The sequence below is a fragment of the Arabidopsis lyrata genome, assembly GCF_000004255.2.
Source record: "Arabidopsis lyrata subsp. lyrata unplaced genomic scaffold ARALYscaffold_3, whole genome shotgun sequence".
Lineage (NCBI taxonomy): Eukaryota > Viridiplantae > Streptophyta > Magnoliopsida > Brassicales > Brassicaceae > Arabidopsis > Arabidopsis lyrata.
This window is the reverse complement of record NW_003302553.1, coordinates 23,476,451-23,528,215: the sequence shown is the minus strand read 5'-3', so window position 1 is coordinate 23,528,215 and position 51,765 is coordinate 23,476,451. Positions and strand designations below refer to the sequence as shown.

The 51,765-nt window shown below is 32.6% G+C and overlaps 10 protein-coding genes across 12 annotated transcripts in view; 8 read left to right on the top strand and 2 right to left on the bottom strand.

Moving 5' to 3' along the window:
* The first annotated feature begins 3,029 nt into the window (after nucleotides 1-3,029).
* Nucleotides 3,030-3,684, top strand: LOC9322314. Its single transcript, XM_002886202.2, has one exon. It carries the CDS (start codon nucleotides 3,104-3,106, stop codon nucleotides 3,464-3,466), a length of 363 nt encoding a protein of 120 aa, XP_002886248.2. The 5' UTR covers nucleotides 3,030-3,103; the 3' UTR covers nucleotides 3,467-3,684.
* Nucleotides 3,685-5,227: 1,543 nt separating this feature from the next.
* LOC9322313 (GDSL esterase/lipase At2g19010) lies at nucleotides 5,228-7,793 on the top strand. The gene is made up of 5 exons (XM_002886201.2): nucleotides 5,228-5,537; nucleotides 6,174-6,298; nucleotides 6,471-6,695; nucleotides 7,094-7,340; nucleotides 7,466-7,793. The coding sequence occupies exons 1-5, from the start codon at nucleotides 5,309-5,311 to the stop codon at nucleotides 7,675-7,677; spliced, it is 1,038 nt and encodes a 345-aa protein (XP_002886247.1). The 5' UTR covers nucleotides 5,228-5,308; the 3' UTR covers nucleotides 7,678-7,793.
* A 1,505-nt stretch (nucleotides 7,794-9,298) lies between these two features.
* Nucleotides 9,299-9,769, top strand: LOC9322312 (protein RALF-like 11). Its single transcript, XM_002886200.2, has one exon. The coding sequence runs from the start codon at nucleotides 9,382-9,384 to the stop codon at nucleotides 9,598-9,600; it is 219 nt and encodes a 72-aa protein (XP_002886246.1). The 5' UTR covers nucleotides 9,299-9,381; the 3' UTR covers nucleotides 9,601-9,769.
* A 2,459-nt stretch (nucleotides 9,770-12,228) lies between these two features.
* LOC9322311 (protein RALF-like 11) lies at nucleotides 12,229-13,636 on the top strand. The gene has a single exon (XM_021033390.1). The coding sequence runs from the start codon at nucleotides 12,865-12,867 to the stop codon at nucleotides 13,093-13,095; it is 231 nt and encodes a 76-aa protein (XP_020889049.1). The 5' UTR covers nucleotides 12,229-12,864; the 3' UTR covers nucleotides 13,096-13,636.
* A 2,184-nt stretch (nucleotides 13,637-15,820) lies between these two features.
* Nucleotides 15,821-18,861, top strand: LOC9322310 (GDSL esterase/lipase At2g19050). Its single transcript, XM_002886198.2, has 5 exons — nucleotides 15,821-16,182; nucleotides 16,653-16,777; nucleotides 17,354-17,578; nucleotides 17,782-18,028; nucleotides 18,485-18,861. The coding sequence occupies exons 1-5, from the start codon at nucleotides 15,939-15,941 to the stop codon at nucleotides 18,691-18,693; spliced, it is 1,050 nt and encodes a 349-aa protein (XP_002886244.1). The 5' UTR covers nucleotides 15,821-15,938; the 3' UTR covers nucleotides 18,694-18,861.
* A 1,536-nt stretch (nucleotides 18,862-20,397) lies between these two features.
* Nucleotides 20,398-22,927, top strand: LOC9320245 (GDSL esterase/lipase At2g19060). The gene is made up of 5 exons (XM_002886197.2): nucleotides 20,398-20,668; nucleotides 21,143-21,267; nucleotides 21,629-21,853; nucleotides 22,011-22,257; nucleotides 22,630-22,927. Exons 1-5 carry the CDS (start codon nucleotides 20,428-20,430, stop codon nucleotides 22,833-22,835), a joined length of 1,044 nt encoding a protein of 347 aa, XP_002886243.1. The 5' UTR covers nucleotides 20,398-20,427; the 3' UTR covers nucleotides 22,836-22,927.
* Nucleotides 22,928-23,280: 353 nt separating this feature from the next.
* Nucleotides 23,281-25,080, bottom strand: LOC9322309 (spermidine hydroxycinnamoyl transferase). Its single transcript, XM_002884132.2, has 2 exons — nucleotides 24,076-25,080; nucleotides 23,281-23,808 (listed from the first exon to the last, which is right to left on the bottom strand). Exons 1-2 carry the CDS (start codon nucleotides 25,037-25,039, stop codon nucleotides 23,417-23,419), a joined length of 1,356 nt encoding a protein of 451 aa, XP_002884178.1. The 5' UTR covers nucleotides 25,040-25,080; the 3' UTR covers nucleotides 23,281-23,416.
* Nucleotides 25,081-26,215: 1,135 nt separating this feature from the next.
* LOC9320244 (mitochondrial outer membrane import complex protein METAXIN) lies at nucleotides 26,216-28,064 on the top strand. The gene is made up of 6 exons (XM_021032199.1): nucleotides 26,216-26,436; nucleotides 26,696-27,030; nucleotides 27,111-27,187; nucleotides 27,275-27,335; nucleotides 27,438-27,582; nucleotides 27,713-28,064. The coding sequence occupies exons 1-6, from the start codon at nucleotides 26,277-26,279 to the stop codon at nucleotides 27,880-27,882; spliced, it is 948 nt and encodes a 315-aa protein (XP_020887858.1). The 5' UTR covers nucleotides 26,216-26,276; the 3' UTR covers nucleotides 27,883-28,064.
* Nucleotides 28,065-28,144: 80 nt separating this feature from the next.
* Nucleotides 28,145-31,558, bottom strand: LOC9322308. The gene is made up of 4 exons (XM_021032198.1): nucleotides 29,713-31,558; nucleotides 29,416-29,630; nucleotides 29,114-29,337; nucleotides 28,145-29,038 (listed from the first exon to the last, which is right to left on the bottom strand). The coding sequence occupies exons 1-4, from the start codon at nucleotides 30,995-30,997 to the stop codon at nucleotides 28,315-28,317; spliced, it is 2,448 nt and encodes an 815-aa protein (XP_020887857.1). The 5' UTR covers nucleotides 30,998-31,558; the 3' UTR covers nucleotides 28,145-28,314.
* A 12,841-nt stretch (nucleotides 31,559-44,399) lies between these two features.
* Nucleotides 44,400-51,765, top strand: part of LOC9322307 (putative cadmium/zinc-transporting ATPase HMA4) — a 7,886-nt gene continuing 520 nt past the window's right edge. Inside the window, exons 1-10 of one of the 3 annotated variants that reach the window (XM_021030627.1) lie at nucleotides 44,400-44,585; nucleotides 45,085-45,301; nucleotides 46,425-46,682; nucleotides 48,151-48,248; nucleotides 48,387-48,642; nucleotides 48,730-48,867; nucleotides 48,952-49,279; nucleotides 49,363-49,558; nucleotides 49,644-49,853; nucleotides 49,936-51,765. The exon at nucleotides 49,936-51,765 is cut by the window's right edge and continues 520 nt beyond it. In XM_021030627.1, the coding sequence (XP_020886286.1) occupies nucleotides 45,088-45,301; nucleotides 46,425-46,682; nucleotides 48,151-48,248; nucleotides 48,387-48,642; nucleotides 48,730-48,867; nucleotides 48,952-49,279; nucleotides 49,363-49,558; nucleotides 49,644-49,853; nucleotides 49,936-51,765 (3,528 nt within the window). In that variant the 5' untranslated portion in view covers nucleotides 44,400-44,585; nucleotides 45,085-45,087. Of the gene's footprint in view, nucleotides 44,586-45,084; nucleotides 45,302-46,424; nucleotides 46,683-48,150; nucleotides 48,249-48,386; nucleotides 48,643-48,729; nucleotides 48,868-48,951; nucleotides 49,280-49,362; nucleotides 49,572-49,643; nucleotides 49,854-49,935 lie in introns of all 3 variants that reach the window. The other 2 variants (XM_021030625.1, XM_021030626.1) reach the window with 2 other exon arrangements.

The window sequence follows — 51,765 nt, the reverse complement described above, 5'->3', positions numbered from 1 at the left end:
CATGAAGTCCGTTTTCCAAACGCTTCTAGTAGTGGCCACAAGAAAATTTAAATCTCAAATTGTATGTTTTATCATTTTTTTCTCCTTTTAATTAGATTATAATCAATTAAAAATATAAATAGAAAAAAGTAAAATTAATATTAACCATTTTTTTCCCCTCCATGTCATTCAAACACACTATAAATTATAATTTTAACTCCCATAAGTTAAATATTTTTTAAATGTAATTTCCATCACCTCTCATCATAAAACTAAATTATTCTTTCATCCTTATCTCAAATCCTAATTATTTTTTATTTCTTATGTTGTTGTTGCATGGGTTGAAAATCAATTGAGAAATCATTGTAAAAGTTTGATATATTCTAATTTTTATTTCTAGAGACTATGTCTTACATTGTTTTAAATTTATTTTAATTCTAATGCGTTTCTAGAATATACTTATTATTCCCTCTTTAGTTTTCATTTTTAATTCAAAATTATATATATACTAGATAAGACCTGCGTAAATACGCGGGTTAGAAAATAAATATAATTTTAATCGATAATATTTGAAATCTAAGTAATAATCTATTTATTTTTTTGATAAAAAAATATATATGATAATTCTTTTAAACTGGATTTGAACTTCATATATACCATTTTCCAATACAATTTAACTATCTATACCATCATAATAAACAATATTTAAACATTTATGCACTTAATGGATTAGAGCTAAAAAAGTATATCAAACACAATTTATACATAATATCAAATTTATATCTTAGTTACAATTAAAAATAATTTAGAAATTAACAAAACACAATCATTATAAAAGTAAATTATAATTCACAAAGAAAATTGGAAACCCAACATTTACTTTTTCTTAGTTTTAATTTGAGAATGAAAGAAATATTTATTTAGATTTTCTTTAAATCTAAGTATATATTTTAGATTTTAAATTTTTCATATTTATGTTAACATAATGTCCAAATCTAATTGGTTGTAATTTTTACACTTGTTAAAATCTTAACGAAACACTTGCCATGTGTCGCGATCTTATGAGTTACTAACTTTGAAAACCATACTTTATATAATAAGATAACTAAAATTTGATGTCTATAACAAAATTTTCAATTTTATCGATGTAGATAAGAATATTGATTCCATCCATCGCATAACTATGAAATCAAGTTGAAATATCAAACTTCATTCTCTACTTTAGATATTTGATTATTTTCTAACATATTCATGTATCTTTATAATGAAATCATTATTGTAATACATTTATCAAATAATTATTTTTCTTCATTTTATCTCAAATAATTTTTTTTAACATTTTCAATTATATAAAATCATTAAAAATTTTAATTTATTCAAGGTTTATGGTTTTAAGATTTTTTTCTAAATTTACATCTTTCTTGTCTTAAATAATTTTCTTAAAATTTTTAATATACTCGTCATTACTTTTTCATAGAATAGAGATAGTTATATAATCATTCTAATGTTTATATTATTCAATATTTGTTGTTTTAAGTTTTGTTTTCTAAAATTACTTCTTTCTTAGCTCGAATAACGTTTTTGTAATTTTTTTTTAATTTACTCATCAATACATTTAGTTTTTGTGATCTACTATATAATTTTGTAAAGATCTGTATTGATATTTATTTTATTCATGGTTTGTTGTATAATACTATGAAATTACACTGTTGTCATTAATATTTTAATTTTTTGTGTGTTTTGACCTCTCTTTTTTTCGGCTTTGTGTTTTGACCTCAAATGCACAAAAGTACTAAAGAAAAACTTTTATCAAATTTGAAGAATAAATAATGGAATATATTCAAAAGATATGTATGTATGATCATATTTAAATAAGTTATATATATTAATATTGTATAATTTGGATAAATAAAAGTGTAAGAAAATGTTATGTATATCTTGTAAACAAATTATTTTCTGAGTTTAAGTCTCTTCTTCTTAATTTTTTTATAATATTATTGTGTAGCTCCTATTAATTAGATTTATGTGAAACTCTTACTAAATTTAAAATCAAAGTCAGTAACTCATAATAAATAATTAGAAGAACATCGCTACTCAACCCACTAAAATACTTTTATTACTCAAATTAAATCAAATTGACCATAATTTATAATTTGCATAGTTTTCCTACTAATCTACAAAAATTGTAACCCCTAAATGCATTTATTTTCTAAATGTAACTTTTTTTTTTCTAAAGATTCTAAATGTAAGTTCCACTACTCATCATTCTATAATAGTTATTCTTTCAGTCTTTTCCACCATATCTTAAACTTTTAATATATGCATAATGATCTAACATGTAAAAAAAAAAGGGATTATTGTCTAAAATGCCATTTTTGCATGACCATTTTTCAAAAATGCCATTTTTACAATAATTTTCAAATTTGCCATTTTTGCAACTTGTAAAAACTAAAAAATTTGGAAATTTTTTTCATAAAACAGATACTTCATAACAAAAACTATACCCTACAAAAAACTAGAACCTAATAAACCCAAACATCATGTGTAAATTTATGTTTTAATATATAAGAAAATGGCATATTTGAAAGTTTTTTGGCCAAATGGCAAAACTTATAAACACCCCTCAAATAAGTCCCTTATTAGTAATTGATTCAAAAAAAAATTATGCAACAAGTCCGTAGCCACGCGCCGTACATCCACCTAGCGATCGAGACATAAAATTAGCAATCCAATTACACAAATATTTTTAAAACAAACCATAGGTGGCAGTTGCCCCTCCCAAAACCTATGTACGTCCTCCAATGTACATAATTTTAAGTACATGCTTGCAAGAAATTTAATTTACACAATTTCTTAGTTGCATAAACAAATCCCACCAATGATCTAACCCTCTATAATTAATCTAAAATTAGAGATCTTTCCCAAATAATTGTAGTCTGCCTAAAGTTTCTCATTGCCTCTTTCTTTAAATAGCTTAAGAAAATCACTGGTCATATATCTGGTCAGAATATATTATATATATGCATATATCGAAAAATCATCCTATTCAATTTCACAACAAACAATCTACACACACAACAACAACAACAACAACAACAACAACAACAACAATAACAACAACAAAATGTCAAAATCTATCTTTTTACTTTTTCTTCTGATAATCGTCTTCGTCTCAGCATCTCAAGCAAGTCGTCAACTCTGGGATGGTGGAATCAGCGAAATGTTTGGATCCAAATCCGGGTTTCACGGATTTTCAGGGTTTTCGGGGTCCTCTGGAGGTGCTGGAGGATCATTCGGAGATATGATGAATGCTGGAGGTGCACATACATGCTCGGCGCAAGGAGCTTGTAAGGGTAAGAAGCTGACATGTCCTGAGGAGTGCTACAAATCAACCAACGTTAACAAGGATGGTTATAAAAGCACCAGCCGCAGCGGAGGATGTTCATTTGACTGTACGACCAAGTGTGCCGCGACTTGTTCAAATTAACATGTTAATTTGCACATATATATTATATGTTCTTATATTATGTTGATATGTTATGTTATAACACTATATAGTCTATATATATGAATATGATAAACCGGCAACTATATGGGAGAGTTTAGGTCTCCCTTTGTAATTTTGTATGGATCTTGATTAGAAGCTTTCTATGAATCTATGTACATAATATGATTTTGAATAAAAGAAAATTTAGTGTTTCTTAATTGTGTTAGAAAATCTCTAAAGCTTTATACATGCCAGGAAATTTGAGACTATATACATAGCACAATCAAGGTGTTTTGGCGCACTATATAGAGTTTTAGTTCATGTGTTTTCAAAGATGAACAAGACATTAGCATCATATGGCTATAATACATAAGATTATTAAGAAAATTCTTATAAGCCATTCATCAGATTTGTAAGCATATAATATTCACGTCTTATGAATGTTAAAACTTAAAAGCCCCAAAAACGTTACGAATCAAAACAACTAATGCATTTATATGTCTTTCGATGTTCTTCATAATTATAAAAAAATTTATCATTTATTAGGTTCATTTTAGAGATTCGATGATTATATTCAGAAAAAATCGATATATCAAATTGTAAGGAAAACAACATAGATCTTTGGAATAGTTATAGCTAGTATTTTAATTCACATTACGGATTGTTGTTTATCTTCATCTTGCATCTGTGATCTATTCATTTCATTCCATTCGTTATGCTTATTCTATACTCATTGCATTCCTATGTTCTGCCACCAAAATTTATCATATGACTAGCATGTTTTTTTCACCAATTTTAAAAATACTGATTACTTGTTATATCTAAATGTATTATAAAGTAAAATAGTTTTATTTCTTTTCATAACCCATACTAATTATTCCAAAATATACGATGAATAAATGATGTATACTATAAATAATTGTGATTTGAATGATTTTGTCAGCGGTGACCACAATAAATGCCACTAGATCACTATTTGTGTTTGGTGAAAGACGAATTATACTTTTTCTGTTCTACAAAAAAGTGTCGGGTCTAATTGGTAACCAAAAGCTGTACAAGTTTTTTAGTTGTTAGCTGGAGCTGTAAGCTTCAGCGGTAAGCTTCAGCGGAATAGTACAAAACTGTAAAAAAAAGTTGTACAAAAAAAATGTACAAAAAAACTGAGAGTAAAACTGTTAGTAACGCTTTTGATAAAGATTTTGTGATTGGTAACTGTTAAAGTTGTACACCATGTACCGCTTTGACTATGGATAACCATTCAAAGCCATCATTCTCCCAAAAAAACATTTTTGTTGTTTTTATGTTTTTAGTATGAGTATATTCAAACCATATTTATAATTTACCGTTTATCAAAAGCGAATAAAGTTTAAATTTAAATCATCATTATTTTATTAGTCTTATATATATCGAATAAGAACCTATTTGAATTCTTAAAATTATATTTTTAAAATTTGTGTCAAATTTTTCATAGCAACACTTTAACATAGGGAGTACTAGTAGTATGCTTTGATGATACGGATCGGATAGCTTAAACAAAATAATTGCAAAAAAATATAAAGTACAATCTTAGTATAGCATGATTCACTATCACAAATTATCAGGTTAACTAAAATTAAAGATCCTCCCACATAAAAAAGATTGTAGTCTCCCTTATTTTTCTCATTACCCCTTCTTTTAAATAGCCTTTTAATATTCTTCATAGAATCAACTTCAAATTTAAACTTAAACTTCCGGCCTCTCTTATATGACAACTTTAACAAATAAGATCTTACTTCTTTTCTTCAATAAATATTTCCTCTATTCAGTTCTTGTTATTTTATTTTGTAGAAAATAGTTGAAGGAATGTCTAAAGTTTGTTGGTTAGTTGCTGCCATCATGTTTGCAGCGGCCACGATGGTTTACGGGCAACAAGAGCCGTGTTTCTTCGTCTTTGGAGACTCCATGTCCGATAATGGAAACAATAATAACTTGAAATCTGAGGCAAAAGTCAACTTTTCACCTTATGGTATTGACTTTCCCCAAGGCCCGACCGGCCGTTTTTCCAATGGCCGCACTATCCCCGATATTATCGGTTTGTTCCCGATTCATTTCCTCAAGTAACTCGACATTTGGATATCCTCTATATATTTTTTGAAAATGAAGAAAGAAAAGGTTTTAAAATATCATGCACAAATGAAAAATATCGTACGAGAGACTTGAGAATTAAAATGATACTTTATAAATTAACATTTTATTGGTAAAGCATTTTTACACTTATGTCACTAGATCCAAAATATTAACATATATCTTCAATATGTTAAAAAATATATTCAAATATCAATTAATTAAATACTTATAATTTCATTTTTACATATTAATTAAAAGTCAAAATTGTGACATCAATAGCTAGTCTCTCCATTTTGTTCCTTCCGTGTTTCATTCATATGCCAAATAATTACGTATTTTTAAAGATATATATGCATGCATAGTCCACTCAATTTTTGTAGGTCGTACGCAATTTTATTAATGGTATATTAGACGTGTTTAAATTTTTTTTCCTTAAAATTATAGGTCTCAAGTTATATGTTTGTATATTCTATTTTCTTACAGATTTTTTCCTTTATAGAGCTTTGTTCGAATGCTTTAATTGCACTTTAGAAAAGACGACTGTGAATATATATAGTAACATACATGAATTTATATAGATTTATGATGTTTTTATCGTCAGGTGAACTATCGGGTTTTAAGGATTTCATACCGCCATTCGCCGGAGCATCACCGGAACAAGCTCACACCGGGATGAACTACGCTTCCGGTGGAAGTGGACTTCGTGAAGAAACAAGCGAACACTTGGTAAGAAGTAAGAACTAGGAAAACTTATAGACTTTGTTTGGTATGATAAATGATTCGGCTTTAATATCTCATAAAGTATAGTTAGTAACTTAGCGTCCGAGTTTTGATGGGATGTTTTAGTTTCAGTAGCTCTAATGTTTTGAATAACAAAACCTTAAATATATATATATAGGGAGATAGAATCAGTATAAGAAAGCAACTACAAAATCACAAGACAGCGATAACGAAAGCGAATGTTCCAGCAGAAAGACTGCAACAATGTCTCTACACAATCAACATCGGAAGCAACGATTACATCAACAATTACTTCATGTCAAAACCGTACAACACTAAACGACGCTACACTCCTAAACAATACGCATATTCTCTCATTATTATTTACCGTTCTCACTTAAAGGTAAAGTAGAACCATTTAGATATGTCCGTGATGTGACATATATTTAAGATAATCATTCATTGGTTTTATTTTTACTAGTTATTTAAATTAGGTTGGTTTTTAGGGTTATCTAATGGTGTTCAGGTTATCAAGTTTTCTTCTAAATAACCAAATTTAGTTATAATGTATTATTTAGTTTTTGATTGATTCATAAAGATAGTTTTGTCTCTACTTGAATTTGTTTTCAGTAGATTTACAGAAATCACAACAAATTTTTAAAAAATCGTTTTATTCGAAAATTTTCTAACTATTGAAACAAATGAATTTGCATGTTTTGATATATATAAGATTAACTTATTCCTCCCATTTCCGCTATAGATGTAGTTTTGTAATTATTTTGTTTATGTGCATGCTTGTAGAATTTGTACCGACTAGGAGCGAGGAAGGTGGCAGTTTTCGGACTCAGTCAAATTGGGTGCACACCAAAGATAATGAAGTCACACAGTGACGGTAAAATATGTTCCCGCGAAGTGAACGAGGCAGTGAAGATTTTTAATAAGAACCTTGACGACCTTGTCATGGATTTCAATAAGAAGGTCAGAGGTGCAAAGTTTACCTTTGTCGATCTTTTCTCTGGTGGAGATCCCCTAGCCTTCAAATTTCTAGGTAAACCATATTCAACTCATGACTTATAACAATGTAACTTTGATCCAACAAATATATATGTAAATTAAAAGAATATTTTAACTCTTAACCAACAATTGAACTTAATTACTCTGGTAATGTCATAGGATTTAAGGTTGGAGACAAGAGTTGTTGCACAGTAAACCCGGGGGAAGAACTTTGTGTCCCAAACCAGCCGGTTTGTGCAAACAGAACTGAATATGTCTTTTGGGATGATCTTCACAGCTCGGAAGCCACCAATATGGTAGTGGCCAAGGGCTCGTTCGACGGAATCATAACTAAACCGTATAGCATCGCCCAGCTTGTGAAGGAATTATAAAGGCTAGCCCCTACACATAGACATGAAAAATGATGACGTTTTGATTTTAGTAGATCTTTAACAGGAAAAATAAATGTGTATATATATTCAATGAACAACAAATTTTGTGCGGTTAATCTCTCTCTCTCTCTCTTTCTCTCTTTTAGTGGAAAGTAAGAAACTCACATTTTTTTAATAGGTATTTGAATTTCATTACACATAATAAGTAAATTATTAGAGTTGCTAATCATTGCCGAAAAGGAAGCTTGATTGGTTCTCCCGCTACCACCCACGTAGCAGTTGTTAGCGGTCGGTTGCGGTTATTAGCGGTTGGTACCAATCATAGAAACCGCTCCATACCACTTCGAACCGCTTGAAATTACTGGATTTCAAAAGCTCCTTTCCGCAAGCGTTTGCGGTTGCGGGCGGTTGCGGTTGGTTAAAAAAAAAGAAAACAAACAAATTAAAATATATATTATCAAGTCTTATATATATTCACGTTAATTCTAAAATAAGAATAATTATCTAACTTTAATTTTCCAATATTAATAATTCTGTTTGTTTTCAATAAAAAATTTATTTGAATACTTATTTATGGTTTTTAATCATTAATCATGTTTAAAAATTTTATACTTTTTCATAATTATAGTTTTTAGTATTTTTATACTTTTTTATAATCAATTAATCATATATTAAATTTATTTTGAAATTTTTTAGTTTAACCGCTATCGTACCCGTTGATCAACTAGTCGTAAATCTCCCGCAAACGCACATGTTTTCAACCGCTAAACCAATCGATCAAAACACTAAATAACGCTTGAAACCGCAACCGCCCGCTTCCACAAACTCCCACAATCGCAACCGCAACCACTGCGTTTAAACCAGTCAAGCCCTAAAATGAATACTTTAACTCCGAGCAAGCCGCTAAGCAAGTCCACGGTCCTAAAAAACGTGGCTGAAAAAAATATTCCTAAACCTGGTGACAGGACCATTGATAGATAGATCATCTGTATTTAATATCTATAATTTATAAACAGATATTTAAGAAAAGTAGTGTGATTAAGGGGTATTTTTAGATTAATGCAATGCTGATTATTTTTTTGCTTTCCCTTGACTAAAGAATTGGTTAGTCAACATGGATGGTTGTAACAATTTACAGAAATCAAATATAAATATTTATCATCATCTTTGCACTCCATCTCAATACAAAAATATGAAGGCAAACCTAAAAATAACTTAGAATTCTTTTTTTTGCATGAATGTCAAATTATATTCACCAAAAAAAGACTGTATTACAATGAATGCAACTTTAAAGCCAAATGTTCAAAAACTTTTGATAGAGAAATTCAACATTAGATGGGGAAACTAGTAATTGTGAGATTGGAACCAGAACTGCATTCCACCTTCGTAAGAACCTGTCAATGCCATGGTGCTTAACCGATTACGGACACTTTTGTCTATCATTCTCGTAAGCTTATGGGCAGGTGTTGGTGTCTCTCCATGAAGACGACCATTACGCTCCCGCCATAGACTATGAATGGTGAGCTGAAAAACATACCTCAGAATTAATCTCCTAGCTAATTTTAACATCCTTAATTTAGCAAAATCTAATGCATCTTCTAACATCTTTATATATATAAAGTAGCCCATTTTCTTCATTTTTTTACAACAAACAAAAACAAAAGGAAGAAGTATTATCAACAATATCTCAATAAATAAAGAAATATGAAGGCATGGGTGATATGTTTGCTAGTGATTTGCGCCGTGGTGATTGCGGAACCAGTGGAAAGTCGGGAATACATAGAATATGGTGCGATTAACAAGTGTGCGGGTCCTAATCCTCCTCCGGGATGCAATCCTCCCGGGGCCGAACAGAAGAACCCAACTCCCGTTAACGAGTATAGCCGTGGCTGCAGCAAAATTCATCGGTGCAGGCGCGACTGAACCCGAAGTGACGTTCATCATTTAAACTGATTCATACATGCATATGTATATGCGAATATGCTAGGTGTTTTATGTGTTTCAAATTAGTTATTAATGGATTAATCATAATCATTGTATCAGAGATATCAAATGTATATATATATATATTGTTATTGATTTAAATTATTATAGTAATTAAGTAATTATATAGTGTTCATAACTCTCCTTAATTTATATTAAAAAAAAATTTTGCGGCTTTGATTCGATTTATCCCTTATATATTAATTGAGAAGCATTTTAAAAAAGTAACATTATCATCATTTGTGATTAACGAAAATACCATGCTAATTAACATGTCTTTCTCACAGATTTTTTTAATCTATTTAGTTAAAGACCCAACATTTATTAGGATATTTACAGATTTTGCCATTAGTTTTACTTATGTTTATTTTTTTTAATTGATTTATGCTTTTTATTTTTCTCAATTAATTAAAACAAAAATATAATTAAAATACGTAATTAAGAGATACAAATCTATAAAAAATAGAGTACCTAATATTTTGTGTATCTATTAATATAACAAGATATATATCATAAATCATGATAAACATAAAATTTAATACATAAACGAAAATTTTTACTAATCTTGATAATCATTAATACACTACCGTTTATCTAATAATATAAAGTTCGAACACTTTCAATATTATCAATATATTAAAATATATTTAATAATCGTTAACATTATAAAATTTCAAACTGGAAAATTCGTAAGAAAAATAACTAGACGCAAAAAGGACTAGCAGAATAATTAAGCAGAAAAAAAAAACAAAATATTATTGGTCACAAACTGTAAGATGATTAGTGGAACATTTAAAAATTGGCATGATATGGACCAACGAAAACAATGAAGCTGAATGCCATTAATGCAATATCATAAAACACTAGAAACTTGGTTCTTGGTAGACGAATGATTACATTTTCTCTAATATTTCTATCTCTAGCATATGCATAAATACTTTATAATATAACCGTCTTTTGAAAAACTTAATTTATAATTATGCTGTAATTCTTTTCCTTCTTATTTTAACATTTAAGTCTTTCTCAAGTTTTCTTTACCTTGGTTTGCATCTTCTTCTTTTGTTTTTTGTTTTTTTTTTTTTATAATCAAAACTAGTATTTTCTTTGCAGATATTTTCCTCAATTCATTACAGATTTTAAAACTTTATTGGTTATTTGTCGTTTTCAATTCGTATTACTCTAGCCATTAGGCCACATATGCTAGCTTTCATATGCACGTTATAAGTAAAATAAATTTTAAGGAAATGCAAAAAAAAATATTTTGGGATGATATTTTTTAAAGAACTAAAATCATGTCATTCACATATGAGGAAACTGAAGCAGTGAATGAACCTGAGGACGAACATTCAAGTAGATCTGCGGAATTTGTTTCGATGATTTTTGTTTGCAACTTACGGCTTAATTTATTATGGGAATGGTAAGCAAAACAGTTAAACTGCAATTACTACCATCGAAATTTCAAAGATTTTTTTTTCTTCATTGAACAATGAACATGAACATTGTTCGGAACGAACACGTTAAATCATTTAAGTTTAGAGACCGTTCATTGAAATTACCTCTAGGTAGCTGAGGTTTTGTCACGTAAAAAAAACATGAGTTGTTTTCTGCTGGAGGTGTGCTTTGATGAGTTTTTTGGATGCAAGGTTGTAGATCAAAATGAGGGGTTTTGGACTTGTGATGCGAATTGTGGAGAAAGAAAAAAAGTGGTTACACTAGAGTTGTGGAGGACTTGGAGAAGTTGTACCTGCTGCTAATTGAAGTAAAGAGAGATGATCATATATGCTTTTGTTGTTGAAAGGTATAAGCCATATTTTGGAACGCCAGAATCAGAGAAAAAAGTTTCAAGTAGCCACACAAGACTAGGTTGGAAAAACAGTTAAGGCAATTACAGTGAAATCTTGGGCTGAATCATATATAAACTCTACATGACGGGTTTAGTGGAGCTCGAAATCACAATTTCTCTTCCAATATGTTTCTGTGAGGAGGAATGCCAAGAAAACACAAGACCAATTAATGGGATTAGTGAAGCTAGTAAGATCAGACTTCTGGCATCCTTTTGTTCAAAAGATTCATCTCCTATGGGCGCTTCATGATTTCGAGAGTCAGACGCTATTGATGGTTTCTCATTATTTAGAGATTCAAAGTTTTCATGGTTCATTGAACTTGGGATGGAGATAAACATTGATGTTTCTTGGGCAGAAGTCAAACAAATCTTATGGAGTGGGAACCGTAAGACTATTGATGTAACTACACGACCACGTCCTCTCTGGTATGTGAACTTATCCTTATCCAACGATCGGTACGCTACGTCTGTTAGACTATAAAGACTTGTTTAACAATCTTACAAATCACCTCAAGTTTTGTAATGATTCACACGGTTCTGAGAATCACTTCTCGGAAGGTCAACTATTCTGAATTTGCTTCAGCATAAGCACGCTTAATTGTGGAGTACTTTCAGGATGTTTGACCGAAAATATAAGTGCACTTTGGTGACATAGGTGTCAGATCAATTATTTAAAATCTATCCATATGCACCACCATATTTCCCGAAATCGAGGTGTATTAAGAATACTTTGATTATAATGGAAAAATATTCTAAACAAAATCGACCAATGTCTTTTACTTTGCTTTGTAGCCATAAAAAGCAAGGCCAAAATCCTCCATTTTATCTTGATCTGCACTATTTGTTATTTTCTATTCTTTTTAGATTATATCAAATATGGTATGATTAGTAGATAGCCTAAATTATTGTTTAGTACTTTTAGCTCATGAACGCTAAAATTCAACAGAGAGATGCACGGTTTCGATCCATAAAACGTAATGGCTTTACTAATTAAGTACATGTAGTTTTTATAGTAGAACAAACAATATCTCAGTCATAACATGAAAAATAATGTAATCCTGATTATAATTTTGTTAATTAGTCAATATAGACGGTTGTAACAATTTACAGGAATCAAATAGAAATCTTTATCATCTTCTTCGCACTTCTGTCTCAATACAAAAATATCAATGCAAACCTAGCTAGCTAAAAATAACTCAGAATTCATCTTTTAGCTAATTTTAACATTCTTAATTTAGCTAAATCTAGTGCATCTTCTAACCTCTTTGTATATATAAAGTAGTCCATTTTTCTTCATTTTTACAACAAACGGAAACAAAAAGAAGAAGTACTATCAATAATACCTCCATAAATAAAGAAATATGAAGGCATGGGTGATATGTTTGCTAGTGATATCCGCCGCGGTGACTGCGGAACCAGTAGAAAGTCGGAAATACATAGAAGATGGTGTGATTAACAAGTGCGCGGGTCCTAATCCTCCTCCGGGATGCCATCCTCCTGGGGCCGAAGATAAGAAACCTACTCCCGTTAACGAGTATAGCCGTGGCTGCAGCAAAATTCATCGGTGCAGGCCGGCGCGACTGAGCCCGTAATAACCTTCATCATCTAAACTGATTCTTCGTCTCTATGAGCTCTGTACGTATTTGCTTTACATGCATATGCATACACTCGTACATGCAAGTGTTTTATGTGTTTCAAATTAATTAATAGTGGATTAATCCCAGATCATTGTATTAAAGATATCAAATATATACTAATTGTGTTAAATTATTATCGTAATTATACAGTTCATCACTCTCCTTCATATTCAATTTTTTTTTTAAATTCGGCTTTGATCTTATACTATAACTAGGGCTCCGATTTATAACACTATAAACTGGCAAATTTGTAAGAAAAAAACTAGACGCAAAAGGACTAGCAGGATAATTAAGCAGGAAAAATACACCAAAATATTGTTTGGTTACTAACCTGTAAGATGATTAGTGGAACATTTAATTAAAAAGTGCATGGCATGATGGACCAACGAAAACAAGGAAGCTAATACAATATCATAAAACACTAGAAACTTGGTTTGTATCTCTAGCATATACATAATACTTGGTTTGTCCCTTAAAAAAGACTTTATGATTAGTATGACTAGATTTTTTTTTTAATATAAATTAATGTTAATTTATTTGTGCAGAATAAAAAATTTTACTTACGAAAAGAGCCTTTTAGTGGAAGTCTCCTTGGCCCATTGGTTGACCAAGGGTTCATTAATGTTTCTACACCCAGAGGTCTGGGGTTCCACTCCCAGATACTGCGATTTATTAATAAATTTGCAGATTATTGGAGGCAAGTGTGCAGGAGATCTCCAGTGATGTACAATTAATATAGCCGTTCGCCAAGATTCTACACAGAGAAGGAAGTGTCCATCAAAAACCATAAAGAAGGAGGTGAAGGAGGTGAAGGAGATCGTGGATCTAATAAGAGTCGGAAGGAATTGTTCGTTGTAGAATCGTCTATATAACAGTTCTCATAATTTACAATAAATAATAAATCCAAACGACAAAAAAAAAAGCCTTTTAACCGGCTGAGTTTCTTCTACCAACGTTTACCACAACAACAACGTTTCGACCACTACACTTTGATCTTAGAAAATTTACTATTCTTTCATCTGATGTATATTTGAATCTGTCATAGAAACGTGTATCAATATTATTTTACAATCATATTTCAAAGGTAACAAGAATGATGCGATCAAAAGACTAAATTAGAAGTAATGGCGACCGTAGATTAACATCTCAAATTTGGCGATCACAAATCAAACTAGGAAAATTGAGGTCTAGTTGAATTACATGTGCGTATATTATCAATTTATAATTTATAATCACCAAGACAAACCAATTGCTGCTACTTGGTGCCACACTCGATCTGGAAGATTTTCTTGACATTGTCGCAAACGGTATATTAGGGTGATTGTATGAAGTATTCAAGATGCATGGTGTATTGGAGATGTTCCCATCACACTGATAGAACTTCACGAGAAGCTCTTAAACCCCCAAGAACGCTATCACATTCTGACTCTTACCAAGAGGTTTTTTCTTTCTCTCACAGCTTTTTGGTCATAAATTCTCTACAAAGTGGAGCGACATCCAAAGGACCATCACAGACACGTCTTTGGAGACGTATTGCCTATTCTTAACAAGGTACACCTTTCAACTTGGTAGTATATTCAATCTAGAGAGAGAGAAACAGCAAGAGACATGGAGAAAATCCAACCCTACAAGCACATTTGCCTTGCAATCTGGACAAACATGTTCGGAATCGCATCTCCTCCATACATGAGCAAGGAGATAGAAGATATGACGGATGTATGGAAGCTTGGTTTGCTTCAAGATAATCAATAGACTGAGTATGCATGTTTGATGTGAAATTTTTTATCAAAAATGTCTAAGAAGGATACACTTGTTGTAAAAAAAGTTCTTTTCGAATAAATTTTACATTTATTCAAAAAAAAAAAAAAGAAACGGCCAAGAGAACCATCAACAATATCATCCTTTTGTGGCTCATCTCCTTCGCCTCAGCAACAACCGTAAATGCTTCCGTGATAGTGGCAGCCACATGCACATTACACTATATATGCCATTCATGCAGATTACTCGGTTTTTGATCCTTGTTAATGAAGTAGCCTCAGATCTCCACAACCTCCTCATTCATTAATCACACCATGGTGGTGAGAATGTTATGACTGGAAATGGCACTTCCTTTCTCGTCTTCTTCTCTAACGTTTTTGGAAATGACCATTGTGTCATCTCGTAACCATTATCAAGTCTTTGTGGTTGTTGCTGAGTCATACCAGCTAATCGTACACACACATATGTTGCATGCACATAGAAAATTAGCTCTCTTTTACCAAATCCCTAGTTCTATGGGATTCACGACGTGTTTGAACAAGAAAACAAATAACAAACTGCACCTCGCATTTTAGAAGTCATAACAATAATTAACTAACATGTTCAATGCGTCGACTTTGCAAAATAATCTTCTTCTTTTTTTCTATTCAGATGTGATCATATTATTCAATTAAATAAAATAAAACACCACAAGGTTCTTCACGAAGCCAAATATACGTATATCCGACTCTTATTCAAACATGCACCTTGATATTTTTTTCTGTTAAATGACTTGTAATATTCTCATTACAACTCACGTACAAGCTTGACTATTGAAGATTTTGCCGAACATAAAAAAAAAAAAAAACTACTTATTTACAAGTTAACAATTAATGATCTTTTAGAAAATCTAATAATTAATTAACAACTTCTGTCTCTAGTCTTGAAATAGAACTTTACTTCTGTTTGTTTCTGTCTATTTGTGTTTATATACAGCTAGACGACTCTTCTCTTTTCTTCAACGTTAACATATTAAGATTTCTAGACATTAATTTCCGGAAATGGCCGAGGCAATGTTCAAAACGTTGTTGTTGGTCTTTGCGGCCACGGCTATTGCAACGGCCGAGGCAGCTCTTGGACAGCGAGTGCCTTGCTATTTCATTTTCGGAGACTCCGTCTTCGACAATGGTAACAACAATGTCTTGAATACCTCGGCCAAAGTCAACTATTCACCTTACGGTAATGATTTTGCTAGAGGTCCTACCGGCCGGTTCAGCAATGGTCGTAATATTCCTGACATTATCGGTTAGTCCCTGATTTGGTTTATCTCTTTGCCAATATTGTTTTGGATAAAATTGTTAATATAAACTACGAAAAAGAAAAGTTTTTTAATTTAAGAAAATACTAGCACAATGTTTTCTTTGCCTTGTTTGAACTTTTGAATGTAGGTACGTATATTATTTGTTTTTTGCTAGTGTATCAAATGAATAAATGAAGAATGGAAGAAATTAAAGTTTTGGTAAACATATGAACTAAGTTATAAAGAAAAATAACAGTCATAAAATGCTACTTAAATTATTATAATCATTTTACTAAATAGAATATCTTTAGCGGCCAAAATCATTTGTATATTAGTGTATCGCAGAATAAGTTTTCCAAAATTTGTGAATGTTACGTTCCTGTTAAAGAATTACGAATACAGTACATGAAAACTGTGTATAACTAATTTATAACTATAATATGTAATGAGTTTGAATAATTTTTCTTTATTTCAGCTGAACAAATGAGATTCAGTGATTACATTCCACCGTTCACGGGAGCATCGGCGGAACAAGCTCACACCGGAATAAACTACGCTTCTGGTGGCGGCGGAATTCGTGAAGAAACTAGCCAACATTTGGTAAGAATGAGACAAATCTAAGAGCGAGAGATATTAGAGTAAAGATATTTTTTATATTTGTTTACAACAACGCCTACTTTGAGCATCCCCTCGGTCATCTAATTCTTTGATTGCAGATGAAAAAAAAAATCTAAGACACTAATTAAATAGACAATATATATACAAATCGTAAGGAATAAAGTTTACACCATAATATATATGCGTTAGGTGAATGAATATAATAATCGATGAGTTTTCTTTCTAGGTAACGTATAACTAACTAATCATGTGACTGATCACTTTGAAGTTTAAAGAAGCCTTCATTCTTTGGATTATCAAATTAAAAAGCTTAGGCTTCAAATAGGCAGCATGGGTCACAACTCACAAGGAATCCAATTTAAATTATGATACAAATGTTGTTATGTAACTAAGAATAAATAATTCCTTCTAGGGAACTAATCATTTGACTTTAATTGATATGCTTTCTTTTGGCAGGGGACGTTAAAGTTACTCATGCATATAATATTTCTTCCATTAAAAAGACAAACTATATAATGTTTTATATGGATTATGATATATTCTTTTTTGACGATATAGGGTGGAAGAATCAGTTTTAAAAGGCAAATAAAGAATCACCGGTCGATGATTATGACGGCTAAAGTTCCAGAGGAGAAGCTGAATAAATGTCTATACACAATTAATATTGGAAGCAATGATTATCTCAACAACTATTTCATGCCGGCTCCATACATGACCAATAAGAAGTTCAGTTTCGATGAATATGCTGATTCTCTCATTCGAAGTTATCGCTCTCATTTGAAGGTACAATAATTACATATGCCTAAGATTTTAGGAAAAATAATACTATAGAATGTATTTTAATATCGTATGAAAAGGTGGAAAAATGAATAACTAACTAAAATATGAATGGCCATATTAATATTTTTAACTAGAAAAAAAACGAACGTATATTCATAATCATATATCCTTAAGTACATTAATGTAAAGATGAATTTTGTGTATAGTCATTGTATGTTCTAGGAGCAAGAAAGGTTGCTGTGTTTGGGGTGAGTAAGCTCGGATGCACGCCGCGTATGATTGCCTCCCATGGTGGCGGTAATGGCTGTGCTGCCGAAGTAAACAAAGCGGTAGAACCTTTCAACAAGAACCTCAAAGCTCTTGTCTATGAATTCAACCGAAACTTTGCTGATGCTAAGTTCACCTTCGTTGATATCTTTAGCGGCCAAACTCCTTTCGCGTTTTTCATGTTAGGTATGTAAACTCTGTATATATTATACTGACTACATTTTTGACCCAATAGGAAATTATTTGAGTAAATGTTTTTAAGAACATATAGATTAGGAAACTATTTTTTAAATAATACGTTTTGTAAACTATTATCATGATTATTATCTACATAAACTATTTACTTAAAACTACACATGTTCATATAATTTTTTTTCTATTTTTATAATTATACGTTTTGTAAACTATTATCATAATTATTCTCTTTAAAACTATTTACTAAAAACCTTCATATTCATACAAAGTTTTTATAAATATTTTGACCTAGTCCCTTTTTTATACTAAATTCATAAAGATAGATAGAGTTTGTTTTTGTCAGAGATTTCAAATAGAAATTTTATTTTCATAGTGGCATAATTGCATGCTGTTTTTCGATTCCTTTCCTATGGTTTAATCATAAATTTATCACATATATTTTTGTAGGGTTTAGGGTAACAAACAAAAGCTGTTGTACGGTAAAACCAGGGGAAGAACTTTGTGCGACAAATGAACCGGTTTGTCCAGCTCGAAGATGGTACGTGTACTGGGACAACGTCCACAGCACAGAAGCAGCCAATATGGTCGTTGCAAAGGCTGCGTTTACCGGACTCATTACGTCTCCTTACAGTCTTTCTTGGCTTGCAAGATTATAGAGACAACATTACAAAACAGATTAACATTACTTCATATATATGCTGACTTTTATTCTTCAATTCAACTATTTTAATTAACAAGGAAACTTTGTTTTAACTGTTGAGCATTTTTATCCAAAAAAAAAAGGACTTAATGAAAATAAAAACTCGTGAACATTACTTTATGGGATATCCATTAACCCAAAAAAAGCATTAATTACATTGTGGGCGAAATATATTTATGGATTCTTGTAGAAGACAGTAGAAGTCTTCTCTGTGTAGCAATTTTCTACAAATTAACGCTAACAACCTCGAGACAAGAGAGAGTAAAAAAAGTTATAGTGTTCAACAGAAATTCTTATTATTATAATTTAAGGTCTGACTGGTTTAAACGTAATCTGTGCGTTTGCGCTTGCGGAAGTTTGTGGAAGCGGATGATTACGATTTTGTGTTATAAAACGTTTTGAACAACTGATTTAGCTGTGAAAACAGATGCATGATAGTCGAACAACGGATGCGACAACGGTTAAACCGAAAATTACCAAAATAAATATAATATTTAATTATAAAAAGACATTAAAACAACAAAACTTAAATTATTATGATAAAATATAAAAATATTGAACATGATTAATAATGAAAACCATAAACAACGTACTAAATAATTATTCAAAAACAAATAAATTTTACAGTTATTGAGATTATTCATGTTAGAGAATGATTAGTTATTGAGAATTAAGGTGAAATATATAGGATTAGTTAATAGATATTTTTAATTAATTGTTTACGTAAAACGTTTTTTGCTATCAAGATCACCCGCAACCGTTTTAAAATACAAGCGATTGGCTCTGAGCATTATTAAAACATTTTCGTAAAAGTTTTAAACGCTAGCAACCGGTCGCAAATATTTGTGGGTGGTTAAAAAATAAACAATCAAGTATTTAGAGTTGTTCTAGCTAGATTCTTTTTTTAGCTTAATAGAAAACTTTGATGTCAGACTAAGAGTTGTTTTAGTGCTGAATAAATACATTAAGCTTGTAACACTTTAGATGTTTTTAATAAAAATGTCTTTTTCCGTTGTTAAAAAAAAAAACAAGTAATTTTGCATACCCTCTAGTAATTTCATTATAATCATATAATGTCATCGTGGTTGTTGATTTGTTCACACCAGCTATACATATTTTGTTATTTTTAATTTTGCTTATAGAGAGACGACTATATGTAACTATATCCCTAGTTTTATGGGATTCACGACAGTTTAAACTTAAGAAAATTTAACAAACTACAGCTCATTGTAGAGGTCATTACAATAATTAACTAACATGTCCAATGCGTCGACTTTGCAAACTAATCTTATTTCATGTTAAGATGTGATCGTTTATTCAATTAAATAAAATCAAACACCACAAGGTTCTTCATGAAGCCAAATATAAGTATATAACGTATCAGACTCAAATTCAAAAGTGATTATTAAATATTTTTTCTAAACCACCACGAGATTTTCCTATTAAGATAACTTATCATTTTCTCATTACAACTCATGTACAAGTTGACTTTAAAGAGATTTCCAAAACAACAGAAAAACGATTCACATACAAGTTGAATATTAAAGATCTTTAAATTAAAAAAGAATCAACTATTAAACATACCTGATATTTTAATTCTGTCCGTGTCTCGCTCTATGTATGCTTATATATAGACTTTTCTCAATACTTCAAAGTTGCCATTTTATCATTCTAATAATTATTTTCAAAAATGGCCGAGAAAATGTTCAAAGCATTGTTGTGGGCTTTTGCCACGGCGGTTGTAATGGCCGAGGCGGTTCGTGGACAACGAGTGCCTTGCTATTTCGTATTCGGAGACTCCGTCTTCGACAATGGTAACAACAATGACTTGGATACATTGGCCAAAGTCAACTATTCGCCTTACGGTATTGATTTTGCTAGAGGTCCTACCGGCCGGTTCAGCAATGGTCGTAATATTCCCGACTTTATTGGTTAGTCCCAGTTTTGGTCTATCTCTTTGCCAATATTATTTTGGATGAAATTGTTAATATACATTTCTAAGTAATGTTTAAAGAGAAAAGTAGCACAAAGTTTTATTTGCCTAGCTTAAAGTTTCGAATGTAGATATTATTTGTTTTAGCTAATATCAAATTATGAACAATGGAATTAAAAAAAACTTGGTAATATATTAATCCAAAAACAAAATTGGTAAACATATATATGTAAAAAAGGTTAGGTATATATAAGAACTAAGTAAATTATAACTTATAAGGAATATTATTTTACTAGATGGATAAAGTTTTTTTACCAGGTTTCGTCATACGTAAAATATATTGCAGAATAAGTTTTCCAAAATATGAGAATGTTCCGATAAAAAACTACAAAACATGAAAAATGTATATTTTTTTAATTTTAACTATGATATATATTTTGAAACATGATTTTCAACGATGTGTTTTTTTCAGCTAAAGAAGTGGGATTTAAATATGACATTCCACCATTCATCAGAGCGTCGACGGAACAAGCTCACACCGGAATAAACTACGCTTCTGGTGGTGCCGGACTTCTCGAAGAAACTAGCCAACATTTAGTAAGAACAGAATCAACTTAAGACTTAAGAGCGAGAGCTAAAAACAAAAATACTTTTACATTTTTTTTTTTCTGGTATTTCGTTAATGGATGAGTTTTCTTTCCAGGTAAAGTATAAATCATGTGATTTATCAAATTATTATTAAAAAAAAACTCACATCATGAATCACAAGGAATCAAATTATAAACTATACTATTACATGTTTTAGGTGACTAAGAATAATAATGTGGTCCAGGGAACTAATCATTTGACTTTAATTGATTTGCTTTTCTGGCAGGGGACGTTAAAATCACTCATGTATTTAAAACTTAAATTAATTACCTATGGATTATGATATATTCTTTTTGACAAATATATATAGGGTGAAAGAATCAGTTTTGAAAAGCAAATAACGAATCACCGGAACATGATTTTGACGGCGGGAGTTCCACCGGAGAAGCTTAAGAAGTGTCTATATACAATTAATATTGGAAGCAATGATTATCTCAACAACTATTTCATGCCGGCTCCATACACTACCAATGGCAATTTCAGTTTCGATGGATATGCTGATTATCTAATTCGAAGTTATCGCTCTTATTTGAAGGTATAAGACTGTATATGCTAAGATCTTAAGAAAAAAACTAATATAGGAAGGTAGAAATGATGGAGTAGATTGGATATTTTTCTCTAAAATAAACTCCTAATCATATATCTTTAAGTACATTAATTAATTTAGTTGAACGATACATTTTTGTGTTTAGTCATTGTACGTCTTAGGAGCAAGGAAAGTGGCGGTGTTTGGGGTGAGTAAGCTTGGGTGCACGCCGCGGATGATTGCCTCCCATGGTGGAGGTAAAGGCTGCGCTGCTGAAGTAAACAAAGCAGTCGAACCTTTCAACAAGAACCTCAAAGCTCTCGTATTTGAATTCAATAGAAACTTTGCTGATGCTAAGTTCACCTTCGTTGATCTTTTCAGCAGCCAAAACCCTATTGAGTATTTCATTTTAGGTAAGTACACTATAAATATTAAGGGTCCCAAATATTAATCTCACTGCATTTTTGACCTAATAGGAAAAATTCCAAAATAATACATTTTGTGAAATATTATCATCATGACTGTTACTTACAAAAGCTATTTATTAAAAACCACACGTGCACACAAAACTTTATATAAATATCTTGGATAAGAACGTTTTAAAGTGTATTTGTTTCTTATACTAAAAACAGAAAATACTGTAGTTTGTTTTGTAACAAATTAAATTTCAAGATTTGACCAATTAGAAAAAAAAATTTTCATAGTAACATAATTGCAAAAACTTTTTTTTTAAATTCTGTTCCTTAATTAGTTAAATCATTAATATATCACATATAATTTTGTAGGGTTTACGGTAACAGACAAAAGTTGTTGTACGGTAGAATCAGGGCAAGAACTTTGTGCGGCAAATAAACCGGCTTGTCCGAATCGAGGACAGTACGTGTACTGGGACAATGTCCACAGCACAGAAGCAGCTAATAAGGTTGTTGCAGAGGCTGCGTTTGTCGGACTCATTACGTCTCCTTACAGTATTTTACTGCTTACACTATAATATATATATATTTTTTTTAAATGTAATGTTAAATTATATTCAAAAGAAAAATATAACGTTTTTACAACTTGTGCATCGGATTGCTGAAAAAATATAAGCTAAAAGAAAGCTAAACGAAAGTTAAACGTTTCCAAGTACAAACTTCGATTTAACTCCGAGCTTTGATCCAAGATTGGTAGGCTGCCTCATATCGCATATCACCCTTTATGCGAATTGACGATATTTGGTTCTTTACACTATAATATTGCTAGTAAAGCCTGAAAAGATATCATTATCCTTCCAAATACCTTGCAATAATTTAAAATTAGTATTGCTAAATTGTTGCAAAATGCAACCATACTTTCATTGCAAGATCATACCAAATGTTCTAATGGAGAAGGACGATCTCTAAATTCTATAGCAATTTTTTTTTGTTTGTTTAAATGCTAATTCTGTAGTAATTTTATTATAGTAAAAACAATAATATATATAGTTTATGTGTGAATTTGTTATTACAATTCAATAATCACAACAATATAAGTAGAATTCAAATGAAAATGCATAAATATTTGTATACGTCATGTATATAAAAAGAGACAAGCCTAGATATCGTCATAAAAGTGTTTCTTGAAGGCCTCCATGTGAGCCACCTGTAGACACGTAGCAAGAATCACCGAGCCATCTTCGTTTTGATCCGGCAAGATCAGCGAGTCGCCGTCGAAATCATGCGTGCCTGGTCCCGTGTAGAACTCCTTGCCCCATCCGAAATCAAGGCCATACATTGGCAAAGTTAACCAGCTAACCAATCCAAGATTAGGGTTTCCATAGAATGGACCTTCCGCGCTTCCCAAGGCATGTAGGTCTTGAAACTTCTTCAGATCTTCTTGGTTCTTAAGATACTCTATCCCAATCATCACGTATTCGTTTGTTACATTCTTTATGGCTTTACTGATTAAACTTGCCGCGAAACCCAATTCATTCGATATCAGTTCGCCTATACGCATAACAACATTATCGAAATTAACTCAAAAAATCAATACATACTAGGTAATGCATGTAAACACAATCTCAGCTATTTAGGATAAATTCTCAAATATAACTAATTACTGAAGTTGGAATTTCAAAGTAATGAACAAAACATAAATTTTATTTAGGAGATTAAATTAAAAAATTTTAAAAGTGTAATTCAATTTTTATTTTTATTCTCAAATTCACAAAACAAAACAAATTTCTATGAATAGTAATAGAAAAAAAAACGTACCTGAGGTGCTTGCTGCGACCACGTCAAGAGTAGCATTGCCGAAGTAGCCACGGGGCAGAGGTGGCTGCATCCGACTACGAGTATCTATACAGATTCCTAGAGCCGTGGGTTGCTCCGGAGAATGGCCACGTGCTTTACACGCGCACCTCCACACGTGTCCCGTGACGGTCTCGTACCGTGTAAACCCTTTCGCTGGGTCAGCGTATTTGCTTGCGTTCGCTTTACTTCTTAGCTTCTCCAGCTGAGATTTGCTCAGTTTTAGCATGACAACAATCGTCTTCTTCTTTCTCTCTTCTACATTGTCCGTTTCTCCGATCAAAAACGGTGGCTGATCAAACTCTTTGTGATCGAACTTTGGCGGCGACTCAAACGGTGGGAGAGGTTCACCAGCCCAGAGGATTTTCCGGTCTAGAAATGGAACGGTTTCTAAAGGTTCACCGCGCGCTAGTCTTCCCCATTCCGATATTAAGTGAAGCGCGCTTTGGCCATCGACGATCGCGTGGGAAACGTTGACGCTAAGGCTTAATCCACCGCATTTGAATTTGGTAAGCTGAGCTAAAAATAGAGGAATCGTTTCGATAGGGTTTTTATAGTTTACTTGCGGCATAAGATTCTCGAATTCCGGCGTAGGAGAGAAATCTTTGAAATCCGAAAGCTTTCCTTCGGATTCCGCTTCGATGAATTCCACTCCCTCGGCGTTACAATTGAGCTCGAATCGCCCCCGAGGGAGCCATCTGAGACGGCCAGCCATGGGGTAAAAATGGACTAGCACACGGCTCAACGACTCTTTTAGGGTTTCGACTACATTGCCTTGGAAAGATTCAGATGGCTTATCATAGAAATAAAGGGTGGGAATGTGAGTTATTGTACCAACTTGATCCCACTCGGCTAGTGGAAACCGACCGGTCCACGTTGGTTCGGCCGGTACTATAGTGTAAGATTTTCTAAAAATTATGGGAGCCATAACACAAACACCCTTTCTTTTCTCTTCTCTTTTTGAAGTTCGTGCTAAAGTAATGTTTATATAGTATATTGAATCATATGGATTAATCGTATTTTAATTTGTAGCAGTTGGTCAAAAATGTTTTTCTCGTGGTTAAGTTTGTTACCTTGTAAGCAGCTCAATTAGTGGAAGTGATAATAAGGTTTAGTTTTGTTGGTTATATGATCATGCGTATTGTCCTTTTTCTCTATTTTGTTCACATTATCGACAAATATATAATATCCCATGAAAAAAAAAAAAAAAAATTCATATATCATGAGGTATGAACCTTGTTTGAAAAATCGCTAGGCGCTAGTCGGGCGCTCGGCATGGGCCTAGCGATTAATCGGAAAATCGGATTAAAATCGAGGATTAATCGGGGATTAGTATTAGGGTTATTTTAATATTCTTAAAACATATCAATCCAATATTATTTTCAAAATTGCAGTAAATACATAAAAATGTATTTTTGAGACAAATTTTTATGATTTTTATTACAAATTTATGATTTTTATTAAAATTTGAACATAAGTTATTGTAAAACATTACAAAGTCCCAATTCAAATGATTGAATAACAAAAATTAAAAGTTTTTTTATACTAGCAATCTAAAAATAATCGGGGTATGTAAGATTAGGCGGAGAATAATCGGATTAGGCGGGAAGTAATCGGATTAGGCGGAGAGTAATCGGGTGACTGATTTCTTTAGAGGATTAGTCATTAATCGAGGCGGATAGGGTGGGCCTAGCGATTAAGCGGGGAGTAATCGGGTCTAGGCGGGGATTTTTAGAACAAGGGGTATGAACATATTTTAACAAAAAAATAAATGAGGTATGAACATGTAAACCTAAAATTCATATCAAAATTAGGAAATGTGTTCTATGTTTTTTCATAAATGAATATAGTGTAAATCTAAGCCAGTAATACCAAAGTAAAAATTCTAAACTATATTCATTTATAAAAAAAAACTAATATGTTTATTTTTAGTTTTTACAAATTAATACAACACTCCCAGTAGCTTGCAGTCACTAGCTTTGCCTTAATGGGTAGTGCGTGGGCCTTTAAAAGCCCAATATTGGTGGTATATTAATAAACCCTAGTTAAAACCCGACCGACTAAACCCGGACCAAAACCCGGACCCGACTGGATCTTCTCTTACTTGAGAATTATTCTTCTTCTTCTTCTTCTTTAGACCCGAGCTCTCTCACACACAAACGGTAATGGAAGGCGATCAAGAGACGGAGGTTTATACTTTGGTGGCAAGGAAACCTTCCTTCGATCTCCCAACAGCTTGCCCTAATTGTCTTCCTGCTTACATATACCTCAAACTAGCCCAGCTTCCTTTTGAACTTGCGTTCAATTCAACCTTCCCTGATTCAGGTTCGCTTCGTAGTTTGGTTTTTAGATTAAGGTTTTGGTTGCGTGATGTGTATGTGCTGGAATTGCTCATTGTTAATTCTATTAGCTTGAGGATTGAGATTCGAAGCTCTTGCCTCGTCGGTTAATCAGAGCTTAAATTAGGTTTTTAGGTATCCTTTGTTCACTGATATACAGATTTTTTGCATTAGATAATTGAAGTTTTGTTTATTTGAGTATTGATCATGTTATCATTTGTTTTTGTTTTGGTGGTGTTATGTAGATGAACTGCCGTACTTTGAAAGTGGAACATATGTTGCATATAACAATGAAGATGGAGGAGTCATTGAAAAACTGAAGAAAGATGGGATTGTTAATCTGGACTCTCAGCTTCAGTCTCTTCCGGATTATTTGTCGTTGAAGGCTCTTATTGTTTCTTGGCTGGAAGAAGCGCTTACCTATGAGATATGGGTTGGTACCGAGGGGATATCTACTACGAAAATCTACTATTCAGATCTTCCTTGGGTGATCAGCAAGGTTCTGTTTTATAAGCAGACATACTTGGCCAAGAACCGTTTAGGAATCACCAAAGAAAACGCAGAGCAAAGAGAAAAACAGGTCGGCTTTGCTTAAGTTGTGGTTTATATTTTTGAACATTTGAACTAGTTACTAAAGTTCTTAGTCTTAAAAATGAACAGATATACAAGAGAGCAAGTGAGGCATATGAAGCCTTGTCGACTAGGTTAGGCGAGCAGAAGTTTCTCTTTGAAGACAGGTATTGCAATCACATTGATGAACTGGATTCTTTCTCTTTAGCCTTTTATAAAAGATTGACAATGTTTCTCTTATTCTCTTCCCACAGGCCATCGAGTTTGGATGCTTTCTTACTCTCGCACATGCTTTTTATTATCCAAGCATTACCGGTGAGCAGCTTTAGATTTCTCCTATACACTTTTCAGTTATTGGTTTATCTGGTAGAATCCAGCCTTGGAACTATTTAGATGAAGTAGTTTTCGTGATGTCAGGTAACATCTGTGCTTCGGTGCAAACTCCTGGAACATAGTAATCTTGTGAGATATGCTGAGAAACTTAAGTCAGAGTTCCTTGAAGCTTCTTCTTCATCTCCTTCACCTCCACTTCACTCATTCCCTTCCTCATTTCCAAGAAAGAGTAAGACACATCCTACCTTCAACGTCCATATCATGTACTCTTCATATGTCATATTATATATCGGTCATATATGCAACATTAATTGGATATGTTTAAGCCTGTGAAGTAATGAATTTCATCTGTTGTTCAGGTTCGAAGCCAAAGGGCAAACCAAAGGTGGAAAAGACCGAAGAGGAGAAAAAATTTAAGAAAAGAGCAAGATTCTTTCTAGCTGCTCAGTTTCTAGCCGTCGTCGTTTACGTATCAGTAATGGGAGGAGGTAGTTCTGAGGAACTGGAGTATGAAGATGAAGATGACTAAACTGAAGCTTCTCTTATTAAATGGACCGGTAACTCTCAGGCAAACACTTCTTAGACTAAGAATAATCTCTACGCTTTTTTTCTTGAACTCTTGGTTATGGAGCGGATTACAGATGTGAGATTAGTCGTTTTTGTTCTGAAGGAGATTCTATTGGCTTTTATATAAATTTCATTGGTTTTTAAGACAATGTACTAGCAGGTAGCCACATTAAGGGAACCGGTTCACCGGATAAAATACCGAAATGTGGTAGACCAGAACCCAAAATTAGAAGACTCTTGATACATCCTCAAAATCAACTGAACTAACTCTATTTGTCTTACTAATAATACAAATCTCATCCATCTAAGAAACTATCTTCTGATAGCAAAAGATGATGCCAAAAACCTACCTAATTCTAAACTCTCTAAAACCAAATAAATTTAATAACAAGTACTAGGAATTGAAATTTACATCCGCGGGCTGCTGCTCCGACGTATCGTCCGCTGGTTGGTTAACAAGCTTTGAGTGTTCATCGGCCGAGTTGATGGAAAACTCAGCGAGTGAACTCACTGCAACAGACATTCCATGGCAGAGAACCTTCACAGCAACCTCTGCAAGTTTCTCAGCAGTCATCACAACATCTTCTTCTAGCTTATCAGCCACCACAAGGTCCATGCTTTCTGACCCGGAATATCTCCTTGACCCGCTTCCACTCCAATTTGGATCTTCTCTAACTTGCCTTGCATATATTGAACCCATCCCTGAGGCAAAGAACTCAAGTTTGTCCAAAACCGGTTTCTCGTTCAAGCTGTTAAGCAACCTTGCCCATTGAATGCAGACTCGGTATATCGGGTGAGGACATGAGGATAATCTAACTTTCTCGGGGTCAGGATCACATCTGAAACATCTGAGAAGCCAACCAGATAATGCTTTCATATAGGATCTCTGAGAGGTGATCCAGAATTCAAAACAGGCTCTCCAGTTTCGAAGCTGAGCTTCAAGATTCAAAGCAGATTGAGCTAATCTTTGAGAGTTAATAGCCTCTGGCAATATTGGAGGTTGTCTCTTCTTGTGACGTTTTGAAACTGGTGTCCCTGCAAGTAACAGTTTGGCTTCGTCTAGTGTTCGTTTCTGTATCTGGTGACTTTCTGCCATCACTTTCCACATCCTTGTTAATCTGTTATGATCATAATTACCATTTGTCAATCTTAGTGTTAAGAGAAACTGAAGAAGAAGAAGTTGTTTGTGTTACCCTTCAACGAGCTCAAGAAGCTGAGGCAATAGTTCTTGGTCACGAAGAGTCTCGATTCTTTTGGAGATGGATTCAATCGAGTGTATTGACACCTTGATCTGTGTGTCTAGATCTCTGATTGTAGCCCTCGTTTTATCAACCGCAAGCGGATCATCTCCTTTCACGTCCTGATTCCTCAGCTGCATGCATTTCTTCTCATATGCTCTTCGAACACGTTCTCCAGACTGTTACAACAACACAACAGAGATTAATATAATTGAGATTACGGTAGTCACTAGTTGCTTATATCTCTTGTTACTTACCCTAACTTCATCGTAGAGTTTCTTCTCCCACGCGAAAAGTCTGTCCAATGTTGTTTGGTGGCTACCAGAAATCATGCAAGATTCATCTGAAACATCGCTTCTGCTTTCAGACCCGCTCTCTCTCGAACCACCAGAAGAAGTGATCAAGAATCTTGACGAGGAAGATCTTGATGAACCCGAGCGGAACAACGCTACTGGATTCAGCATTTTCCTGGCTACAAAACACATAAAATAGGACTTCATATATAAGTCAAGTCATAAAACAGAAAAATATTGCAACATTTTTCATAAACTTACCACTATGGTCATTGGAGGATGAAGTGTATTGAGCTCTACTAGCTTCCAATAGCCCTGAAACTTCCTTAGCCGCATCACAAATGGTTGTGAACTGATCTTCAAGATCTTTGATTACTTCAGCCATGCTAGTTGGTCTCCGGTTCACATATACCGTGAAACCTGTCGTCTTTGCATCATCTCTAACACCAACAACATTCTTCATCTCTTGAACCTTACCTACTCCAACAACATTCCCTGTAGTTTCTCCTCCTCTAGATACCTCAGCTTTTCGCTGTTCTTGCGTTGGAGCAACGCATTTCTCATCTCCCTCATTCTCAGATTCACACCCGCTATCCGTAAACTCATCATCCTCATCTTCATCCTCGTCCTCATCCTCGTCCTCATCAACATCTTCAACTTTAACTTCCTCATTGCAACAACTCTTATCAACTTTACCTCTACTCTCTTCCGTTGCTTTCGGATTCGGATTATGATTCTGAAACCGCACATTCACAGGTTCAGGTTCATTAGGTTCATCATCTTCTTCCAAATCCGGAATCCCTTCTTCCTCTCTAACACGTCTCAACCCTCTAATCTCATCATCTATACCACTCCTATTATCAACACTTCCTCTATCATAACTATTATATCCATAATATTCCAATGACGAAAACGGATTCCAAAAGAAATCCCACTGCGAATTCTGCGGTGAAGGAGGAGGAATGTTATGACTACTTAACCTTTGCTCAGGAGAACTCAACGGATTCCAAAACGAAGATGAAGTAGACGCAGAAGTATTCATATTCATATTCATATTCATTCCAAAGAAACCATCTGCTTCACCATATTGGTTACTAGGTGGTGAAAATGTCTCGACTCTAAACGTTTCAGGAGATCTCTGTTCTACTCTAACCGGTCTACTTCTATTAGCCATCAAGTAATTCGCTTTCACATTCGATCTTGGCCTACTCTGAATCATTTTCGGAGGAATCGAAGAAGGCGAAATCGAGATGAACTCACCGCTATTACTACTACGGCTGCTGCGGTTGCGGCGGCTTGGTGGTATTCTCTTAACAGGAGTGACGAATGAGTCTTGACTCATCGGAAGAACAAACTCATTGTTGTTGTCTCCTTGGATAATAAAGTCATGGAGAGCATCAGAGACATTTCTAAGAGAGTGAATATAAGCAATGTGACCAGAAGCAAACTTAGTTCTATGTTCTATAGCTTGTTTGATGAAACGTTTCCTGTCTTTACAGATCTGAACTGCTTCTTCATCATCTAACTTCGAATGAGAACATCCCATTTCTCTCTACTCTTCTCTTTTGAGCTCAAATCCAGAGCTCAAGACTCATACAAAAGCTATGAACCAAGTGAGAACAGAACAAACTAAAGACATAACTATGTCTTAACTTACATTAACTGAGAAAAAGACATTAAGAAGATTCTTTGCTTAGTTTACAAGACAAAGCTCTTTAATCCTTAAACCCTCTTCAAGAATGAGTGTAAAATCTAAAACCCATGAAGAGATTTTGCTGGTTTACTATGAAAAAGGTGAGATTTTTACTCAGAATGACAGAAACTCAGATGAGAAATTGTGTAAGATCTTGGATTTGGTCTAGTGAAAATGCCAAAAGTGATGAGCAAACCCAGAAAAGAAGTTATTGAAGAAAGAGAGAGAGAGAAGGCAAAGAAGAAGAAAAAAAACCTAATAATGAGTCAAAAGGGACTGGAGGAGCGTGAGGATACACAGTAGAGAGAGAGAGAGACGTTGGAGAAAACAACGGTCAAAATTATTGTCGGATTTTGAAGGAGAGAGAATGAAAGAAATAGTGAAGTCAAGACTCACAATCAAGAAGTTGAAGAAGAAGACAGAACCAACATTAAAAGAAATAAATTTTGTTTTTGTTTTTGGTCGAAATTAAAAGAAATGATTAATTAATAAATAAATAAAGTGAATGGAAAATGGTTAACCTAAATTTAATAAAGCTACGAAGAATATATATTGGCTAAGAGAAAGACGGGACACGGAATACGACTTGCTTATTTTGTTTCTATCCTCGCTTTTCATGTTTATTTTCGATTTTGCCATTCTCAAATATTTCTTGTCTTTTTCTTGTACTTTATGATGTTATGGCATAATCTATTGATGTTATTGTTAACATTTCATTTATTTTCATACCTCAGTTGTTATACTGATATTAATTTCAATCTTATAATAACATGAAAAGAAACAACGATGCGATCAGTGTAAACTACTAAATTATATACTGATATACATTTTTTTAATAATGATTTATTTGGTAACTGATAAACTACATAAGTTTTATTTTTTTAGTTTTACTGATCTATTTATTTTTGTGGAGTGGTAATATCTTTTTTCTTTTTTTTTTGTCATTCTACTATGATAGTGATAAAATTTAACAGAAATTCAATATTTACAAAAGCAAATTTGAATTACTTTTGCTTGATAATTTCATTCGAGGACAAATTTTACTTGCATGGTGGATTGTTTTATTTGCATGGTGGATTGTTTTGTGTAAAATGAAATCATTCGTAAGCATGGGTGATTTCGTAAATACATAAGCATCACCAGTGGGAAAATACGTTGGAAAAATTTAGGAAAAGCAACAAAAAGAAAGGACCGGCCTGTAAAGTAAAAGACACGATCTGGACCCACATTCTTAAAAGATACTATCATCAAATGCCTCGATACCTGATACTTCTTTTTTAGTCCTTGGGTATTTTACATAATTACGAAGCTGCCATCAACTTTAAGAACTAGAATTTTGGCCCAATCTGTTTTACTGGGCCAGGCATTTAGAGTCATATCTAGCCCAGTGGACATTATTATCCTAAATTTTAGGCATGGGCTTTCCGTTAACCGGTTGGGTCCATTCGGTTTCGGTTCTTTCGGTTTCAAAATTTAGTATCCATTCGGTTATTTTGAAATTTCGGTTCGGTTTCGGTTCGGTTCCGGTTTTTTCGGTTTTAAAATTTAGTATCCATTCGGTTATTTTGCTTAGGATATTTTCGGATATTTCAGTTATTTTTGAGTATTTTCGGATATTTTCGGATATTTTTGGATATATTTCGGTTATTTTCGAGTATTTTTACTATTTATATATATTTTTCAAGTATTTTTGATTATTTGGTTTATAAATAACTAACTATTTTGAAAATATAATTGTATTTCGGGTATTTCGGTTACCCGAAATATTTTGGTTCGGTACCGATTTGGTTACGGTTATTTCGGTTAGAGAATTTAGCATCCATTCGGTTATTTTCAAATTTTTGGTTCGGTTCGGTTCGGTTTTTTTTTCTTCGATTTCGGTTCGGTACATTCGGTTCGGTTTATTTGCCCAGGACTACTAAATTTAATTTAAATTCAGTGACAATGCCACACCACATGTTTGACTAATTTAAAAGCTTAAACCAACCATAGGAGTTATAGGCTACGTACTAGGAGTTTTGTTCAATTTTGACATGTTTCTGGTTTCATGGTATGTGATTCAATGCAAGTTTTTTTTCTTATCTGGAAAAAAATGTTATACAAATTGCAAACCCAAATCGGTTTGGATTGGATACAACATATATATAGTTTGAGTGAAGTGGTATCATATAATCTAATCGTGTTTTTCACTGTGTACCTATCATTATAAGACAATTGTCTCTTGTCTTTGACCCCATTTTCTTAATTCCAAAGGGCAATATGATGATGCACTTATTCGGATTTGTTCTACATGTATGTTGTGTATATAGATATGGTTGTTACTTTGTTACTTTGCATCAATTCTATCATATCACTCAGAGGCGAGAAATATCTTATATATATTCTTGATCGTACAACGATATGGTCTTCTTTTGTAAAGATATGATTATGATAATATTTAACGAGTTAAGTATACAATTAAGCTTGACCAGTACCTCATTGGTAATTTAGTTCTTGCATTGCACTTTCATACCACTTTAGCAACTTTTCTCAAAAATATTATATGTTGGCACACAATAGGCGTCCATTATCATATTTATGTTTATTCTAATGCATCACGATAACTTATCCAACAATATTTTACTTCATATTCGTGTATCATTTTATACAATAAACATAAAAGTTTAGACCGATCAACAGATCCCAGCCCACCTAAGCTTTTAGAAATCTATTGGTTAGATGCTTACATTTAACAATTCTACTAAAATCAACTATAATTAATTACGGATTTTGCCCTTTTTTATAATGGCATTTATGGATTTTGACCTTTTTTGAATAATTTATAGATTTTGCCCTTTTTTAGGCTCCAAAAATATGGTTTCTCAAAAATATTATATGTTGGCACACAATAGGCGTCCATTATCATATTTATGTTTATTCTAATGCATCACGATAACTTATCCAACAATATTTTACTTCATATTCGTGTATCATTTTATACAATAAACTTAAAAGTTTAGACCGATCAACAGATCCCAGCCCACCTAAGCTTTTAGAAATCTATTGGTTAGATGCTTACATTTAACAATTCTACTAAAATCAACTATGAAATAAATCCCATATTGTAAAAATGATTTGTCTAATAATTAACTAAATCTAATCTTAAATCAAATATTAAACTAATTTCTGCCTTCGCTAAATAAAATCTTCAAAATAAAGAATTAAGTTCATGGATAAAAGGGTTTTATGGAAAGAAATCCATTAGAAATGATGTAAAGAGAGATGAATTCTTGTAGTGATCGAAGTCCGAAAATGAAATGTTTTCAATAATGACAAAAGGGTGGAGAAAACTGAAAATAGTAAGTTACTATTCTGAGCAAAAGTTCCACAGATTCAGGAACTATTATTTTAATGTATCAGGTGGTAGAACGAATATAAATAGAGAATTATCAATAGCCATATAAATAAGTATACCACCACTTTTCTAAACACGAAAGAGGTTTCCTTATTATGACAACTAGGTGAGTTCCACGCTACGCACGGGCTTATGTTTAGCTATGATGGTTTATAGTATTATTTTTTCTTTTTCATTCATTCTACAAATTTGTAGATTTTTAATATTATTTTCATATGAAAGTATGAAACTATTAAATATTATATTGTATAATTAATAAATTTTGTAAAATTCACAAGTCTGAATTATAGATGAAAATAGAGTTCTTAAGTTTGTGAGAGTATTAAGAGAATTGAAAATAAATAAAAGGTCATCAATGTGAGATATGTGCTTATCATCATATTGTCAATATTGCCATTCGTCGAAAGATTTGTTTTTTTACTTGTGCGCTTTAGTTTGAGGTAAATCAACATCACGAGTTTTCTCTTTCACCAAAATAATTTGAACTTCATCTATAACCAGAAAGAAGAATAATATTGTTCATGGGTTGTGTTTCTATTAAACCTTCTGCTAACTTTGTCTCTAAACCCAAGAACTCAGCTTCATGTATGCAAGCCAATTCATGAAACTACTATTTGCCACATAGAACCTACAATCAATCACTTTATTCAATTTAACTACAACAAACATACACACAATTTTGTATTTTATATGGATAAAAAGTTGTAAGAACAAAAATGAATGACGTTGTGTGCTTATTCTATTCATGTTTTCCTTTTTTCCTTGTGCATTTTGCTCAGGTAAGTGGTAGAAAAATATTAATGTTAGTAAAACAATGTAGATATAAACGTTTATAATAACCTTACAAACTCCTTCATAAACTTACCTTTAACTATTTGGTGATGGAGTATAAAAACTGATTTAGCTTTGAGAATGATGGCTTATGAAGAGTCGATGTTTTAAAATGATAGAGTAGAAATTTAAGGGTCATGATAATATGAAATCTAAGTGCTAAAAGTGTATTGATTATTGATTAATGGAAGGTAAAACTGACTTTATATTTTTAAACCCGATCCGGACGGTGAACCGGACTACCTTCTGACTCACAGAGTCATTGGGTCAACCGGGTTCGACCACGGGTCAATTGATTCAAACTTAGTTAATGTATTTAATATTTCTAGAGATTATATAGTTTTATAAATATAAGAATAAAATTAATCATACCATGTTTAACAAAATATAAAGTCTAACAATAATAATAGAGTGATTTAAATTTTTAAATCCAACAAAAACCGTTTGAGAAGATCCAAAGAATTAAAAACGTTCTTAAAATAATTAAATAGTGAATACACTAAAAGACTAAAACTTTATATTTATTCCAAAAAAAACAATATCAAATGAATTTTGTTAACCCATGCTCGGCCGGTTCAACCAGTTCACCGGATAGCGGGTTAATAGCGTGTTTTTATGGGGTTTTCCGGTTTTAAAATTGGCGGATGTTAATCCTAAACCTAGACCGGAGAAGTATCCGGGTCACGCATTAACCGATCGGACCGGACGTGAAAACACCGGCTTTCATCTTTAAATTCTATTTGGACATGTGGCACTCTCTTAAGTGCTGACGTGTCACTCATATGGAGAGAGTTAGCCAACTTTTATATATATGATTTCTATTCAAATTCAATCTAATGTTCTTTTGCCCATGTACTAGTACTAGTGTTCTAAAATACGTTATAGGCGACCGTATATACGGTAGCTATACGCTATACGGCAGATTACTATACTGTTTTTAAGCTACGCAATTAACAAATATGGTTGGGCTAAATACGACCGCTTATACAGCTCAATACGGCCGCTATACGACTCAATACGGCCATTATACGGTATATACGGCTCAATACGGCGCTATACGGATCAGTACGGCCATTTATAATGTGTCGCTTATATAAATACGGTTGTGATTATGTTTTCATTTTCTTGAGAGTTGGAGTTTAACGTGAGACTCCATTTATGTTTTTTGACAATTATTTTATTTTTTATAGCATTTTCAAAAAAAACAATATCAAATGAATTTTGTTAACCCATGCTCGGCCGGTCAACCAGTTCACCGGATAGCGGGTTAATAGCGTGTTTTTATGGGGTTTTTCGGTTTTAAAATTGGCGGATGTTAATCCTAAACCTAAACCGGAGAAGTGTCCGGGTCACGCATTAACCGATCGGACCGGACGGTTCGGATCGGACGTGAAAACACCGGCTTTCATCTTTAAATTCTATTTGGACATGTGACACTCTCTTAAGTGCTGATGTGTCACTCATATGGAGAGAGTTAGCCAACTTTTATATATATGATTTCTATTCAAATTCAATCTAATGTTCTTTTGCCCATGTACTAGTACTAGTGTTCTAAAATACGTTATAGACGACCGTATATACGGTAGCTATACGCTATACGGCAGATTACTATACTATTTTTAAGCTACGCAATTAACAAATATGGTTGGGCTAAATACGACCGCTTATACAGATTGGGCTAAATACGACCGCTTATACAGCTCAATACGACCGCTATACGACTCAATACGGCCATTATACGGTATATACGGCTCAATACGGCCTTTATACGGTATATACGGCTCAATACGGCGCTATACGGATCAGTACGGCCATTTATAATGTGTCGCTTATATAAATACGGTTGTGATTATGTTTTCATTTTCTTGAGAGTTGGAGTTTAACGTGAGACTCTATTTATGTTTTCTGACAATTATTTTATTTTTTATAGCATTTTCACTCAAATATTTTTTATATGATTATTATATATATTTACCGTATATATCCCGTATATACAGCCACATATACAGTTAGACGCTATACGGTGATCCACCGTCCGATTACCGCCTAGCAAATATTAGAACACTGACTAGTACTATATACGTGTGTGTATTTTATTGTTCACCCGCACTAAATATATTTTCTTACAATATCAATTTTTAGACTTTATTATAGACTTATAGTGTTGGTTAACTTTGTTTGCCTTTTCGTTAAGATTTTTAGAGATAATTATCATTTTAGTAGTGTGGGTAAAAATAAAAGTATTCGTTCTCGAGTTATTTATAAACTCTTTGTTATCTAAATATTACATGAAATAAGAATTTGCTTGAATGATAAAATAACATTTTTTGTTAAGTAAAGTTAACTAACATATAGTTATGATGTAATAAACAATTAAAAACAATAAAAATGCATTGAGATGCCGGAGAAAAGCTCTCATCCGCAGTCTAAAGCATGTCTCACCGCGGGCACAACGAAGCAAAGTTTGAATCAAGGGATATATTCTTCAGGGTAAATATAAAAGAAAAGATATGATGAAGCCATTGATGAAGCTTTCTATCGGTTTGGAAAGCCTCTCCATCCAAAATTTGAGATGAAAGGAAAAACTACCGAGACTTTGGGTTTTACAATTTTTGGGATTTTGACATCTCAAGGCAGGCCCGGCCTGTCCATAAAGCAGGTTAAAATTATCTGCTTTAGGTCACAACATATAATTAAAATTTGAAGGGCCACATTGTTAAAATTATCAATTTCATCTAGTGGTAAGACTGCCCATTTTAAGTTCCAACTTCCTAGGTTCGAACCTTCCCATCCACTTTAATTGTTTTTTTTCCTTATCTTTTTTTTTTGTACTTTCTCATCTAATTTTGTAACTATCAAGTGTTTTTTTTTTTCCGAAACCAAACTAACAACTAATAAGTGAAATTAAAAAAAGAGAATTCAACGGATTTGTTGCAAAAAAAATTAGATGGATTAATTTTCATAGATTATTTTATTTTATCAAAATATTTAATGAAAAACATTGATATATTTAATAAAAAAAATTATATTATTTCTAATACTAGAATATGATATTTTTGTTCATAGTATTTAAAGTATAAGAATATCACATTTTTAATTGTGCTTTAGGCCTCTAAAAGCTTAGGATCGGCCCTGTCTCAAGGTTACCAGTTAAATATACCATGAAAAAGCTTAATGCTAACATTCGAGATGCCAAATTCAAATCTATAACAAAGATTACTTTTTCATAGGTCTAATTTGAGATTTTTTTCCATTCTGACTATTGTACTCTGATCAATGGTGGAATCAAAATCTTCCAAGTATTGATGAAGTGATCCACTTGGTTCGCACAAAAATGATCTTTAAGTCCAAATTTCCACAAATGGCAATAAGATCTCTTTAGTAATTCCACATTTCCAGTTCTATGTAGGCCTTGAATGGCTGCAGTTTTTGAATTTTGACTTTGCAAAAACGAAATAATTACCCGGTCACGATTCTACAAGAAGTAGATTTCCTAAAAATAGGGAAACCAGATCTTAAGAGATTTTGCTTATTTCTTTCCAGAATCAAAAAACCCAATTTTGTGGGGTTTTCTAACAATTTACGTCTCATTTTTTTCTCAATTATTTTATTATTATTTTAAATATGCTATTTTCAGCATTTACCGATTCATTCAAAACTAAAACCTTATTCTATGGGTTTTCATCGAAAACTAAAACCCTATTATATGCAATCCACCTATGTTTAATTTTCTCTGCATCTTTTTTAATTTTTATTATCATTATTTTAGTAATTTTTAAACACAAAATAAAAAATAAAAAATAAAATAGATAACTTAAATATGTTTAAAAATTAATATTATGTAAGAAAATTTAAAACTAAAAAAATTACTATTCAAGATTTTGCAAAAACTAAAATCTAAACCAAAAATAAAAAACTACAAAAAAAAAAAAAAAAAAAACACAAAAACCAAAATCCAAAAACCAGAAACTAAAAACAAATTAAAAAAACTATAAAACATTCGGGGCCATAGTTTATAATACAATATCCTCCATTAGAATTTAGGACCTTACCCTCGTGTACAAAATTTGTATGGGCCATTGGGCTATTGGTATTTATGTTAGACTATGGTCACTTAAATTGTTTTTAGATAGAGAAGTCCATTTTTTTTAAACCCCATTATTTTAATAAATTTTAAAACTTATTATATTGCTGTTAAAAAAAACACAAGACGTTAACCAATTACATGATTAATATACACGCCACTCATTGTATTTTTAAATCCTTAAAAAAATACAGCTTTGTATTGTGGTCGCTGATTGAGTAATGCTAGATCGAACATATCAAGCAAAACAAATATAATTTGTGTAGGATAAACAGATTATGTGAAAAAATGGTATGAGTTAGATTAATATAACAAAAGTTGTATAGTGACTATAAGAAATGCGGTATAATTATAATAAATAGTAAATTTTAATTTTTTTCTAACAATTCGAATACCAAAATAATTTGTTTTATATAACATTGTGTTGGTTGATAAAATTATCTATAAAGTTTTTGTAACAATTTAACATGGTAGTTGTTTTTTTCTTTGTTTTTTCAGCTTAATCTCATCTTCTCTATGTTTTACAAATTTTTAGATTGCTAGAATTAGCATGACCAAGATGTAGGGTTTCTCAAACCGAGAACATAAACTCGTAAACTCTTCATCTTCACTATGTTCCATGTTCTCGATCTCTATATATGTTTCTCTCTTTTTATCCATTAAAATTAGAATTGATCGAGAGTTGAGTTCAAAAAAAAAAAAGGTCTAGAAGATTAGAATTAAATGTTTTCGCTATAGATCGAATCCGAGAACCTCAACAAGATACAAAAAATTGGGTATTCTAAACAAAATGTTGGTGTCCGAGTCGAGATTGAAAAAACAAAAGTTATACTAATATAAATTTCATATTTATATCTAAGGAAATTCCAAAATTTGAATATTTAAATATATATAACTTTTAGGAATAATCTTTACTAAAGTTTCCAAATAAAAATAAATGATATTGGTAAAAATTTTGATGATTTTAAGAGTTATTTAAACAGTTTTGGAATATCTGAAAATAGAAAATCAACCATCAAAATAAAAATAATACACAAGTCGGAAGATATGACTATCAGACTATCCGATCCATGTGTATGTGTTTATATTCTTAATGAAAAGAGAGAGGAGAATATAATCTAAATAAAGCAGACAAGTAATAATTCTCGACATAATAATCTTACATTTAAATAGTAATGTCGGAATGCTAGTCGATATTTGTAGGTGAAGTACTGAAGTATAGAAAAAACTGAATTCTAAATTGTTTTTATTTTTTGTAGTGAACTCTACTTTTGTTTAAAACAGCTTATATATGCTTAAACATGATTTTATAGAGTAGCAATAGGATATACCTAGGGAAGTATTTGGTATTTATATATGAATTGATTGGAGCTAGTGACATTAGCAGCCTTACTAACCATGGAGAGTTTTCCATTATTTGTTGTCATATATATGCTTTTCTCAGTACTCTAAACATGGGTCATATTCATATATCTATTTGTAACAATTTGGCTGGGATTGTTTGTGCAGGATCACGACGTCCATGTTTTGGTTGATGGATTCCATCTTTATCTAATGGTTGGCCTGTGTGCTATTTTGAAAATCTTGTAAAATTTGTTAGCTAGTCTTTCATAATTTCTAATATATTTGGTACTATATAGGATTTCTAATATATAGGACACTAAAAACTAAAAATCATTTTTGATTATAGAAATAATTTCTCCAACTTTCTTGTAGAATTCTCTTGTAATAGGTTATCGTAAAAATAATCAAATTAATTATTTTTCATGCTCTATATCCACCATCATATATATTTGTTGATCTAGAAAGATTAAACGATCTCTAACAGAAATTTGTTGAACATGAAATGCTGCATATTTTAGGGCTTGACAGGCGACATGGTCCTTCTAATGTCCCAAATTTTGATGAGGTGACGTTGAAATTAAGGAAAAGATATTCATTTCTGAATACTAACACCACTCAAAGAAAAATCCAATATATGAATTATTTCAATACTGCTATATTTTTGGGCATACTTAGTACTCCCTCTGTTCTTTGAAGTTTGATGTTCTAGTGTTTTGAGTTTGTTCCACAAATTTTGATTTTCTAGATTTTTTATTATTTTTAATTAATTGATTTTAATAACTCGTAGATTTCAAGACGTAATGATTAACTGTTTCAGATTACTATTGGTTTATAGTTTATTAAAAATATTTAATAAAAGTAAGTAATTAAACAATGATAGTTTTTAAAAAAATGTGAAATCTCTACAAAATCAATTTTCCCACAGATTCTATTTTTGCAAACTTGGATCATTTATTTTGGAGAATACCATCGGAGTTTGATTCTATAGCTTTTCCTTGGATTATTTGGTATATTTGGAAAGCACGGAATGAAAAATTGTTTGAAAATGTGGATAACGATCCGTTAGAGGTTTTACGATTAGCGGAAAGAGAGGCACAATTGTGGCACTCAGCTCAAGTGGAGCTTCATACTGAAACTCAGGCTTCAGTGGAATTTCCAAATCGGCCTCAAACGAGGGGGGTGTCCCTAGATTCGGATTTTACAGGATACCGTTGTTTTGTGGATGGATCCTGGAAAGACAGCGACAAGTTTTCCGGGATAGGGTGGTTTTGTACACCATCAAACGGTGAGCCATCAACAATGGGAGCTGCCAACCTCCGTAGAAGCCTATCTCCGCTACATGCCGAATTCGAGGCCCTCCTTTGGGCGATGAAGTGTATGATTGGTGCAGATAATCAAGAGGTAGCATTCCTTACAGACTGTTCTGACCTGGTGAAGATGGTGTCTTCCCCAACCGAATGGCCGGCCTTCTCAGTGTATTTGGAGGAATTTCAGAGCGACAAGGAAGAGTTCTCTACCTTCTCTTTATCTTTAATTTCTCGTTGTGCAAATGCAAAAGCGGATAATCTGGCACGAAAACTTCGTACGGAACCGCTTCATATCACTTATGTAAACAACATTCCACAAGAATGGCTCTTTTGAGCACTATTTAATTACAGATGACAAAAAAAAAAAAAAAAAAAAATCTTCTAGGAACAGAGGGAGTATATCATAGGATTTTGTGCAAAAAAATCCTCTCCAACCCACTAATTTTTATAAATTTATCCTGCATCTCCAAAAAATGTAAATTAATCATACAAAGTCAAAAATAATATGTAATGTAATATTTTTTCTTTATCGTCAAGTTTGTAAAAGATAAGAGTCCGTACTCCGTACTACTTTATGATGCATTTTCAAGAGCGCATTCTTGTTTGAATTTAACAAATAGAATTTTGAAACTCTAAGGTAAATAAGAAACGGAAATATATAATATATATATAAAAAAAGGAAATATTATTCAATTTCACATATTGATAATTCAACTCGTAGATGATCTCTATGATCCTATATATGGCTTACACTAGTTATATTCACCGATTCTTCATTCACCATAAAATTTAGATGTTTTCCATAGCTCATCCGTGATATCATACAGTGCATGTTCTATAACTTTATATATGTCATTGATTTAATTTAGTGTTTTATGATTTAAGCCGTATACGTCTTTACTCTATCTCTTTCTCCTATTATACTATGCAAACATGTGAGATTTTATTAGAAAGTATAAAAGATATAGGTAGATATTATAAGATAAGCTACGAAAGTAGACGACCATTGGTGCATTGCGTTAAAAGAATTTGTAGTTAATTATTTAGGATGATAAACTAAGAAAATCGTACCAAAAATAATAAATAATAAAGAAAACAATGAGATGAGGAATCACACATGGATTCCATTTTCGTGACATTCCACTTTTGGGGGTTTCCACTAAAATTTTGGTAACTTTTTATTTCGTGTCTCTCCCTCACTAAAATCCCCCTTTGATCAATTTTTCGTCCAATTAAATAAACCTAGCAAGAATCTCTTACTAATAATATGGTTATTCAAATTCTTAGATATGATATGCTATATACTAATGTGCCTAAACTCGTGACGTATCGGACCAGTTTTAGTCTCGCCCTACTTTTCAAGCTAATAATGTTTTGTAACCTCAATACTTTTCCTTTGTAACCATTTTAAATTTAATTATTAATAAAAAAAACTGCCGTATGTTGAACCCAAAAAACTTAGAATATGTATTTGTTATGAGCTAACTCTAATCGAGCATCTACCTCGATAATACTTGGTTTCAAGACTAATTAAGATCGAGTTTTTAATAATAAAGTCATGCACAAAAATTGATTTAAATATTTATACTTATGAGTTATGACAATTTGTATTAAAAAAAAAAACTTGATTCAAATTTTAATAAGTTCCGTATACTGAAAAAATGATCATCAATTCTTTTTTTGTTTAAAGAGTTAGACTAGTCTATAATCCATTATGGATTAGAAAACGTTGTCAAAATATATATGTCAAGTAAAACGTTTCATAAAATATAGGAACTGAATCTTGAAAATAAGAATTGCCGTGAGAATTAGTTCTTAGAGATAGGAACTGGCCTGGAAATTAGGAAGGATATAGGAATTGAAAACAAATAAATAAAAATAGCCTACGAAATTTACTTTGTAAAAAAATAACTTTAAACCCCATAAAACCTTTAATAAAAAAAAAATATATATATATATATATATATATAAAATAAATCTGGAAACAGTACAATTTTTAGGTTTAATAAAGATTTCAAAAATTTAGTAATGATTCTTAAATCATTTGGTACCCCCTTATTAAACTTTCAACAAACTTATACACCTAACAAATTTGTGGTATTTTTAATAATTTTGAATTTTTGTGGTACTTTTGGAAACCATAATTTAAGAATTTGGAGCTTTTTCGAATTACCCTATAATATTTATAGAGTTCATTATCCCTAAATATCTTTATATAAAAAATCTGATAATATAAAAAAATGTTAAAGAAAACCAACCAATCATCTTGCATCTAACATTCTTACTTATCTGCCTATATAAGCAACTCCCATTTCTTGACCTAATCCCCTCAATCTTCTTCTCTACGTTCCTAACACTTCTCTCACTCCCTCTCTCAACTTTTATGGTAAAACCTAATCTGATCGAACCAAACCAAACCGAACCAAATCGGTTTTTCGTATCGGCTTCTTCCTTTTGCTACTAGCTCTCCTCTCTTCTCCGGTATTTTTTTCTCTCTTCTTAATTCACATAGATTTCATGATAAGTGATCTAAAACAAGACGCTATTCTTCTCTTGCATTTCTTGTGTTTTTTTTTTGGTCTTGTACGCCAAATTAATCCCTTCAAATCATTTTTTATGCGTATAGAATCCAAAAAATAAGTAAAACCTGATTCATCTTCTTCCTCGTAACAGAAGTAAGCAATGAGAGGGTGAAGATTTTTTTTTAGCAAAAAAATGAGAGTGAAGATTTTTTGGCTTGATCTCAACTTTATTTTTGTAATCTTATCTAAAAAAGTAATCATTTTCAATAAGAAAATACAAGACCCATATCTAAATTTTTTTCTTATATAAAAAAAAGGAAATATGAACTGTTTTGTGATAATGATATCTAAAAAAGTTTTTGCTTTCTTCTTTTTTTGTTTCCTCAAAAACAGTCTTAAAGTAATCCAAAAGCCTATAAATCAAATATAATTTTGTAGTTTTGATTTACGTTTTGCAGAAAATGGCGTCACAAAACAAACAAGAAGAGAAAAAGAAAGTGAAGAAGTTGCAAAAGAGTTACTTCGATGTTCTCGGAATCTGTTGTACATCGGAAGTTCCTATCATCGAGAATATTCTCAAGGCACTTGACGGCGTTAAAGAATATTCCGTCATCGTTCCCTCGAGAACCGTGATCGTTGTTCACGACAGTCTCCTCATCTCTCCCTTCCAAATTGGTAAATCTTTTTAAAAATTATTTTAATTTTACTCAGTCAAAAATGATAAAGTAATAATTAAACTTTTCAAGCAAAAAAAAGATAATTAAAAGCCATAAATAATCACTTTAGTTTACCCGAAAAACTCACTTAATTTTTGTTTCATTTCTATTTATTAAATTAATGGTTTCGCGTCATGGTTTCGTACGCAAACGCCAGTTTTGGTCATTAATCCAACAAGTCACTTCAACTGAAAATATTTAATATTCTACCACTAATTTGCATTTCCAAATCAATTCTGTTTTACTAAAGTAATTTTTTTCTTAATTGCTTTGCTTTGATATTTGTTCTGTTTAAGTGGAGTAGGTAGTTGAGTTTTTAACCTAGGAACTGCCTAGGTTGAAGCTAAAGGTCAATTTTACAATTAATAATTTTTTGTTACCAACAACAAAATAGAATAAACCGTTACTGATTTCTTAATTAACTCCATGAAACCCGTTCAGTTAGTATAACCAAAGATTGCGAGTAAGGTTCGTCTAGACTTTTCTCAAACGGTATTTTGAAAACCAACAATTTAAATAATAACTTTTATAAAAACGCATAATGACATAATAAAACGATTACATGTTTTCTATATGTATATAATCTAAATTTTGCATATCATAAAACCTTTACCACATTTTGTTTTTGCATATAATAGGTAACGTAATACGTACATGCATATATAACGCATGATTCGTGTGTAAACAATATTTCTAATTGACATCATATATAGATTTTAATTCCGAAAATCGTATATAGAATAACGGTTGTTAGAAAACTGACGAGATACTTACCAAATCTTTTGATATGAATATTTAATAGGTAGTGCATCACACTCGTTACGTAACTATATTTTATAATTTTTATTTGCAGAAAACATATTCCATATTAGACATTACAGTTACAAAATAATCAAATAAAAATCTAAAATAATAATTAAGAAAAATTCACTATTTCCCGGTTTGTGATTTAGTTCTTAATGTTTGAATCTAAAAATAGGCTAATTATTTGTCTTTTTTCCTCACTTAAAAAATATTTTTTAATAAATCCTTTTTCACGGTTGCGAACTAATGATTTAATACTGAAAAAAATTGTGTTGCAGCTAAGGCATTGAACCAAGCTAGGTTAGAAGCAAACGTGAGAGTAAACGGAGAAACCAACTTCAAGAACAAATGGCCGAGCCCTTTCGCGGTGGTTTCCGGCATACTTCTCCTACTCTCCTTCTTAAAGTTTGTCTACTCGCCGTTACGTTGGCTCGCAGTCGCAGCAGTTGCCGCCGGTATTTATCCGATACTTGCCAAAGCCTTTGCTTCCATTAGAAGGCTTAGGATCGACATCAATATATTGGTCATTATAACCGGTAATACCACTTTTTCCTTTTTTTTATGTTGTCGTTATACCACTTTTTATAATATTAATTATTAGCACCTAACATTATTTCTCTATATTTTATATTTACTCCGTGACTTAAGAATGATGTTGTGTAGTATAATAGTTTATGGCTATCCGTGATCGATGTAACAACTATATAGAGTATTACTTATCTAAGAACGAAGACTTAGCAAATTGTGGTAAAAGTAAAACTATTAATATATATATATATATATATATATATATATATATAATTTTTAAAAACTTGTGATCGAGTCTTTAGCCTTTTTATGGTACTTTAAAAAAGCTTACATATACTGCTTTCCTACATACCCAACACTCCACGAAACCTTTTAGAAAAGTTTCCTTTATTTTTTGTTAATATTTTAAAATAAATTCATATGGGAAATACCAAAGCATAAATTATATTATTCTCAACTCATTTTACAGAACTCCAATATAAGAAAAAATAAATACGTGTAGTAGTTTGATATCTTTGTTATATTGTAGAGTTTGTTTGAGTTATATATAGGTTATAGAAAAAACTAAAATGACTTTATATTTTTGCCGTATGAAATGCAAATTTGAGGTATAGGTTATATGAAAAGATCAAAATGTTCTTTGGATATAGGAAAAGTGAACATGTGATAAACTTTAAAGTTGGTGCGGAAGATAATGCAAAAACAAAATGTGCAGTCAAAATATAGGAAAAAAAAAAGACGCCTTTCTTTTTTCTGTTTATAAAAAATATACAATTTCGTTCTGTTCTATTAGTACGATTATTTATAGAAACAAATAATTGAAATCAAAACTCTCTAAACATTAGAGAAAATAATTATATATATTTTATTATATGAAAATAATTCTATTTTCTATAATTAGTTATATTTTCCTTGGTGCAATTAAGATGTCAATTTTTTTTTTTTTTTCGAAAACATAGAAATTTCATACTAAAAATCCAGACTAAATTTTAAGGTTTGTTGAAAGTCTAAAAAATGATAGTGATATCTTTTGATGAGTTTTTTTCTAATAAATATATTGCAATTACGTGCCATAGAAGGAAAAACGCTAAGTAGGTTTTTGATTGGCTTATCTTCTACAACTCAAAATGGAAAAAGCACTTTAACTCATTAAAAGAAAACAAAAAAGTGCATATAATAATTGATGCAAAAGATCATTAAAAATGAAGAAAATAATTAAGAACTTGGAACTGATACTAAAGTTGACTTAGTTTAGTTGGAATTTCTGTTTAGGAGACATAATTATTGATTAACAACAAAATGTACAAACTGCGAATCCATTTTCTTTTTTTCTTTTTTTTTTTGGTTTTTTAACGTTTAGAAAATGTAATTATTGCTTCAAGCTTTTGTGCTCTTTGAAAACAATTATTGTACTCTTTGAGGTGATTATTGTTTTAAGTTTTAACTGATAATGATTATCCAAATTCATCAACACAGTGATAGCAACACTTGCAATGCAAGATTTCATGGAGGCTGCAGCAGTTGTGTTCTTGTTCACCATATCCGACTGGCTTGAAACAAGAGCTAGCTACAAGGTTTGTTTGCTAATAATCATCATCTATTGTTGTGTCATAACAATTGTGAAATTTCTTGCTATTTCTCGAAATGATTTGAAGTTGAAAATGTAATGGTTGTTTATTGAAGTAATGATTATGGCAAGCGTAAACTCTCAGGCAACAGCGGTAATGCAGTCTTTGATGAGCTTAGCTCCACAGAAGGCAATAATAGCAGAGACTGGTGAAGAAGTTGAAGTAGATGAGGTTAAGATTAGCACAGTTGTAGCGGTTAAAGCTGGTGAAACCATACCAATTGATGGAATTGTGGTGGATGGAAACTGTGAAGTAGACGAGAAAACCTTAACCGGCGAAGCATTTCCTGTACCTAAACAGAGAGATTCTACGGTTTGGGCTGGAACTATCAATCTAAATGGTATGTAATCCTCTTTTAAGAGCTTCAAGCTTTATACCTTTTTATTTTATCTATCACTCTTTTGATCTTTCTCCCTGTGTTTTGCAGGTTACATAAGTGTGAAAACAACTTCTTTAGCGGGTGATTGCGTGGTTGCGAAGATGGCTAAGCTAGTAGAAGAAGCTCAGAGCAGTAAAACCAAATCCCAAAGACTAATAGACAAATGTTCTCAGTACTATACTCCAGGTAAGCAAAAACATAACCAAAACGTTTTCTTTATGTTCTTGAATAGCGTAATTTGAGACCTCTGTGTTTCTTGTTTTGTTTCAGCAATCATCGTAGTATCAGCTTGCGTCGCCATTGTCCCGGTTATTATGAAGGTCCACAACCTTAAACATTGGTTCCACCTGGCATTAGTTGTGTTAGTCAGTGGCTGTCCCTGTGGTCTTATCCTCTCTACACCAGTTGCTACTTTCTGTGCACTTACTAAAGCAGCAACTTCCGGGCTTCTGATCAAAAGTGCTGATTATCTGGACACTCTCTCAAAGATCAAGATCGCTGCTTTCGACAAAACCGGGACTATTACAAGAGGAGAGTTCATTGTCATAGATTTCAAGTCACTCTCTAGAGATATAAGCCTACGCAGCTTGCTTTACTGGTAAAACTAAACTTGTGTTCTGACTAAAACAAGTTTGCTGAAATAACTTATGACTGAAACTTTCTTATTATATAATGTTTCAGGGTATCAAGTGTTGAAAGCAAATCAAGTCATCCAATGGCTGCAACAATCGTGGACTACGCGAAATCCGTTTCTGTTGAGCCTAGGCCTGAAGAGGTTGAAGATTACCAGAATTTTCCAGGTGAAGGAATCTATGGGAAGATTGATGGGAACGATATCTACATCGGGAACAAAAGGATTGCTTCTCGAGCTGGTTGTTCAACCGGTACTTGTAATAAAAAAACCTCAATGTAGTTTTTTGAGGTTTTGTTATTCTTTAGTCTGATCACTTGACTGTTCTTTCTTGACAGTTCCAGAGACTGAAATTGATACCAAAGGTGGGAAGACTGTTGGATACGTCTATGTAGGTGAAAGACTAGCGGGAGTTTTCAATCTTTCTGATGCTTGTAGATCCGGTGTATCTCAAGCAATGACGGAACTGAAATCTCTAGGCATCAAAACCGCAATGCTAACGGGAGATAGTCAAGCCGCGGCAATGCATGCTCAAGAACAGGTGAGACTAAAAACCATAATTTTAATCACTTTCTAAAGCCAAGAGGTTATTTAATAATACCTTGACATGTTTTATGAAACAGCTAGGGAATGTTTTAGATGTTGTACATGGAGAACTTCTTCCTGAAGATAAATCCAAAATCATACAAGAGTTTAAGAAAGAAGGACCAACCGCAATGGTAGGGGACGGTGTGAATGATGCACCAGCTTTAGCTACAGCTGATATTGGTATCTCCATGGGAATCTCTGGCTCGGCGCTTGCTACGCAGACTGGTCATATTATTCTAATGTCTAATGACATAAGAAGGATACCACAAGCGGTAAAGCTAGCGAGAAGAGCTCGGCGCAAAGTTGTTGAAAACGTGTTTCTTTCAATCGTTTTAAAAGCTGGAATACTTGCTTTGGCGTTTGCTGGTCATCCTTTGATTTGGGCAGCTGTTCTTGTTGATGTAGGGACTTGTCTTCTTGTGATTCTCAATAGTATGTTGCTGCTGCGAGAGAAGAAAAAGATTGGGAACAAAAAGTGTTACAGGGCTTCTACATCTATGTTGAATGGTAGGAAACTCGAAGGCGATGATGATGATGTTGTGGACTTAGAAGCAGGCTTGTTAAAAAAGAGCGGGAATGGTCAATGTAACTCAAGCTGTTGTGGAGATAAGAAAAATCAAGAGAAGGTTGTGATGATGAAACCAAGTAGTAAAACCAGTTCTGATCATTCTCACCCTGGTTGTTATGGCGATAAGAAGCAAGACAAAGTGAAGCCGCTTGTGAGAGATGGTTGTTGCGGTGAGGAAACTAGGAAAGCAGTGGGAGACATTATTTCATTGAGCTCATGTAAGAAGTCTAGTCATGTCAAACATGACTTGAAAATGAAAGGTGGTTCAGGTTGTTGTGCTAACAAAAGTGAGAAGGTAGAGGAAGTAGTGGCAAAGAGCTGTTGTGAGAAATCAAAACAGCAAATGGAGAGTGCTGGAGACTGCAAATCTAGCCATTGCGAGGAGAAGAAGCATGCTGAGGAAATTGTTGTCCCGGTGCAGATTATTGGTCAGGCATTAACTGGTTTGGAAATAGAGTTGCAGAGAAAGGAACCCTGCAAAACAAGCTGTTGTGACAATAAAGAGGAGAAGGTTAAGGAAATAGGTTTGTTGCTTGCTAGTGAGGACAAATCTTACCCGGAGAAAGGAGTGCTGATTAAAGATGAAGGAAACTGCAAGTCTGGCTGCGAGAACAAGGGGACAGTGACACAAAGGTGCCATGAGAAGGCAGGTTTGGACATGGAAACTGGTGTAAGTTGTGATCTCAAGTTGGTTTGTTGTGGGAAGACAGAAGGGGAAGTTGGAGAACAAACTGATCTGGAGATAAAGATTGAAGGACACTGCGAGTCTCGTTGCTGCAGTGATGAAAAACAAACCGGGGAAATAACTCTTGCTTCTGAGGAAGAGACAGACGATCAAGATTGCTCCTCGGGATGTTGTGTGAATGAGGGGATAGTGAAACAAAGCTCCCATGAGAAGAAGCATGCTGTGTTGGTGGAGAAGGAAGGTTTGGACATGGAAACTGGTGTATGTTGTGATGATCTCAAGTTGGTTTGTTGTGGAAACACAGAAGGGGAAGTGGAGGAGCAATGTGATCTGGAGATAAAGAATGAAGGACATTGCAAGTCTGGTTGCTGCAACGATGAAAAGCAAACAGCGGAAATCACTCTAGCTTCAGAGGAAGAGACAGACAGCACGGATTGTTCCTCGGGATGTTGTATGGACAAAGAAGAAGTGACAAAAATCTGTGGTGAGAAGCCTGTTAGCTTGGTGGTTTCAGGCTTGGAAACTGAAGGTGGTGGTGATTGCAAATCACATTGTTGTGGAACTGGTTTGACACAAGAAGGGTCTTCAAAGTTGGTCAATGTGGAGAGTGCT

What these genes read in the sequence shown, in the direction of transcription:
- LOC9322314 (XM_002886202.2), top strand. Translation starts at nt 3,104, where the DNA reads ATGTCAAAATCTATCTTTTTACTTTTTCTTCTGATAATCGTCTTCGTC.
- LOC9322313 (XM_002886201.2), top strand. Translation starts at nt 5,309, where the DNA reads ATGTCTAAAGTTTGTTGGTTAGTTGCTGCCATCATGTTTGCAGCGGCC. An exon ending in CACTATCCCCGATATTATCG is followed by an intron (nt 5,538 to 6,173) that starts GTTTGTTCCCGA and finishes TTTTATCGTCAG; the next exon opens with GTGAACTATCGGGTTTTAAG. An exon ending in CCTAGCCTTCAAATTTCTAG is followed by an intron (nt 7,341 to 7,465) that starts GTAAACCATATT and finishes GTAATGTCATAG; the next exon opens with GATTTAAGGTTGGAGACAAG.
- LOC9322312 (XM_002886200.2), top strand. Translation starts at nt 9,382, where the DNA reads ATGAAGGCATGGGTGATATGTTTGCTAGTGATTTGCGCCGTGGTGATT.
- LOC9322311 (XM_021033390.1), top strand. Translation starts at nt 12,865, where the DNA reads ATGAAGGCATGGGTGATATGTTTGCTAGTGATATCCGCCGCGGTGACT.
- LOC9322310 (XM_002886198.2), top strand. Translation starts at nt 15,939, where the DNA reads ATGGCCGAGGCAATGTTCAAAACGTTGTTGTTGGTCTTTGCGGCCACG. An exon ending in AAGAAACTAGCCAACATTTG is followed by an intron (nt 16,778 to 17,353) that starts GTAAGAATGAGA and finishes TTGACGATATAG; the next exon opens with GGTGGAAGAATCAGTTTTAA. An exon ending in TTTCGCGTTTTTCATGTTAG is followed by an intron (nt 18,029 to 18,484) that starts GTATGTAAACTC and finishes ATATTTTTGTAG; the next exon opens with GGTTTAGGGTAACAAACAAA.
- LOC9320245 (XM_002886197.2), top strand. Translation starts at nt 20,428, where the DNA reads ATGGCCGAGAAAATGTTCAAAGCATTGTTGTGGGCTTTTGCCACGGCG. An exon ending in AAGAAACTAGCCAACATTTA is followed by an intron (nt 21,268 to 21,628) that starts GTAAGAACAGAA and finishes AAATATATATAG; the next exon opens with GGTGAAAGAATCAGTTTTGA. An exon ending in GTTATCGCTCTTATTTGAAG is followed by an intron (nt 21,854 to 22,010) that starts GTATAAGACTGT and finishes TTTTGTGTTTAG; the next exon opens with TCATTGTACGTCTTAGGAGC.
- LOC9322309 (XM_002884132.2), bottom strand. Translation starts at nt 25,039, where the DNA reads ATGGCTCCCATAATTTTTAGAAAATCTTACACTATAGTACCGGCCGAA. An exon ending in GGTCGCAGCAAGCACCTCAG is followed by an intron (nt 23,809 to 24,075) that starts GTACGTTTTTTT and finishes TTATGCGTATAG; the next exon opens with GCGAACTGATATCGAATGAA.
- LOC9320244 (XM_021032199.1), top strand. Translation starts at nt 26,277, where the DNA reads ATGGAAGGCGATCAAGAGACGGAGGTTTATACTTTGGTGGCAAGGAAA. An exon ending in CAGAGCAAAGAGAAAAACAG is followed by an intron (nt 27,031 to 27,110) that starts GTCGGCTTTGCT and finishes AAAAATGAACAG; the next exon opens with ATATACAAGAGAGCAAGTGA. An exon ending in TTCCTCATTTCCAAGAAAGA is followed by an intron (nt 27,583 to 27,712) that starts GTAAGACACATC and finishes TCTGTTGTTCAG; the next exon opens with GTTCGAAGCCAAAGGGCAAA.
- LOC9322308 (XM_021032198.1), bottom strand. Translation starts at nt 30,997, where the DNA reads ATGGGATGTTCTCATTCGAAGTTAGATGATGAAGAAGCAGTTCAGATC. An exon ending in ATCCTCCAATGACCATAGTG is followed by an intron (nt 29,631 to 29,712) that starts GTAAGTTTATGA and finishes TGTGTTTTGTAG; the next exon opens with CCAGGAAAATGCTGAATCCA. An exon ending in CTTCTTGAGCTCGTTGAAGG is followed by an intron (nt 29,039 to 29,113) that starts GTAACACAAACA and finishes TGATCATAACAG; the next exon opens with ATTAACAAGGATGTGGAAAG.